General features: G+C 50.4%; 1 long non-coding RNA gene across 1 annotated transcript; it reads right to left on the reverse strand.

The window, feature by feature from the left end:
- Positions 1–25,588: 25,588 nt before the first annotated feature.
- Positions 25,589–43,604, reverse strand: LOC116950496 (uncharacterized). Its single transcript, XR_004404034.2, has 3 exons — positions 42,811–43,604; positions 31,825–32,277; positions 25,589–25,702 (listed from the first exon to the last, which is right to left on the reverse strand). It is a non-coding gene; the product is annotated as an uncharacterized LOC116950496 (long non-coding RNA).
- Positions 43,605–72,089: the final 28,485 nt, after the last annotated feature.

Below are 72,089 nucleotides of genomic sequence, written 5' to 3' on the forward strand. Positions count from 1 at the left end.
CCAGACTGTACTGTGTATATGTAACCAGGCTGCACTGTGTATATGTAACCAGGCTGCACTGTGTATATGTAACCAGGCTGTGCTGTGTATATGTAACCAGGTAGCACTGTGTATATGTAACCAGACAGCACTGTGTATATGTAACCAGGCAGCACTGTGTATATGTAACCAGACTGCACTGTGTATATGTAACCAGACTGCACTGTGTATATGTAACTAGGCAGCACTGTGTATATGTAACCAGGCTGCACTGTGTATATGTAACCAGGCAGCAGTGTGTATATGTAACCAGACTGCACTGTGTATATGTAACCAGACTGCACTGTGTATATGTAACCAGACTGCACTGTGTATATGTAACCAGGCTGCACTGTGTATATGTAACCAGACTGCACTGTGTATATGTAACCAGGCTGCACTGTGTATATGTAACCAGGCATCACTGTGTATATGTAACCAGGCTGCACTGTGTATATGTAACCAGGCTGCACTGTGTATATGTAACCAGGCTGTGCTGTGTATATGTAACCAGGCAGCACTGTGTATGTGTAACCAGGCTGCACTGTGTATGTGTAACCAGGCTGCACTGTGTATATGTAACCAGGCTGTGCTGTGTATATGTAACCAGGCAGCACTGTGTATGTGTAACCAGGCTGCAATGTGTATATGTAACCAGACTGCACTGTGTATATGTAACCAGGCTGTGCTGGGTATATGTAACCAGGCTGCACTGTGTATATGTAACCAGGCAGCACTGTGTATATGTAACCAGATAGCACTGTGTATATGTAACCAGGCAGCACTGTGTATATGTAACCAGACTGCACTGTGTATATGTAACCAGGCTGCACTGTGGATATGTAACCAGACTGCACTGTGTATATGTAACCAGGCAGCACTGTGTATATGTAACCAGACAGCACTGTGTATATGTAACCAGACTTCACTGTGTATATGTAACCAGGCTGCACTGTGTATATGTAACCAACCAGATGGTAGCCTCAGCCGGTCGGTGCGCCCTGTTTTGTCTTGTTTTGTCTGTCAATTCAGTGTTTTGCCAAGATTTTCGGAGTTCTCTAACAAGAGACGAACTTTTATATATCAGGGAAACAACTCCTGTGGATTTAATTCCTACTTTTCTGCTTCCAGTGGCAGAATTAGTAGGCATTCTAGTCAATGCCGCGCTAGGCTTTGCTCAAGCAGCGAAACGCCGCCCAAGGGGTAAACGGTCGGGGGCTCTCGTGCGGCTACGCAGACGCGGGATCCGAACAGTGCTTCCGAGCTTTTTCCTCTCCAACGTACGTTCACTGTACAACAAAATGGATGCACTTCAGCTACTGATGGTAAAAAACAAAGACTTTCTTTCATCTTCTGTTTTGTGTTTCACGGAGACATGGCTGTGTGATTTGATTCCGGACACTTCGCTACAACTAGCAGGATTCCATCTTGTAAAATCGGATCGTGACATAGCACTCTCCGGCAAGACGAAAGGCGGTGGGTGGTATTTGTTTTTACATTAACAGTGGCTGGTGTGTAGATGTCACAGTGATTCTGCAACATTGTTCTCCACTCCTTGAATCAATTTTTATAACCTGTAAACCGTTTTACTTGCCTCGCGAGTTCGCGTCGCTCATTTTGGTCGGAGTTTATTTGCCGCCTTGTTATCAGGTTAAAGAGGCCCAACGCATGCTCGCCGATCAGATTCTGAGTGTGGAGCGAGCAAATCCAGATTCGTTGGTTATCGTACTTGGCGACTTTAACAAAGGTAATCTCAGCCACGAACTCCCCAAATACATACAATTCATTAAATGCCCAACCAGAGAAGGGAACATTCTGGATCACTGCTACACTACAGTCAGTAGAGCCTACCACGCTGTCCCCCGAGCAGCACCAGGACACTCTGACCATGCCATGGTCCACCTGATTCCTGCATACAGGCAGAAACTAAAACTCTGTAAACCTGCTGTGAGGACATCTAAACAGTGGACCAGTGAGGCTGTGGAGGATTTGCGGGCGTGCTTAGACTGTACTGACTGGGATATGTTCACGACTGCTACCAATAGTCTGGATGAACTCATAGAGGCTGTGACGTCCTACATCAGCTTCTGTGAGGACTGCTGTATCCCAACACGTACCAGGGTGAACTTTAACAACAACAAACCCTGGTTCTCAGCAAAGCTCAAAAGGTTGAGGTTGGAGAAGGAGGAAGCGTTTAGGAGTGGGGATAGAGACAGATTCAAGGAGTCGAAGAACAGATTTAGCAAAGCGGTGAGAGAGGCTAAACGACTGTACTTAGAGAGACTAAAACACCAGTTCTCTACTAACGACGCTGCTTCTGTCTGGAGAGGGCTCAGGCAGATCACCAACTACAAACCCAGAGCCCCCCACACCACTAACGACTCCCGCCTAGCCAACGACTTGAACGAGTTCTACTGTAGATTTGAAAGACAATTGGACTGTCCTGAACCACCCCTTCCCACCCAAGAGGCGCCATCCCCCACCCATACTACAGAGACGACTCTCTCCTTTCAGGAGGGAGAAGTTAATAGACTTTTCAAGAGGCAGAATCCACGCAAAGCAGCCGGGCCGAACTCTGTCTCTCCAGCCACCCTCAGGCACTGCGCTGACCAGCTGTCTCCGGTGTTCACCAACATCTTTACCACCTCCCTGGATACATGCCATGTACCAGCCTGTCTCAAGTCCTCCACCATCATCCCTGTACCCAAAAAGCTAAGGCCAACAGGACTAAATGATTACAGACCGGTCGCCCTTACATCTGTGGTAATGAAGTCTTTTGAGTGCCTGGTCCTGGCACACCTCAAAGCCACCACAGACCCTCTCCTGGACCCCCTTCAGTTTGCCTACAGAGCCAACAGGTCTGTGGACGACGCAGTTAACATGGCCCTCCACTTCACCCTACAGCATCTGGACGCCCCAGCATCATACGCCAGGATCCTGTTTGTGGACTTCATCTCTGCCTTCAACACCATCATCCCTGCCCTGCTTCAGGACAAGCTATTCCAGCTGAACGTGCCCTTCTCCACCTGCAGGTGGATCACAGACTTCCTGTCTGACAGGAAGCAGTGCGTTAAGCTGGGAACACAAGTCTCTGACTCCAGGTCCATCAGCACCGGAACTCCTCAGGGCTGCGTCCTTTCCCCACTGCTCTTCTCCCTGTATACCAACAGCTGCACCTCCAATCATCTGTCCGTCAAACTCTTGAAGTTTGCGGACGACACCACCCTAATTGGGCTGATCTCTGGTGGGGATGAGTCTGACTATAGGTGGGAAGCTGACAACCTGGTGACCTGGTGTAGCCAGAACAACTTAGAGCTAAATGCTCTAAATACAGTTGAGATGGTTGTGGACTTCAGGAAGAATACAGCCCCACTCACCCCCATCACCCTGATAGACTCCCCAGTCAAAATTGTAGAGTCCTTCCTCTTCCTGGGCACTATTCTCTCCCGGGACCTCAAGTGGGAACTGAACATCAGCTCCCTCACCAAGAGAGCTCAACAGAGGATGTATTTTCTACGGCAGCTGAAGAAATTCAACCTGCCAAAGACAATGATGGTGCAATTCTATACAGCGATCATTGAATCCATCCTCACCTCCATAACCGTCTGGTATGCTGCTGCCACTGCCAAGGACAAGAGCAGACTGCAGCGTATCATCCACACTGCTGAGAAGGTAATTGCCTGCAATCTACCAACCCTCGAGGACCTGCACACGACAAGGACCACGAGGCGAGCGAGGAAGATTGTGGCCGATTCCTCCCACCCTGGACACTCTCTGTTTCAGCTTCTCCCCTCCGGCAGAAGGCTTCGGTCCATCAGGACCAAAACCTCACGCCATAAAAACAGTTTCTTCCCATCTGCTGCTGGCCTGTTAAACAAGGCCGAGGGTTAACACTGATATTAACATTTTATCTACATAATGACACCTTGCCGATATTAACTATGTTAACCTATTTGTATTTTTTTATTTTTAAATTATATCTTAAAGCTATTTTATATTCGATATTTATTCAATTTTATTTACTTCACCCCCTTGGTGTTAGTTAGACTTTTAACCCTTATTATTATAGTAAGACTTGTTTAAAACTTATTTAAGATTTTAGATTCCTATATGTTGAATGTATGCACCATCCTGCCAAAGTAAATTCCGTGTCGGTGTGAACTTTCATGGCGAATAAAACCCTTTCTGATTCTGATTCTGTAACCAGACTGCACTGTGTATATGTAACCAGGCTGCACTGTGTATATGTAACCAGACTGCACTGTGTATATGTAACCAGACTGCAATGTGTATATGTAACCAGGTAGCACTGTGTATATGTAACCAGGCTGCACTGTGTATATGTAACCAGGCTGTACTGTGTATATGTAACCAGGCTGCACTGTGTATATGTAACCAGACTGCACTGTGTATATGTAACCAGGCTGCACTGTGTATATGTAACCAGGCTGCACTGTGTATATGTAACCAGGCAGCACTGTGTATATGTAACCAGACTGCACTGTGTATATGTAACCAGACAGCACTGTGTATATGTAACCAGGCAGCACTGTGTATATGTAACCAGACTGCACTGTGTATATTTTAACCAGGCTGCACTGTGTATATGTAACCAGGCTGCACTGTGTATATGTAACCAGACTGCACTGTGTATATGTAACCAGACTGTAATGTGTATATGTAACCAGGTAGCACTGTGTATATGTAACCAGGCTGCACTGTGTATATGTAACCAGGCTGCACTGTGTATATGTAACCAGGTTGTGCTGTGTATATGTAACCAGGCAGCAATGTGTATATGTAACCAGGCTGCACTGTGTATATGTAACCAGACTGCACTGTGTATATGTAACCAGACTGCAATGTGTATATGTAACCAGGTAGCACTGTGTATATGTAACCAGGCTGCACTGTGTATATGTAACCAGGCTGTACTGTGTATATGTAACCAGGCTGCACTGTGTATATGTAACCAGACTGCACTGTGTATATGTAACCAGGCTGCACTGTGTATATGTAACCAGGCTGCACTGTGTATATGTAACCAGGCAGCACTGTGTATATGTAACCAGACTGCACTGTGTATATGTAACCAGACAGCACTGTGTATATGTAACCAGGCAGCACTGTGTATATGTAACCAGACTGCACTGTGTATATTTTAACCAGGCTGCACTGTGTATATGTAACCAGGCTGCACTGTGTATATGTAACCAGACTGCACTGTGTATATGTAACCAGACTGCAATGTGTATATGTAACCAGGTAGCACTGTGTATATGTAACCAGGCTGCACTGTGTATATGTAACCAGGCTGCACTGTGTATATGTAACCAGGTTGTGCTGTGTATATGTAACCAGGCAGCAATGTGTATATGTAACCAGGCTGCACTGTGTATATGTAACCAGACTGCACTGTGTATATGTAACCAGACTGCAATGTGTATATGTAACCAGGTAGCACTGTGTATATGTAACCAGGCTGCACTGTGTATATGTAACCAGGCTGTACTGTGTATATGTAACCAGGCTGCACTGTGTATATGTAACCAGACTGCACTGTGTATATGTAACCAGGCTGCACTGTGTATATGTAACCAGGCTGCACTGTGTATATGTAACCAGGCAGCACTGTGTATATGTAACCAGACTGCACTGTGTATATGTAACCAGACAGCACTGTGTATATGTAACCAGGCAGCACTGTGTATATGTAACCAGACTGCACTGTGTATATTTTAACCAGGCTGCACTGTGTATATGTAACCAGGCTGCACTGTGTATATGTAACCAGACTGCACTGTGTATATGTAACCAGACTGCAATGTGTATATGTAACCAGGTAGCACTGTGTATATGTAACCAGGCTGCACTGTGTATATGTAACCAGGCTGCACTGTGTATATGTAACCAGGTTGTGCTGTGTATATGTAACCAGGCAGCACTGTGTATATGTAACCAGACAGCACTGTGTATATGTAACCAGGCAGCACTGTGTATATGTAACCAGACTGCACTGTGTATATGTATCCAGACAGCACTGTGTATATGTAACCAGGCTGCACTGTGTATATGTAACCAGACTGCACGGTGTATATGTAACCAGGCAGCACTGTGTATATGTAACCAGGCAGCACTGTGTATATGTAACCAGGCTGCACTGTGTATATGTAACCAGACTGCACTGTGTATATGTAACCAGGTTGCACTGTGTATATGTAACCAGGCAGCACTGTGTATATGTCACCAGACTGCACTGTGTATATGTAACCAGGCTGTGTATATGTAACCAGACAGCACTGTGTCTATGTAACCAGACTGCACTGTGTATATGTCACCAGACTGCACTGTGTATATGTAACCAGGCTGTGTATATGTAACCAGGCTGCACTGTGTCTATGTAACCAGACTGCACTGGGTATATGTAGCCAGGCAGCACTGTGTATATGTAACCAGGCAGCACTGTGTATATGTAACCAGGCAGCACTGTGTATATGTAGCCAGGCAGCACTGTGTATATGTAACCAGGCTGCACTGTGTATATGTAACCAGGCTGCACTGTGTATATGTAACCAGGCAGCACTGTGTATATGTAACCAGGCAGCACTGTGTATATGTAGCCAGGCAGCACTGTGTATATGTAACCAGGCTGCACTGTGTATATGTAACCAGACTGCACTGTGTATATGTAACCAGGCTGCACTGTGTATATGTAACCAGGCAGCACTGTGTATATGCAACCAGAAAGCACTCTGTATATGTAACCAGACAGCACTGTGTATATGTAACCAGACAGCACTGTGTATATGTAACCAGACAACATTGTGTATATGTAACCAGACAGTACTGTGTATATGTAACCAGGCTGCACTGTGTATATGTAACCAGACTGCACTGTGTATATGTAACCAGGCTGCACTGTGTATATGTAACCAGACAGCACTGTGTATATGTAACCAGACTGCACTGTGTATATGTAACCAGGCTGCACTGTGTCTATGTAACCAGGCAGCACTGTGTATATGTAACCAGGCTGTGCTGTGTATATGTAACCAGGCAGCACTGTGTATATGTAACCAGACAGCACTGTGTATATGTAACCAGGCAGCACTGTGTATATGTAACCAGACTGCACTGTGTATATGTAACCAGGCAGCACTGTGTATATGTAACCGGGCTGCGCTGTGTATATGTAACCAGACTGCACTGTGTATATGTAACCAGGCTGCACTGTGTATATGTAACCAGGCTGCACTTTGTATATGTAACCAGGCTGCACTTTGTATATGTAACCAGGCTGCACTTTGTATATGTAACCAGGCAGCACTGTGTATATGTAACCAGGCAGCACTGTGTATATGTAACCAGACTGCACTGTGTATATGTAACCAGACAGCACTGTGTATATGTAACCAGGCAGCACTGTGTATATGTAACCAGACTGCACTGTGTATATGTAACCAGGCTGCACTGTGTATATGTAACCAGGCTGCACTGTGTATATGTAACAAGACTGCACTGTGTATATGTAACCAGGCTGCACTGTGTCTATGTAACCAGGCTGTGCTGTGTATATGTAACCAGGTAGCACTGTGTATATGTAACCAGACAGCACTGTGTATATGTAACCAGGCAGCACTGTGTATATGTAACCAGACTGCACTGTGTATATGTAACCAGACTGCACTGTGTATATGTAACTAGGCAGCACTGTGTATATGTAACCAGGCTGCACTGTGTATATGTAACCAGGCAGCACTGTGTATATGTAACCAGACTGCACTGTGTATATGTAACCAGACTGCACTGTGTATATGTAACCAGACTGCACTGTGTATATGTAACCAGGCTGCACTGTGTATATGTAACCAGACTGCACTGTGTATATGTAACCAGGCTGCACTGTGTATATGTAACCAGGCAGCACTGTGTATATGTAACCAGGCTGCACTGTGTATATGTAACCAGGCTGCACTGTGTATATGTAACCAGGCTGTGCTGTGTATATGTAACCAGGCAGCACTGTGTATATGTAACCAGGCTGCACTGCGTATGTGTAACCAGGCTGCACTGTGTATATGTAACCAGACTGCACTGTGTATATGTAACCAGGCAGCACTGTGTATATGTAACCAGGCTGTGCTGGTATATGTAACCAGGCTGCACTGTGTATATGTAACCAGGCAGCACTGTGTATATGTAACCAGACAGCACTGTGTATATGTAACCAGGCAGCACTGTGTATATGTAACCAGACTGCACTGTGTATATGTAACCAGGCTGCACTGTGGATATGTAACCAGACTGCACTGTGTATATGTAACCAGGCAGCACTGTGTATATGTAACCAGACAGCACTGTGTATATGTAACCAGACTTCACTGTGTATATGTAACCAGGCTGCACTGTGTATATGTAACCAACCAGATGGTAGCCTCAGCCGGTCGGTGCGCCCTGTTTTGTCTTGTTTTGTCTGTCAATTCAGTGTTTTGCCAAGATTTTCGGAGTTCTCTAACAAGAGACGAACTTTTATATATCAGGGAAACAACTCCTGTGGATTTAATTCCTACTTTTCTGCTTCCAGTGGCAGAATTAGTAGGCATTCTAGTCAATGCCGCGCTAGGCTTTGCTCAAGCAGCGAAACGCCGCCCAAGGGGTAAACGGTCGGGGGCTCTAGTACGGCTACGCAGACGCGGGATCCGAACAGTGCTTCCGAGCTTTTTCCTCTCCAACGTACGTTCACTGTACAACAAAATGGATGCACTTCAGCTACTGATGGTAAAAAACAAAGACTTTCTTTCATCTTCTGTTTTGTGTTTCACGGAGACATGGCTGTGTGATTTGATTCCGGACACTTCGCTACAACTAGCAGGATTCCATCTTGTAAAATCGGATCGTGACATAGCACTCTCCGGCAAGACGAAAGGCGGTGGGTGGTATTTGTTTTTACATTAACAGTGGCTGGTGTGTAGATGTCACAGTGATTCTGCAACATTGTTCTCCACTCCTTGAATCAATTTTTATAACCTGTAAACCGTTTTACTTGCCTCGCGAGTTCGCGTCGCTCATTTTGGTCGGAGTTTTTTTGCCGCCTTGTTATCAGGTTAAAGAGGCCCAACGCATGCTCGCCGATCAGATTCTGAGTGTGGAGCGAGCAAATCCAGATTCGTTGGTTATCGTACTTGGCGACTTTAACAAAGGTAATCTCAGCCACGAACTCCCCAAATACATACAATTCATTAAATGCCCAACCAGAGAAGGGAACATTCTGGATCACTGCTACACTACAGTCAGTAGAGCCTACCACGCTGTCCCCCGAGCAGCACCAGGACACTCTGACCATGCCATGGTCCACCTGATTCCTGCATACAGGCAGAAACTAAAACTCTGTAAACCTGCTGTGAGGACATCTAAACAGTGGACCAGTGAGGCTGTGGAGGATTTGCGGGCGTGCTTAGACTGTACTGACTGGGATATGTTCACGACTGCTACCAATAGTCTGGATGAACTCATAGAGGCTGTGACGTCCTACATCAGCTTCTGTGAGGACTGCTGTATCCCAACACGTACCAGGGTGAACTTTAACAACAACAACAAACCCTGGTTCTCAGCAAAGCTCAAAAGGTTGAGGTTGGAGAAGGAGGAAGCGTTTAGGAGTGGGGATAGAGACCGATTCAAGGAGTCGAAGAACAGATTTAGCAAAGCGGTGAGAGAGGCTAAACGACTGTACTCAGAGAGACTAAAACACCAGTTCTCTACTAACGACGCTGCTTCTGTCTGGAGAGGGCTCAGGCAGATCACCAACTACAAACCCAGAGCCCCCCACACCACTAACGACTCCCGCCTAGCCAACGACCAGAACGAGTTCTACTGTAGATTTGAAAGACAATTGGACTGTCCTGAACCACCCCTTCCCACCCAAGAGGCGCCATCCCCCACCCATACTACAGAGACGACTCTCTCCTTTCAGGAGGGAGAAGTTAATAGACTTTTCAAGAGGCAGAATCCACGCAAAGCAGCCGGGCCGAACTCTGTCTCTCCAGCCACCCTCAGGCACTGCACTGACCAGCTGTCTCCGGTGTTCACCATCATCTTTACCACCTCCCTGGATACATGCCATGTACCAGCCTGTCTCAAGTCCTCCACCATCATCCCTGTACCCAAAAAGCTAAGGCTAACAGGACTAAATGATTACAGACCGGTCGCCCTTACATCTGTGGTAATGAAGTCTTTTGAGTGCCTGGTCCTGGCACACCTCAAAGCCACCACAGACCCTCTCCTGGACCCCTTCAGTTTGCCTACAGAGCCAACAGGTCTGTGGACGACGCAGTTAACATGGCCCTCCACTTCACCCTACAGCATCTGGACGCCCCAGCATCATACGCCAGGATCCTGTTTGTGGACTTCATCTCTGCCTTCAACACCATCATCCCTGCCCTGCTTCAGGACAAGCTATTCCAGCTGAACGTGCCCTTCTCCACCTGCAGGTGGATCACAGACTTCCTGTCTGACAGGAAGCAGTGCGTTAAGCTGGGAACACAAGTCTCTGACTCCAGGTCCATCAGCACCGGAACTCCTCAGGGCTGCGTCCTTTCCCCACTGCTCTTCTCCCTGTATACCAACAGCTGCACCTCCAATCATCTGTCCGTCAAACTCTTGAAGTTTGCGGACGACACCACCCTAATTGGGCTGATCTCTGGTGGGGATGAGTCTGACTATAGGTGGGAAGCTGACAACCTGGTGACCTGGTGTAGCCAGAACAACTTAGAGCTAAATGCTCTAAATACAGTTGAGATGGTTGTGGACTTCAGGAAGAATACAGCCCCACTCACCCCCATCACCCTGATAGACTCCCCAGTCAAAATTGTAGAGTCCTTCCGCTTCCTGGGCACTATTCTCTCCCGGGACCTCAAGTGGGAACTGAACATCAGCTCCCTCACCAAGAGAGCTCAACAGAGGATGTATTTTCTACGGCAGCTGAAGAAATTCAACCTGCCAAAGACAATGATGGTGCAATTCTATACAGCGATCATTGAATCCATCCTCACCTCCTCCATAACCGTCTGGTACGCTGCTGCCACTGCCAAGGACAAGAGCAGACTGCAGCGTATCATCCACACTGCTGAGAAGGTAATTGCCTGCAATCTACCAACCCTCGAGGACCTGCACACGACAAGGACCACGAGGCGAGCGAGGAAGATTGTGGCCGATTCCTCCCACCCTGGACACTCTCTGTTTCAGCTTCTCCCCTCCGGCAGAAGGCTTCGGTCCATCAGGACCAAAACCTCACGCCATAAAAACAGTTTCTTCCCATCTGCTGCTGGCCTGTTAAACAAGGCCGAGGGCTAACACTGATATTAACATTTTATCTACATAATGACACCTTGCCGATATTAACTATGTTAACCTATTTGTATTTTTTATTTTTAAATTATATCTTAAAGCTATTTTATATTCGATATTTATTCAATTTTATTTACTTCAGCCCATTGGTGTTAGTTAGACTTTTAACCCTTATTATTATAGTAAGACTTGTTTAAAACTTATTTAAGATTTTAGATTCCTATATGTTGAATGTATGCACCATCCTGCCAAAGTAAATTCCGTGTCGGTGTGAACTTTCATGGCGAATAAAACCCTTTCTGATTCTGATTCTGTAACCAGACTGCACTGTGTATATGTAACCAAACAGCACTGTGTATATGTAACCAGGCAGCACTGTGTATATGTAACCAGACTGCACTGTGTATATGTAACCAGGCTGCACTGTGTATATGTAACCAGGCTGCACTGTGTATATGTAACCAGACTGCACTGTGTATATGTAACCAGACTGCAATGTGCATATGTAACCAGGTAGCACTGTGTATATGTAACCAGGCTGCACTGTGTATATGTAACCAGGCTGCACTGTGTATATGTAACCAGACTGCACTGTGTATATGTAACCAGACTGCAATGTGCATATGTAACCAGGTAGCACTGTGTATATGTAACCAGGCTGCACTGTGTATATGTAACCAGGCAGCACTGTGTATATGTAACCAGACAGCACTGTGTATATGTAACCAGGCAGCACTGTGTATATGTAACCAGACAGCACTGTGTATATGTAACCAGACAGCACTGTGTATATGTAACCAGGCAGCACTGTGTATATGTAACCAGACAGCACTGTGTATATGTAACCAGACAGCACTGTGTATATGTAACCAGACTGCACTGTGTATATGTAACCAGACTGCACTGTGTATATGTAACCAGACTGCACTGTGTATATGTAACCAGACTGCACTGTGTATATGTATCCAGACAGCACTGTGTATACGTAACCAGGCTGCACTGTGTATATGTTACCAGACTGCACGGTGTATATGTAACCAGACAGCACTGTGTATATGTAACCAGGCAGCACTGTGTATATGTAACCAGACAGCACTGTGTATATGTAACCAGACTGCACTGTGTATATGTAACCAGACTGCACTGTGTATATGTAACCAGACTGCACTGTGTATATGTAACCAGACTGCACTGTGTATATGTATCCAGACAGCACTGTGTATACGTAACCAGGCTGCACTGTGTATATGTTACCAGACTGCACGGTGTATATGTAACCAGGCAGCACTGTGTATATGTAACCAGACTGCACTGTGTATATGTAACCAGGCTGCACTGTGTATATGTAACCAGGCAGCACTGTGTATATGTAACCAGACTGCACTGTGTATATGTAACCAGACAGCACTGTGTATATGTAACCAGGCTGCACTGTGTATATGTAACCAGACTGCACTGTGTATATGTAACCAGGCTGCACTGTGTATATGTAACCAGGCTGCACTGTGTATATGTAACCAGACTGCACTGTGTATATGTAACCAGACTGCAATGTGTATATGTAACCAGGTAGCACTGTGTATATGTAACCAGGCTGCACTGTGTATATGTAACCAGGCTGCACTGTGTATATGTAACCAGGCTGTGCTGTGTATATGTAACCAGGCAGCACTGTGTATATTTAACCAGACAGCACTGTGTATATGTAACCAGGCAGCACTGTGTATATGTAACCAGACTGCACTGTGTATATGTATCCAGACAGCACTGTGTATATGTAACCAGGCTGCACTGTGTATATGTAACCAGACTGCAATGTGTATATGTAACCAGGTAGCACTGTGTATATGTAACCAGGCTGCACTGTGTATATGTAACCAGGCTGCACTGTGTATATGTAACCAAGCTGTGCTGTGTATATGTAACCAGGCAGCACTGTGTATATGTAACCAGACAGCACTGTGTATATGTAACCAGGCAGCACTGTGTATATGTAACCAGACTGCACTGTGTATATGTAACCAGACAGCACTGTGTATATGTAACCAGACTGCACGGTGTATATGTAACCAGGCAGCACTGTGTATATGTAACCAGACTGCAATGTGTATATGTAACCAGGCAGCACTGTGTATATGTAACCAGGCAGCACTGTGTATATGTAACCAGGCAGCACTGTGTATATGTAACCAGGCAGCACTGTGTATATGTAACCAGGCTGCACTGTGTATATGTAACCAGACTGCACTGTGTATATGTAACCAGACTGCACTGTGTATATGTAACCAGACTGCACTCTGTATATGTGACCAGACTGCACTGTGTATATGTAACCAGACTGCACTCTGTATATGTGACCAGACTGCACTGTGTATATGTAACCAGACAGCACTGTGTATATGTAACCAGACTGCACTGTGTATTTGTAACCAGGTAGCACTGTGTATATGTAACCAGGCTGCACTGTGTATATGTAACCAGGTAGCACTGTGTATATGTAACCAGGCTGCACTGTGCATATGTAACCAGGTAGCACTGTGTATATGTAACCAGACTGCACTGTGTATATGTAACCAGGTAGCACTGTGTATATGTAACCAGGCTGCACTGTGTATATGTAACCAGGCTGTACTGTGTATATGTAACCAGGCTGCACTGTGCATATGTAACCAGACTTCACTGTGTATATGTAACCAGGTAGCACTGTGTATATGTAACCAGGCTGCACTGTGTATATGTAACCAGACTGCACTGTGTATATGTAACCAGACTGCACTGTGTATATGTAACCAGGCAGCACTGTGTATATGTAACCAGGCTGCACTGTGTATATGTAACCAGACTGCACTGTGTATATGTAACCAGGCTGCACTGTGTATATGTAACCAGGCTGCACTGTGTATATGTAACCAGGCTGCGCTGTGTATATGTAACCAGGCTGTGCTGTGTATATGTAACCAGGCAGCGCTGTGTATATGTAACCAGACAGCACTGTGTATATGTCACCAGGCAGCACTGTGTATATGTAACCAGACTGCACTGTGTATATGTATCCAGACAGCACTGTGTATATGTAACCAGGCTGCACTGTGTATATGTAACCAGACTGCACGGTGTATATGTAACCAGGCAGCACTGTGTATATGTAACCAGGCTGCACTGTGTATATGTAACCAGGCTGCACTGTGTATATGTAACCAGGCTGCACTGTGTATATGTAACCAGGCTGTACAGTGTATATGTAACCAGACTGCACTGTGTATATGTAACCAGACTGAACTGTGTATATGTAACCAGGCTGCACTGTGTATATGTATCCAGGCAGCACTGTGTATATGTAACCAGACTGCACTGTGTATATGTAACCAGACAGCACTGTGTATATGTAACCAGACTGCACTGTGTATATGTAACCAGACTGCACTGGGTATATGTAACCAGACTGCACTGTGTATATGTAACCAGGCTGTACTGTGTATATGTAACCAGGCAGCACTGTGTATATGTAACCAGACTGCACTGTGTATATGGAGCCAGGCAGCACTGTGTATATGTAACCAGGCTGTGCTGTGTATATGTAACCAGACTGCACTGTGTATATGTAACCAGGCTGTGCTGTGTATATGTAACCAGGCAGCACTGTGTATATGTAACCAGACTGCACTGTGTATATGTAACCAGGCAGCACTGTGTATATGTAACCAGGCTGCAATGTGTATATGTAACCAGACTTCGCTGTGTATATGTAACCAGGCTGTGCTATGTATATGTAACCAGGCAGCACTGTGTATATGTAACCAGGCAGCACTGTGTATATGTAACCGGACAGCACTGTGTATATGTAACCAGGCAGCACTGTGTATATGTGACCAGGCTACACTGTGTATATGCAACCAGGCAGCACTGTGTATATGTGACCAGGCTACACTGTGTATATGTGACCAGACAGCACTGTGTATATGTAACCAGGCAGCACTGTGTATATGTGACCAGGCTGCACTGTGTATATGTAACCAGACAGCACTGTGTATATGTAACCAGGCTGCACTGTGTATATGTAACCAGGTTGCACTGTGTATATGTAACCAGACAGCACTGTGTATATGTGACCAGGCTGCACTGTGTATATGTAACCAGACAGCACTGTGTATATGTAACCAGGCTGCACTGTGTATTTGTAACCAGGCAGCACTGTGTATATGTAACCAGACAGCACTGTGTATATGTAACCAGGCTGCACTGTGTATATGTAACCAGGTTGCACTGTGTATATGTAACCAGACAGCACTGTGTATATGTAACCAGGCTGTGCTGTGTATATGTAACCAGGCATCACTGTGTATATGTAACCAGACTGCACTGTGTATATGTAACCAGACTGCACTGTGTATATGTAACCAGACTGCACTGTGTATATGTAACCAGACTGCACTGTGTATATGTGACCAGGCTGTACTGTGTATATGTAACCAGGCTGTGCTGTGTATATGTAACCAGGCTGTACTGTATATATGTGACCAGGCTGCACTGTGTATATGTAACCAGACTGTGCTGTGTATATGTAACCAGACTGCCCTGTGCATATGTAACCAGACTGCACTGTGTATATGTAACCAGACTGCACTGTGTATATGTAACCAGGCTGCACTGTGTATATGTAACCAGACTGCACTGTGTATATATAACCAGACTGCACTGTGTATATGGAGCCAGGCAGCACTGTGTATATGTAACCAGACTGCACTGTGTATATGTAACCAGACTGCACTGTGTATATGTAACCAGGCAGCACTGTGTATATGTAACCAGACTGCACTGTGTATATGGAGCCAGGCAGCACTGTGTATATGTAACCAGACTGCACTGTGTATATGTAACCAGGCTGCACTGTGTATATGTAACCAGGCAGCACTGTGTATATGTAACCAGGCTGTGCTGTGTATATGTAACCAGGCTGTACTGTGTATATGTGACCAGGCTGCACTGTGTATATGTAATCAGGCTGCACTGTGTATATGTAACCAGACTGCACTGTGTATATGTAACCAGGCTGCACTGTGTATATGTAACCAGGCAGCACTGTGTATATGTAACCAGGCTGTGCTGTGTATATGTAACCAGGCTGTACTGTGTATATGTGACCAGGCTGCACTGTGTATATGTAATCAGGCTGCACTGTGTATATGTAACCAGGCAGCACTGTGTATATGTAACCAGGCTGCACTGTGTATATGTAACCAGGCAGCACTGTGTATATGTAACCAGGCTGTGCTGTGTATATGTAACCAGACTGCCCTGTGCATATGTAACCAGACAGCACTGTGTATATGTAACCAGACTGCACTGTGTATATGTAACCAGACAGCACTGTGTATATGTAACCAGACTGCCCTGTGCATATGTAACCAGACAGCACTGTGTATATGTAACCAGACTGCACTGGGTATATGTAACCAGGCTGCACTGTGTATATGTAACCAGACTGCACTGTGTATATGTAACCAGACTGCACTGGGTATATGTAACCAGACTGCACTGTGTATATGTAACCAGACTGCACTGTGTATATGTAACCAGGCAGCACTGTGTATATGTAACCAGACTGCACTGTGTATATGGAGCCAGGCAGCACTGTGTATATGTAACCAGGCTGTGCTGTGTATATGTAACCAGCCTGCACTGTGTATATGTAACCAGACTGCACTGTGTATATGTAACCAGGCTGTGCTGTGTATATGTAACCAGGCAGCACTGTGTATATGTAACCAGGCAGCACTGTGTATATGTAACCAGGCAGCACTGTGTATATGTAACCAGGCTGCACTGTGTATATGTAACCAGGCAGCACTGTGTATATGTGACCAGACAGCACTGTGTATATGTAACCAGGCAGCACTGTGTATATGTGACCAGGCTGCACTGTGTATATGTAACCAGACAGCACTGTGTATTTGTAACCAGGCAGCACTGTGTATATGTAACCAGACTGCACTGTGTATATGTAACCAGGCTGCACTGTGTATATGTAACCAGGCTGCACTGTGTATATGTAACCAGGCAGCACTGTGTATATGTGACCAGACAGCACTGTGTATATGTAACCAGGCAGCACTGTGTATATGTAACCAGACTGCACTGTGTATATGTAACCAGACTGCACTGTGTATATGTAACCAGGCTGCACTGTGTATATGTAACCAGGCAGCACTGTGTATATGTGACCAGACAGCACTGTGTATATGTAACCAGGCAGCACTGTGTATATGTGACCAGGCTGCACTGTGTATATGTAACCAGACAGCACTGTGTATTTGTAACCAGGCAGCACTGTGTATATGTAACCAGACAGCACTGTGTATTTGTAACCAGGCAGCACTGTGTATATGTAACCAGAGAGCACTGTGTATATGTAACCAGGCTGCACTGTGTATGTGTAACCAGGTTGCACTGTGTATATGTAACCAGACAGCACTGTGTATATGTAACCAGGCTGTGCTGTGTATATGTAACCAGGCATCACTGTGTATATGTAACCAGACTGCACTGTGTGTATGTAACCAGGCTGCACTGTGTATATGTAACCAAGCTGTGCTGTGTATATGTAACCAGGCAGCACTGTGTATATGTAACCAGACAGCACTGTGTATATGTAACCAGGCAGCACTGTGTATATGTAACCAGACTGCACTGTGTATATGTAACCAGACAGCACTGTGTATATGTAACCAGACTGCACGGTGTATATGTAACCAGGCAGCACTGTGTATATGTAACCAGACTGCAATGTGTATATGTAACCAGGCAGCACTGTGTATATGTAACCAGGCAGCACTGTGTATATGTAACCAGGCAGCACTGTGTATATGTAACCAGGCAGCACTGTGTATATGTAACCAGGCTGCACTGTGTATATGTAACCAGACTGCACTGTGTATATGTAACCAGACTGCACTGTGTATATGTAACCAGACTGCACTCTGTATATGTGACCAGACTGCACTGTGTATATGTAACCAGACTGCACTCTGTATATGTGACCAGACTGCACTGTGTATATGTAACCAGACAGCACTGTGTATATGTAACCAGACTGCACTGTGTATTTGTAACCAGGTAGCACTGTGTATATGTAACCAGGCTGCACTGTGTATATGTAACCAGGTAGCACTGTGTATATGTAACCAGGCTGCACTGTGCATATGTAACCAGGTAGCACTGTGTATATGTAACCAGACTGCACTGTGTATATGTAACCAGGTAGCACTGTGTATATGTAACCAGGCTGCACTGTGTATATGTAACCAGGCTGTACTGTGTATATGTAACCAGGCTGCACTGTGCATATGTAACCAGACTTCACTGTGTATATGTAACCAGGTAGCACTGTGTATATGTAACCAGGCTGCACTGTGTATATGTAACCAGACTGCACTGTGTATATGTAACCAGACTGCACTGTGTATATGTAACCAGGCAGCACTGTGTATATGTAACCAGGCTGCACTGTGTATATGTAACCAGACTGCACTGTGTATATGTAACCAGGCTGCACTGTGTATATGTAACCAGGCTGCACTGTGTATATGTAACCAGGCTGCGCTGTGTATATGTAACCAGGCTGCGCTGTGTATATGTAACCAGGCAGCGCTGTGTATATGTAACCAGACAGCACTGTGTATATGTCACCAGGCAGCACTGTGTATATGTAACCAGACTGCACTGTGTATATGTATCCAGACAGCACTGTGTATATGTAACCAGGCTGCACTGTGTATATGTAACCAGACTGCACGGTGTATATGTAACCAGGCAGCACTGTGTATATGTAACCAGGCTGCACTGTGTATATGTAACCAGGCTGCACTGTGTATATGTAACCAGGCTGCACTGTGTATATGTAACCAGGCTGTACAGTGTATATGTAACCAGACTGCACTGTGTATATGTAACCAGACTGAACTGTGTATATGTAACCAGGCTGCACTGTGTATATGTATCCAGGCAGCACTGTGTATATGTAACCAGACTGCACTGTGTATATGTAACCAGACAGCACTGTGTATATGTAACCAGACTGCACTGTGTATATGTAACCAGACTGCACTGGGTATATGTAACCAGACTGCACTGTGTATATGTAACCAGGCTGTACTGTGTATATGTAACCAGGCAGCACTGTGTATATGTAACCAGACTGCACTGTGTATATGGAGCCAGGCAGCACTGTGTATATGTAACCAGGCTGTGCTGTGTATATGTAACCAGACTGCACTGTGTATATGTAACCAGGCTGTGCTGTGTATATGTAACCAGGCAGCACTGTGTATATGTAACCAGACTGCACTGTGTATATGTAACCAGGCAGCACTGTGTATATGTAACCAGGCTGCAATGTGTATATGTAACCAGACTTCGCTGTGTATATGTAACCAGGCTGTGCTATGTATATGTAACCAGGCAGCACTGTGTATATGTAACCGGACAGCACTGTGTATATGTAACCAGGCAGCACTGTGTATATGTGACCAGGCTACACTGTGTATATGCAACCAGGCAGCACTGTGTATATGTGACCAGGCTACACTGTGTATATGTGACCAGACAGCACTGTGTATATGTAACCAGGCAGCACTGCGTATATGTGACCAGGCTGCACTGTGTATATGTAACCAGACAGCACTGTGTATATGTAACCAGGCTGCACTGTGTATATGTAACCAGGTTGCACTGTGTATATGTAACCAGACAGCACTGTGTATATGTGACCAGGCTGCACTGTGTATATGTAACCAGACAGCACTGTGTATATGTAACCAGGCTGCACTGTGTATTTGTAACCAGGCAGCACTGTGTATATGTAACCAGACAGCACTGTGTATATGTAACCAGGCTGCACTGTGTATATGTAACCAGGTTGCACTGTGTATATGTAACCAGACAGCACTGTGTATATGTAACCAGGCTGTGCTGTGTATATGTAACCAGGCATCACTGTGTATATGTAACCAGACTGCACTGTGTATATGTAACCAGACTGCACTGTGTATATGTAACCAGACTGCACTGTGTATATGTAACCAGACTGCACTGTGTATATGTGACCAGGCTGTACTGTGTATATGTAACCAGGCTGTGCTGTGTATATGTAACCAGGCTGTACTGTATATATGTGACCAGGCTGCACTGTGTATATGTAACCAGACTGTGCTGTGTATATGTAACCAGACTGCCCTGTGCATATGTAACCAGACTGCACTGTGTATATGTAACCAGACTGCACTGTGTATATGTAACCAGGCTGCACTGTGTATATGTAACCAGACTGCACTGTGTATATGTAACCAGACTGCACTGTGTATATGGAGCCAGGCAGCACTGTGTATATGTAACCAGACTGCACTGTGTATATGTAACCAGACTGCACTGTGTATATGTAACCAGGCAGCACTGTGTATATGTAACCAGACTGCACTGTGTATATGGAGCCAGGCAGCACTGTGTATATGTAACCAGACTGCACTGTGTATATGTAACCAGGCTGCACTGTGTATATGTAACCAGGCAGCACTGTGTATATGTAACCAGGCTGTGCTGTGTATATGTAACCAGGCTGTACTGTGTATATGTGACCAGGCTGCACTGTGTATATGTAATCAGGCTGCACTGTGTATATGTAACCAGACTGCACTGTGTATATGTAACCAGGCTGCACTGTGTATATGTAACCAGGCAGCACTGTGTATATGTAACCAGGCTGTGCTGTGTATATGTAACCAGGCTGTACTGTGTATATGTGACCAGGCTGCACTGTGTATATGTAATCAGGCTGCACTGTGTATATGTAACCAGGCAGCACTGTGTATATGTAACCAGGCTGCACTGTGTATATGTAACCAGGCAGCACTGTGTATATGTAACCAGGCTGTGCTGTGTATATGTAACCAGACTGCCCTGTGCATATGTAACCAGACAGCACTGTGTATATGTAACCAGACTGCACTGTGTATATGTAACCAGACAGCACTGTGTATATGTAACCAGACTGCCCTGTGCATATGTAACCAGACAGCACTGTGTATATGTAACCAGACTGCACTGGGTATATGTAACCAGGCTGCACTGTGTATATGTAACCAGACTGCACTGTGTATATGTAACCAGACTGCACTGGGTATATGTAACCAGACTGCACTGTGTATATGTAACCAGACTGCACTGTGTATATGTAACCAGGCAGCACTGTGTATATGTAACCAGACTGCACTGTGTATATGGAGCCAGGCAGCACTGTGTATATGTAACCAGGCTGTGCTGTGTATATGTAACCAGCCTGCACTGTGTATATGTAACCAGACTGCACTGTGTATATGTAACCAGGCTGTGCTGTGTATATGTAACCAGGCAGCACTGTGTATATGTAACCAGGCAGCACTGTGTATATGTAACCAGGCTGCACTGTGTATATGTAACCAGGCAGCACTGTGTATATGTGACCAGACAGCACTGTGTATATGTAACCAGGCAGCACTGTGTATATGTGACCAGGCTGCACTGTGTATATGTAACCAGACAGCACTGTGTATTTGTAACCAGGCAGCACTGTGTATATGTAACCAGACTGCACTGTGTATATGTAACCAGGCTGCACTGTGTATATGTAACCAGGCTGCACTGTGTATATGTAACCAGGCAGCACTGTGTATATGTGACCAGACAGCACTGTGTATATGTAACCAGGCAGCACTGTGTATATGTAACCAGACTGCACTGTGTATATGTAACCAGACTGCACTGTGTATATGTAACCAGGCTGCACTGTGTATATGTAACCAGGCAGCACTGTGTATATGTGACCAGACAGCACTGTGTATATGTAACCAGGCAGCACTGTGTATATGTGACCAGGCTGCACTGTGTATATGTAACCAGACAGCACTGTGTATTTGTAACCAGGCAGCACTGTGTATATGTAACCAGACAGCACTGTGTATTTGTAACCAGGCAGCACTGTGTATATGTAACCAGAGAGCACTGTGTATATGTAACCAGGCTGCACTGTGTATGTGTAACCAGGTTGCACTGTGTATATGTAACCAGACAGCACTGTGTATATGTAACCAGGCTGTGCTGTGTATATGTAACCAGGCATCACTGTGTATATGTAACCAGACTGCACTGTGTATATGTAACCAGACTGCACTGTGTATATGTAACCAGACTGCACTGTGTATATGTGACCAGGCTGTACTGTGTATATGTAACCAGGCTGTGCTGTGTATATGTAACCAGGCTGTACTGTGTATATGTGACCAGGCTGCACTGTGTATATGTAACCAGGCTGCACTGTGTATATGTAACCAGACTGCACTGTGTATATGTAACCAGACTGCACTGTGTATATGTAACCAGACTGCACTGTGTATATGTAACCAGACAGCACTGTGTATATGTAACCAGGTTGCACTGTGTATATGTAACCAGACTGCACTGTGTATATGTAACCAGGCAGCACTGTGTATATGTAACCAGGCAGCACTGTGTATATGTAACCAGGCTGCACTGTGTATGTGTAACCAGGTTGCACTGTGTATATGTAACCAGGCAGCACTGTGTATATGTAACCAGGCTGCACTGTGTATATGTAACCAGGCTGCACTGTGTATATGTAACCAGACTGCACTGTGTATATGTAACCAGGCTGTGCTGTGTATATGTAACCAGACTGCACTGGGTATATGTAACCAGACTGCACTGTGTATATGTAACCAGGCTGCACTGTGTATATGTAACCAGGCTGCACTGTGTATATGTAACCAGGCTGCACTGTGTATATGTAACCAGGCTGCACTGTGTATATGTAACCAGACTGCACTGTGTATATGTAACCAGGCTGTGCTGTGTATATGTAACCAGACTGCACTGTGTATATGTAACCAGACTGCACTGTGTATATGTAACCAGGCAGCACTGTGTATATGTAACCAGACTGCACTGTGTATATGGAGCCAGGCAGCACTGTGTATATGTAACCAGGCTGTGCTGTGTATATGTAACCAGCCTGCACTGTGTATATGTAACCAGACTGCACTGTGTATATGTAACCAGGCTGTGCTGTGTATATGTAACCAGGCAGCACTGTGTATATGTAACCAGACTGCACTGTGTATATGTAACCAGGCAGCACTGTGTATATGTAACCAGGCTGCAATGTGTATATGTAACCAGACTTCGCTGTGTATATGTAACCAGGCTGTGCTATGTATATGTAACCAGGCAGCACTGTGTATATGTAACCAGACTGCACTGTGTATATGCAACCAGGCAGCACTGTGTATATGTGACCAGGCTGCACTGTGTATATGTGACCAGACAGCACTGTGTATATGTAACCAGGCAGCACTGTGTATATGTGACCAGGCTGCACTGTGTATATGTAACCAGACAGCACTGTGTATTTGTAACCAGGCAGCACTGTGTATATGTAACCAGACAGCACTGTGTATTTGTAACCAGGCAGCACTGTGTATATGTAACCAGAGAGCACTGTGTATATGTAACCAGGCTGCACTGTGTATGTGTAACCAGGTTGCACTGTGTATATGTAACCAGACAGCACTGTGTATATGTAACCAGGCTGTGCTGTGTATATGTAACCAGGCATCACTGTGTATATGTAACCAGACTGCACTGTGTATATGTAACCAGACTGCACTGTGTATATGTAACCAGACTGCACCGTGTATATGTAACCAGACTGCACTGTGTATATGTGACCAGGCTGTACTGTGTATATGTAACCAGGCTGTGCTGTGTATATGTAACCAGGCTGTACTGTGTATATGTGACCAGGCTGCACTGTGTATATGTAACCAGGCTGCACTGTGTATATGTAACCAGGCTGCACTGTGTATATGTAACCAGACTGCACTGTGTATATGTAACCAGACTGCACTGTGTATATGTAACCAGACAGCACTGTGTATATGTAACCAGGTTGCACTGTGTATATGTAACCAGGCTGCACTGTGTATATGTAACCAGACTGCACTGTGTATATGTAACCAGGCAGCACTGTGTATATGTAACCAGACTGCACTGTGTATATGTAACCAGACTGCACTGTGTATATGTAACCAGACAGCACTGTGTATATGTAACCAGGTTGCACTGTGTATATGTAACCAGGCTGCACTGTGTATATGTAACCAGACTGCACTGTGTATATGTAACCAGGCAGCACTGTGTATATGTAACCAGGCAGCACTGTGTATATGTAACCAGGCTGCACTGTGTATATGTAACCAGGCTGCACTGTGTATATGTAACCAGGCTGCACTGTGTATATGTAACCAGACTGCACTGTGTATATGTAACCAGGCTGTGCTGTGTATATGTAACCAGGCTGTGCTGTGTATATGTAACCGGGCTTTATAGTGTGCAGCAGACATAAATTCCCACGATGCTTCATGACGGCCGTTTAAACAAATTATCCACACAGTTTAGAAACAGAAGTGGCATCTTTATTTCATTCAGACATGAAATATCGAGTGCGGAGTTGCCAATATTTATCGCCTTAGCACGAGGCGATGCAGGCCGGGCTGCTCCATTTTCTCTCCACTATAGACCACACGGGAACACGTTTCTCAGTCAGCCTGGGGCTATCAACACCGCGTTTTTCACTCTGATGAAGTTAAATCCAGGGCTCGATACAAAGCAATTAATGCCACCCGACACCAAGATGCCAATGACCTCGCTGTCCGGGTCTAACTGCCTCCACGAGGGTTGCCTTATGTTCACGAACACGATCCAAGACATGTCGCTTCGTTTCCCCAATGTAACTACTGCCGCATACACAGCTTAGTTTGTAGACGCCGGGGTACTGCATGTCAGGGATCGTATCCTTCACAGATGGGATCAGATCACGAATTTTACCGTGTTAAATCATATGGCTTGTGTGCGCTGGAGCTTCCTGCAAGTATGCGGCTCTTGATGATCGACTCTCTCGCTCAGGAGGCATCGAGGAGGCTCGGTTTTCTTGTCCGCGTCAAAAGCTTTTCAACTTCGGACTTCGGCCTCAGCTAGAATCCTGCTGCTGCTGCTGCTGACGAGGCTGAGCTGGAGCAGCCAGCCAGCTCCCAGCTCACTGCACCGGTAGAGAGAGTTCAGAACAAAGCCATCGGTGTGATTGAAGTTCAAAGAACGCCTCGTGGCACGTGACACTCGACAAATGAGGAGAAGAGTTACCCTCGTGGTGCTGGGAGCTGACGGTGTGAGCGGCCGTGACCACGGCAGGCAGCGATGGCGAGGCCACGGCACGGCGATCTGGACGGCGCACGGGGACCTGCACAGGCCGTGATGACATGGAGGTCACAGGCCGTGATGACATGGAGGTCACAGGCCGTGATGACATGGAGGTCACAGGCCGTGATGACATGGAGGTCACAGGCCGTGATGACATGGAGGTCACAGGCAGTGATGACATGGAGGTCACAGGCCGTGATGACATGGAGGTCACAGGCCGTGATGACATGGAGGTCACAGGCCGTGATGACATGGAGGTCACAGGCCGTGATGACATGGAGGTCACAGGCAGTGATGACATGGAGGTCACAGGCCGTGATGACATGGAGGTCACAGGCCGTAATGACATGGAGGTCACAGGCAGTGATGACATGGAGGTCACAGGCCGTGATGACATGGAGGTCACAGGCAGTGATGACATGGAGGTCACAGGCCGTGATGACATAGAGGTCACAGGCCGTGATGACATGGAGGTCACAGGCAGTGATGACATGGAGGTCACAGGCCGTGATGACATGGAGGTCACAGGCAGTGATGACATGGAGGTCACAGGCCGTGATGACATGGAGGTCACAGGCCGTGATGACATGGAGGTCACAGGCCGTGATGACATGGAGGTCACAGGCAGTGATGACATGGAGGTCACAGGCCGTGATGACATGGAGGTCACAGGCCGTGATGACATGGAGGTCACAGGCAGTGATGACATGGAGGTCACAGGCCGTGATGACATGGAGGTCACAGGCCGTGATGACATGGAGGTCACAGGCAGTGATGACATGGAGGTCACAGGCCGTGATGACATGGAGGTCACAGGCAGTGATGACATGGAGGTCACAGGCCGTGATGACATGGAGGTCACAGGCCGTGATGACATGGAGGTCACAGGCCGTGATGACATGGAGGTCACAGGCAGTGATGACATGGAGGTCACAGGCCGTGATGACATGGAGGTCACAGGCAGTGATGACATGGAGGTCACAGGCCGTGATGACATGGAGGTCACAGGCAGTGATGACATGGAGGTCACAGGCCGTGATGACATGGAGGTCACAGGCCGTGATGACATGGAGGTCACAGGCCGTGATGACATGGAGGTCACAGGCAGTGATGACATGGAGGTCACAGGCCGTGATGACATGGAGGTCACAGGCCGTGATGACATGGAGGTCACAGGCCGTGATGACATGGAGGTCACAGGCCGTGATGACATGGAGGTCACAGGCCGTGATGACATGGAGGTCACAGGCCGTGATGATATGGAGGTCACAGGCAGTGATGACATGGAGGTCACAGGCCGTGATGACATGGAGGTCACAGGCCGTGATGACATGGAGGTCACAGGCCGTGATGACATCGAGGTCACAGGCCGTGATGACATGGAGGTCACAGGCAGTGATGACATGGAGGTCACAGGCAGTGATGATATGGAGGTCACAGGCCGTAATGACATGGAGGTCACAGGCTGTAATGACATGGAGGTCACAGGCAGTGATGACATGGAGGTCACAGGCAGTGATGACATGGAGGTCACAGGCCGTAATGACATGGAGGTCACAGGCCGTGATGACATGGAGGTCACAGGCATTGATGACATGGAGGTCACAGGCAGTGATGACATGGAGGTCACAGGCAGTGATGACATGGAGGTCACAGGCAGTGATGACATGGAGGTCACAGGCCGTGATGACATGGAGGTCACAGGCCGTGATGACATCGAGGTCACAGGCCGTGATGACATGGAGGTCACAGGCAGTGATGACATGGAGGTCACAGGCCGTAATGACATGGAGGTCACAGGCCGTGATGACATGGAGGTCACAGGCCGTGATGACATGGAGGTCACAGGCCGTGATGACATGGAGGTCACAGGCCGTGATGACATGGAGGTCACAGGCCGTGATGACATGGAGGTCACAGGCCGTGATGACATGGAGGTCACAGGCAGTGATGACATGGAAGTCACAGGCAGTGATGACATGGAGGTCACAGGCCGTGATGACATGGAGGTCACAGGCCGTGATGACATGGAGGTCACAGGCAGTGATGACATGGAGGTCACAGGCCGTGATGACATGGAGGTCACAGGCCCTGATGACATGGAGGTCACAGGCCGTGATGACATGGAGGTCACAGGCCGTGATGACATGGAGGTCACAGGCCGTGATGATATGGAGGTCACAGGCAGTGATGACATGGAGGTCACAGGCAGTGATGACATGGAGGTCACAGGCCGTGATGACATGGAGGTCACAGGCCGTGATGACATCGAGGTCACAGGCCGTGATGACATGGAGGTCACAGGCAGTGATGACATGGAGGTCACAGGCAGTGATGATATGGAGGTCACAGGCCGTAATGACATGGAGGTCACAGGCAGTGATGATATGGAGGTCACAGGCCGTGATGACATGGAGGTCACAGGCAGTGATGACATGGAGGTCACAGGCCGTAATGACATGGAGGTCACAGGCCGTGATGACATGGAGGTCACAGGCATTGATGACATGGAGGTCACAGGCAGTGATGACATGGAGGTCACAGGCAGTGATGACATGGAGGTCACAGGCCGTGATGACATGGAGGTCACAGGCCGTAATGACATGGAGGTCACAGGCCGTGATGACATGGAGGTCACAGGCCGTGATGACATGGAGGTCACAGGCCGTGATGACATGGAGGTCACAGGCCGTGATGACATGGAGGTCACAGGCCGTGATGACATGGAGGTCACAGGCCGTGATGACATGGAGGTCACAGGCCGTGATGACATGGAGGTCACAGGCCGTGATGACATGGAGGTCACAGGCCGTGATGACATGGAGGTCACAGGCCGTGATGACATGGAAGTCACAGGCAGTGATGACATGGAAGTCACAGGCAGTGATGACATGGAGGTCACAGGCCGTGATGACATGGAGGTCACAGGCCGTGATGACATGGAGGTCACAGGCCGTGATGACATCGAGGTCACAGGCCGTGATGACATGGAGGTCACAGGCAGTGATGACATGGAGGTCACAGGCAGTGATGATATGGAGGTCACAGGCCGTAATGACATGGAGGTCACAGGCTGTAATGACATGGAGGTCACAGGCAGTGATGACATGGAGGTCACAGGCAGTGATGACATGGAGGTCACAGGCCGTAATGACATGGAGGTCACAGGCCGTGATGACATGGAGGTCACAGGCATTGATGACATGGAGGTCACAGGCAGTGATGACATGGAGGTCACAGGCAGTGATGACATGGAGGTCACAGGCAGTGATGACATGGAGGTCACAGGCCGTGATGACATGGAGGTCACAGGCCGTGATGACATCGAGGTCACAGGCCGTGATGACATGGAGGTCACAGGCAGTGATGACATGGTGGTCACAGGCCGTAATGACATGGAGGTCACAGGCCGTGATGACATGGAGGTCACAGGCAGTGATGACATGGAGGTCACAGGCAGTGATGACATGGAGGTCACAGGCCGTGATGACATGGAGGTCACAGGCCGTAATGACATGGAGGTCACAGGCCGTGATGACATGGAGGTCACAGGCCGTGATGACATGGAGGTCACAGGCCGTGATGACATGGAGGTCACAGGCCGTGATGACATGGAGGTCACAGGCCGTGATGACATGGAGGTCACAGGCCGTGATGACATGGAGGTCACAGGCCGTGATGACATGGAGGTCACAGGCCGTGATGACATGGAGGTCACAGGCCGTGATGACATGGAGGTCACAGGCCGTGATGACATGGAGGTCACAGGCCGTGATGACATGGAGGTCACAGGCCGTGATGACATGGAGGTCACAGGCCGTGATGATATGGAGGTCACAGGCAGTGATGACATGGAGGTCACAGGCAGTGATGACATGGAGGTCACAGGCCGTGATGACATGGAGGTCACAGGCCGTGATGACATGGAGGTCACAGGCCGTGATGACATCGAGGTCACAGGCCGTGATGACATGGAGGTCACAGGCAGTGATGACATGGAGGTCACAGGCAGTGATGATATGGAGGTCACAGGCCGTAATGACATGGAGGTCACAGGCAGTGATGATATGGAGGTCACAGGCCGTGATGACATGGAGGTCACAGGCAGTGATGACATGGAGGTCACAGGCCGTAATGACATGGAGGTCACAGGCCGTGATGACATGGAGGTCACAGGCATTGATGACATGGAGGTCACAGGCAGTGATGACATGGAGGTCACAGGCAGTGATGACATGGAGGTCACAGGCCGTGATGACATGGAGGTCACAGGCCGTAATGACATGGAGGTCACAGGCCGTGATGACATGGAGGTCACAGGCCGTGATGACATGGAGGTCACAGGCCGTGATGACATGGAGGTCACAGGCCGTGATGACATGGAGGTCACAGGCCGTGATGACATGGAGGTCACAGGCCGTGATGACATGGAGGTCACAGGCCGTGATGACATGGAGGTCACAGGCAGTGATGACATGGAGGTCACAGGCCGTGATGACATGGAGGTCACAGGCCGTGATGACATGGAAGTCACAGGCAGTGATGACATGGAAGTCACAGGCAGTGATGACATGGAGGTCACAGGCCGTGATGACATGGAGGTCACAGGCCGTGATGACATGGAGGTCACAGGCCGTGATGACATCGAGGTCACAGGCCGTGATGACATGGAGGTCACAGGCAGTGATGACATGGAGGTCACAGGCAGTGATGATATGGAGGTCACAGGCCGTGATGACATGGAGGTCACAGGCTGTAATGACATGGAGGTCACAGGCAGTGATGACATGGAGGTCACAGGCAGTGATGACATGGAGGTCACAGGCCGTAATGACATGGAGGTCACAGGCCGTGATGACATGGAGGTCACAGGCATTGATGACATGGAGGTCACAGGCAGTGATGACATGGAGGTCACAGGCAGTGATGACATGGAGGTCACAGGCAGTGATGACATGGAGGTCACAGGCCGTGATGACATGGAGGTCACAGGCCGTGATGACATCGAGGTCACAGGCCGTGATGACATGGAGGTCACAGGCAGTGATGACATGGTGGTCACAGGCCGTAATGACATGGAGGTCACAGGCCGTGATGACATGGAGGTCACAGGCAGTGATGACATGGAGGTCACAGGCAGTGATGACATGGAGGTCACAGGCCGTGATGACATGGAGGTCACAGGCCGTAATGACATGGAGGTCACAGGCCGTGATGACATGGAGGTCACAGGCCGTGATGACATGGAGGTCACAGGCCGTGATGACATGGAGGTCACAGGCCGTGATGACATGGAGGTCACAGGCCGTGATGACATGGAGGTCACAGGCCGTGATGACATGGAGGTCACAGGCCGTGATGACATGGAGGTCACAGGCCGTGATGACATGGAGGTCACAGGCCGTGATGACATGGAGGTCACAGGCCGTGATGATATGGAGGTCACAGGCAGTGATGACATGGAAGTCACAGGCAGTGATGACATGGAGGTCACAGGCCGTGATGACATGGAGGTCACAGGCCGTGATGACATGGAGGTCACAGGCCGTGATGACATCGAGGTCACAGGCCGTGATGACATGGAGGTCACAGGCAGTGATGACATGGAGGTCACAGGCAGTGATGATATGGAGGTCACAGGCCGTAATGACATGGAGGTCACAGGCAGTGATGATATGGAGGTCACAGGCTGGAATGACATGGAGGTCACAGGCAGTGATGACATGGAGGTCACAGGCCGTAATGACATGGAGGTCACAGGCCGTGATGACATGGAGGTCACAGGCATTGATGACATGGAGGTCACAGGCAGTGATGACATGGAGGTCACAGGCAGTGATGACATGGAGGTCACAGGCAGTGATGACATGGAGGTCACAGGCCGTAATGACATGGAGGTCACAGGCCGTGATGACATGGAGGTCACAGGCAGTGATGACATGGAGGTCACGGGCAGTGATGACAAGGAGGTCACAGGCAGTGTTTCGACATCACGGTTCGTTTCACAGCACGGACCTTTATACTGTTTGTTGCTGGCCGATTGACGTTCTATCTCTCTGGGCCCTGTGCTCAGTAACCGTTTTAGAAAATAAATAAATCAGTCGCCGATGCCCCTAATGGAGAGAGAGTGGGAAAGCAATGGGCGCCCTCCGAATCCTTCACCTGTGTGCGCCTTTGGCGTTGTATGCATGCCTGTCGAACTTCTTTCGCACCGTACGTAGCCAACCGTGCTCTCTCGGAAGTGCAGGAGAAGGAGTCGGAGGCGCGGGGGCAGAGGCAGAGAGAGCGCGGGACGCAGCTCCCAGTGGAGGTGCCGCGCTGTGAGGACTCTCCAGAAATACATTCCGTGGAAAAATGACGCTGTGAAAATGTCAAACCTGCCCAGTTTGTTTACGTTTAACGCCTCTGCCGAGATGAATAATCCGGCGTAGGGACTCATTCCGTCTCCTAGCGGTGCAGCGTTGGCCCCCTGGAGGAGCTCGGCGCGCTTGTCCCGCGGCAGCGGCGTCAACTGCGGGACTGGGCCCAGGTGGCCGAGCGGCCGGCGCTGGGCCCGGAGCGTCACGGGGCCGTCGCCTCCACGCCACTCCCTGCCCCGCTGGCTGCCTCCGTTTCCTTTCGTAGTCGGACACAAACCAACTCAACCGACAAGTCGCCTCCTTCCCACATCTGTCACTCCACGCCAAATAAAAACAAATCTGTCTACATTCTTCTTGAAGAGCATCATTTCAGCAGGATTCGTTACAGACAAGCAAGCTCTCAACCGGTTTTGGCGTTTAGTGTCTCATCGACAGAGTCAGGCTTGTTTGAACAAATGCTGATGAGCTGCCAGATTTATCCAAATGTTAAAGACATTGATTTTTTATTTAGAGGGAGAGATATGTGAAGGGGGCGAAGTGTCTGGGTATTTGTGTTGATGTATTCTTCACATTGATGCTAGTGCTTTCTGTTGTGCGTCTTACTAGGACCCAGATCGAACTGGGAAGGTCTTCTGGAAGTTCGACAGCATTGACTCAAGCAAGACTGACTCTTGATGAGACACTGAATACTGAATCAATGCTGTTGATATTATGCACTTACAGAATGCCATGTTGGTTGATGGGATGTGTAAAATACGTTACTTTACGTTTCACGTGGAGGCGAGAGACGCGTGTATTGTCCGCTCGTTTATTCTGTGTGTGGGTGTGAAGGGGGAGAGAGGAACTGGTGACAGTCTGGAACGCAACGGCCCCCGGTGCCACCGCGACCATCCCCACCACCATACCATCCTCACCACCATCGTCACCACCATCCTCACCACCATCATCACCACCATCCTCACCACCATCGTCACCACCATCCTCACCACCATCATCACCACCATCCTCACCACCATCGTCACCACCATCCTCACCACCATACCATCCTCACCACCATCATCACCACCATCCTCACCACCATGCTCACCACCATCCTCACCACCGTCCTTACCACCATCCTCACCACCATCCTTACCACCATCCTCACCACCATCCTTACCACCATCCTCACCACCATCCTCCCCACCATCCTCACCATCCTCACCATCATTACCACCATCCTCACCACCATCATCACCACCATCCTCACCATCCTCACCACCATCCTTACCACCATCCTCACCACCATCCTTACCACCATCCTCACCACCATCCTTACCACCATCCTCACCATCCTCCCCACCATCCTCCCCACCATCCTCCCCACCATCCTCACCACCATCCTCACCACCATGCTCACCACCATCACCACCATCCTCACCACCATCGTCACCACCATCCTCACCACCATCCTCACCACCATCGTCACCACCATCCTCACTACCATACCATCCTCACCACCATCATCACCACCATCCTCACCACCATGCTCACCACCATCCTCACCACCGTTCTTACCACCATCCTCACCACCATCCTTACCACCATCCTCACCACCATCCTTACCACCATCCTCATCACCATCCTCCCCACCATCCTCACCATCCTCACCACCATTACCACCATCCTCACCACCATCATCACCACCATCCTCACCATCCTCACCACCATCCTTACCACCATCCTCACCACCATCCTTACCACCATCCTCACCACCATCCTTACCACCATCCTCACCATCCTCCCCACCATCCTCCCCACCATCCTCACCACCATCCTCACCACCATGCTCACCACCATCACCACCATCCTCACCACCGTCCTTACCACCATCCTCACCACCATCCTTACCACCATCCTCACCACCATCCTTACCACCATCCTCACCACCATCCTCCCCACCATCCTCACCATCCTCACCACCATTACCACCATCCTCACCACCATCATCACCACCATCCTCACCATCCTCACCACCATCACCACCACCTCACCACCATCCTTACCACCATCCTCACCACCATCCTTATCACCATCCTCACCACCATCCTTACCACCATCCTCACCACCATCCTCACCACCATCCTTCCCACCATCCTTACCACCATCCTCACCACCATCCTCACCACCATCCTCACCACCATTATCACCACCATCCTCACCACCATCCTCCCCACCATTCTCACCACCATCATCACCACCACCATCCGCGCGCAGCGAACAGCAGCTTACAGAGAGAGATTGGGGAGAGGGGCTGGTCCAAGGACGGAGGGAGCCTTAGGGCTAGGGTTGTTCCCCTGTTCCGGGCTGGTCCCGGATCACTCCGGGACTTAGCATACCTGTTCTGGTGGCATCAGGAACTAATTTGTATCGAGATCTGGTGCCGGTGTTATTACTGCGCCGTGTTGATCATAGACCTTGGCTGACTGGGTGACGAGCGTGGGTATTCACTGTGCAGGAGGTGATCCGAGGAATTGGCCATGCGCCTCACCGAGTCTTTGATTCGGCACGGTCCTGCATTGAGCATTTTGCTTATTTCGTTTTTTTTTACAGCTGTCACTGCTGCCCCTGCCAAGGCGTTGCTGTTTGTCATTCAGGCCGTGCTTGTGCTTCGTGGCGCATTGAGCCACGCGTCGTGAGGCTGCTTCACGGAGAGCTGTGGGACGGCTCGTGCAGGGAGAATTTGAGCCACATGGAGCCACGCGGAACCACTCCTCTGTGCTCCGCGTCGCCTCCTTCTCCGACTCCTCCTCCTCATCGCTTTTCAGCATTCCATATCCGGTGGTGCTGATCAACCAAATGATTACCCCATTTTCCCACGTGATACTATTGATGTAATTGGCTCTGTTTGGTGCTGGAGGGTTACATCTACACGACAATCTCACACAAGAGACATGCAATTTGAACATACGAGTAGTCGTGAAAGCCGACATATGAATGTGTGTTTTAGATCTATGTGAGGTTTGCGTTCATGAAAACTGGCGCTCCATCACTGCCGGGCCCACGCCGCCGGACGAGGGGGGGGGGGGGCACGCGTCACAATGGAGAGGAGTCACAGAGCGCGCGTGGCGTCAAGTTGGCGAGTTCTGACGCCGCTCTCGAGATGATCGCCCCGCGGTGTCTCTGGGGCGCTCGTGACGGACTCGCTCGACGCGTGCCACTCCGAGGCAAACGCCCGACCGCGTGTTCAGACGTCCGCGTCGAGAGCCGCGGTCGTGCCCCCCCCTGCACCGACCACCGCGCCGCGCGAACGGCGCGGCCGTGGTTGTCTCATTCGGATTAATTCCCTGCGCGGCCAGCCACTTGAAAGCATCGCAGCAGCCGCCGCGTCCGCAGGGGGTGGGGGTGAGACGCGGATTTAAACCCCCATCCCCCTTTCAAAGTGCGCGGCGCGTTTGATGCGGGCGCCGTTGCCGCCGGACAGGAAGAGGTCTGCGATGGCCACCGCTGCGCTGGGCTCGGCCGCTTCGTCACTCGCGCAGCCAAGCGGCTGAGCCCGACGACTCGACGGGCTCAGGGCGAGTGTTTGAGTTTGGCCGCTCGGCGAGCGCGGACTCGGGGGGCCGTGGCGCTGCCCGGGGGCGGCCTGGAGAAGTTGCGCGGCTCGGCACGAAGACGGGCGTCGATTCCGGACTGTGCCTCGAGTGGCAACTCGGAGAGGCGCGCTCTCATTCAGGCACAGAGACGCCTCAGTACGGAACGAGCTGACGCACTCACGAACATGTAGATGATGACCTAATGTCATTACCATTTCTCATTAAAATGCACTCGCACAACCGCGGCAGCAGCTCGAGTGCATTCTACACGAACCGGCGGTGTTCTCCATCAAATGATGTATATGCACATAATTATGTGTTTTACTTCGTGAGATATTAATGTATCAATGCAAACGGTATAAGTAATAGATTTAAAATCTGTGTGTACGTGTCTGGTGGCGTGTTTTATTTCTGGTAATTGACACTCTGGACAGCCTTGCAACCGAGAAGCTCCATCTCTAGGGATGTTCCAGGTCAAAACAAGTCGCCAAGGAGCTGCGTGAGAGCCGCGTGCCAGTGCAGTGCTTCGCGCGCTGTGACCCCGGCGACCCGAGGTCAATTTCCGCTCACGACCAATTGCGATACAAGTGGCAAATATTTAAACCGATCCTGGTCCTGCTATTGGTTGACTCACCCTTAAATGAGTACCTGGTGCGGTGTGTAAACATCGCCACTGGGGAGACAAAGGCGGCCGGGCGTGGTGTTGGCCACCCACCCCCTCGTGTGCCGCGCCAGCCTCGCGTGCTGCCCTGTGGCCGTGTCCACTCCGCCTGCGGGCGAATTCCGGCCCGGTCGTGGTTCGGCACGAGGCGTTCATTGCAGGGCTTCGGGGTGAATTCGTATGCTTCTAATGGGGTAAGGAATGCAGCCTCCTATCTTAAGAACCCTTTCCAAACGCTGATTCTGTAATATTTGTGCTGCATGTTTCTGCAACCGGGCAGAGATTTATCCGAGCGGTGTCGCCACTACGCGCTTGTTTAGTTCTTGCACTGGGTTATTACGTTAATATATTTTCAGCCAAAGATAGTGACACTCCCTTTAGAGTGACACTATCTTTTCTGCGCCACTGTGCCCCTCCTGTGCCATCGTGTACCCGCCACGCCTGTGCCACCAGCTCTCCCTCTCGAAGTGCCGCCGGCGAGCATGACAAAGACTGCTGTGCTTTACGTGGCTGCCAGGCGCAGTAAATTTCCTTCACACTCCTAAATGACGGAGCGTGAAAATAAACCCCCAGCTGACATCAGCGCTCTCCGCATTCACGCCGCAGCCGCCTCCTCCTCCACATAGCTCAGCCACGCGTGTACACACAAAAACAAAGATCCCCCATATAGCCTTCAACAGGCTACTGGGGCATGTGCTGTTAGCTAGCGTGTGTAGTGGCCAGCACCGCACCCGGTCGCCTTTGTCTCGCCAGTGCTGATGTTTACACACCATCCATGTTTACTCAATTAAGGACTGAGTGGCCCTTGGCAGTCCCAGGACTGGTTAAGATTCTAGATTTGAAGCTTTCGTGACTGCAAGGATCCATACTCTTTGGTTCTATTCGGTAAAGTCACGTAGGTACAAAATAAAATAACAAAAATCACGACGTTTCGGCCACAACACAAGTGGCCTTCATCAGGTGAAGGGACCGTGCTGTCATGAGGACAGCGTTGGAGTGAAAACAGCCAAGCCCAGGTCGCGTCCTTTAAGCTGTGTGGGAGGAAGCAAAACGCTTGACAAAGGAATTAGTATAAAAATGAGCACGATATACGTAGGAGGTGCATGGGCCATGATGGACCAGGAGCGGGTGGGGACCATGACGGACCAGCAGTGGGGGGTGGGGGGGAGTAGAGTGAGTGAGTGGAGTGAGTGGAGTGAGTGAGTGGGGTGAGTGGAGTGAGTGAGGTGAGTGAGTAGAGTGAGTGAGTGGAGAGTGAGTGGAGTGAGTGAGTGGAGTGAGTGAGTGGAGTGAGTGAGTAGAGTGAGTGGAGTGAGTGGGGTGAGTGAGTGGAGTGGGTGAGTGGAGTGGGTGGAGTGAGTGAGTAAGTGGAGTGAGTGGAGTGAGTGAGTGGAGTGAGTGAGTGGAGTGAGTGAGTGGAGTGAGTGAGTGAGTGGAGTGAGTGAGTGGAGTGAGTGGAGTGAGTGAGTGGAGTGAGTGGAGTGAGTGGAGTGGAGTGAGTGGAGTGAGTGGAGTGAGTGGAGTGAGTGGAGTGGAGTGAGTGGAGTGGAGTGAGTGGAGTGAGTGGAGTGGAGTGAGTGGAGTGAGTGGAGTGGAGTGAGTGGAGTGAGTGGAGTGAGTGGAGTGAGTGGAGTGGAGTGAGTGGAGTGAGTGGAGTGAGTCAGTGGAGAGAAATACGCAGCTGTGAATGTTTGGGATACCACTAGGTGAAGGGGCCGTGCTGTCATGAGGACAGCGTTGGAGTGAAAACAGCCAAGCCCAGGTCGCGTCCTTTAAGCTGTGTGGGAGGAAGCAAAACGCTTGACAAAGGAATTAGCATAAAAATGAGCACGATGTACGTAGGAGGTGCATGGGCCATGATGGACCAGGGGCGGGTGGGGACCATACCATGATGGACCAGCAGCGGGGGGGGGGGGGGGGGTAGAGTGAGTGAGTGGAGTGAGTGAGTGGAGTGAGTGAGTGGAGTGAGTGAGTGGAGTGAGTGAGTGGAGTGGAGTGAGTGGAGTGAGTTGAGTGAGTGGAGTGAGTAGAGAGAAATAAGCAGCTGTGAAAGTTTGGAATACCATTACTTGAAAAAAATGTCACTGTACCATTGAAAATTAGTTTAATGTTTGGTTTGATTTAGAACATCTTTCCAATGATTGCTTAATTTGAAACCATCCTCTCGGTTGAAATTGTGTCTGTGTTTGTAAATCTGAATTGCCTCGTGGACAAATCTCTGATAAAAACCCGTGGGTTTGCAGAGAACCTTGGTATCGGAGAAAACTATATCGTGATCACCCACAGCGTTATAACAGTGGTCAGCTACGGCAGAATAATTCGTTTTGCCGTGTTTCAAATCTGATTTGTGCTCGCAAATTCCGTGACCTGATCCCATCCGTGAAGGATGTCGTTCCTGACTTATATCGAGGACGAAGCGACATGTCTCTGACCGAATTCGCGAGCACAAATCAGATTTGAAACACGGCAGAACGAATTATTCTGCCGTAGCTGACCACTGTTACAACGCTGTGGGTGATCACGATATAGTTTTCTCCGATACCAAGGTTCTCTGCAAACCCACGGGATCTTATCAGAGATTTGTCCACGAGGCAATTCAGATTTACAGATACAGACACAATTTTAACCGAGAGGATGGTTTCAAATTAAGCAATCATTGGAAAGATGTTCTAAATCAAACCAAACATTAAACTAATTTTCAATGGTACAGTGACATTTTTTTCAAGTAGTGGTATCCCAAACTTTCACAGCTGCTTATTTCTCTCCACTCACTCACTCCACTCACTCACTCCACTCACTCACTCCACTCACTCACTCACTCCACCCACTCACTCCACTCACTCACTCCACTCACTCCACTCACTCACTCCACTCACTCTATCTACTCACTCCACTCACTCCACTCACTCACTCCACTCACCCTACTCACTCCACTCACTCCACTCACTCACTCCACTCACCCCACTCACTCCACTCACTCACTCCACTCACTCACTCCACTCACTCTATCTACTCACTCCACTCACTCCACTCACTCCACTCACTCACTCCACTCACTCACTCACTCCACTCACTCACTCCACCCACTCACTCCACTCACTCACTCCACTCACTCACTCCACTCACTCACTCCACTCGCTCACCCCACTCACTCCACTCACTCACTCCACTCCACTCACTCCACTCACTCACTCACTCCACTCACTCACTCCACTCACCCCACTCACTCACTCCACTCACTCACTCCACTCACCCCACTCACTCACTCCACTCACTCCACTCACTCACTCCACTCACTCCACTCACTCACTCACTCCACTCACTCCACTCACTCCACTCCACTCACTCCACTCACCCCACTCACTCACTCTACTCACTCCACTCACTCCACTCACTCACTCTACTCCCCCCCCCCCCCCGCTGCTGGTCCGTCATGGTCCCCACCTGCGCCTGGTCCATCATGGTCTATGCACCTCCTACGTACATCGTGCTTCCTCCCACACAGCTTAAAGGACGCGACCTGGGCTTGGCTGTTTTCACTCCAACGCTGTCCTCATGACAGCACGGTCCCTTCACCTGATGAAGGCCACTTGTGTTGTGGCCAAAACGTCGTGATTTTTGTTATTTTATTTTTTACCTACGTGACTTTACCGAATAGAACCAAAGAGTCCTGGTTAAGATGTTAGTCGCCGTTATTGGTCGTGAGCGGAAATTGAAGTCGGGTCGCCGGGTCAGTAGCGCAGTGCTTCTAATGGCTAATCACTGCGCCACCGCTCCCCACACGCCTGCTCCTGCCCGAATGCACGCGAACGCGGATACACATTCAACTTCAGTCATTCTCAAAAAGAACCAACGTTGTTAACACTTTTATCAACACTATTATGGTAATAGTTGTATGTGTTACTTGAATATTGGTGAGAATAATTAGATATGGAACGGTGATGCTTGTAATAGTATACATTTAATTATAACTATAGCAACCTGTACGTCATTTGGACGAGGCTATTAGCCAGCCAGAAAACAACTTGTACTTATTTTAGAACACAGTGTAGTAGTATATCGTCAGTTCGCGCACGCACGTTCGCATCATGCCGTGCATTCCACTGCACGTGGGTGCTGCTGCCGCCGCCGGTATAAATTAGACGCGAAGTCTTTATTGCCGCTGCTGCCTGTAACGTGAATCGGAGCAATCACGCACAGTTCCAGAGTCAATTTAAAGCCGCCTGCTCCCCAGAGGGACGGCGGAGGAATAAGATTGTGATGAGTTTCTGCTGGGGTCCGTGAGCTTCGTGATCTGCATCGCGACGACCGGCGGCAGTGACGCCGGGGCGCGTGACGGGAATTATTGAAACCTGGCCTGGCCACTGCGCCTGGCACGGCCGTAGCGAGGTTGCCATCAATCCCGCCTTTAATCCGGACACTTCGGGAAATCGTCATCTGTACGTCAGATGGTGGGGCATGGACATGTACCGAGATCTTTTACCAGTGTTGCTGTGTTGAACTCGATCACGGTAATGTGCACAGTGATGATAATCGACCGACAGGGCCGTCCTCGCGCCGTCCCCAACATCACCACCACCACCGTGTCCACCACCGTGCCCACCACCACCATCACCACCACCACCGTGTCCACCACCGTGTCCACCACCTCACTCTCAGAGTTGCTACATAACTCGTGGCGACGGCAACACCTCGAGGATTTATTGGCGAGCAATGCCCAGCGCCGGTGCCAGGTAGCGAGCGAGCGAGAGCGGCGATGCCTTTTATGGCGTTAATAGTGCGGGAGCATTACTCTGCCAAGCAGATTGCAGATGACAGACATTTCATAATGGCACATAAACTGCAATGTTAACCCATTGTACGTGGCACTCGCAAGTATCGATACAATCCGTTCAGACGCGGACTGTGGATGGGTGCCAATTTGCTCTGGAGCTGTGGATTCGCTTTAGATGATCGATGCACTCACGGCTGGGCTGGAGATGGAATAGTAAAGTGCTTGCGGCCTCTGATTTGCAGAGTACAATGTCTCAACATTGTCTCGGTGCGTCTCGCGATAAAGTTGTAGAAATGAGCTCAACTGGAGGCAGATACGATCTGGCGAACTGAGCTGTTGAATCCGAGTTCTATTCACAAGGAGATGGGTCATGTCTGAGGAATGCGAATTACGAAGTATTTGGCAGTCTCCGTAGAGCGCTCTTGACTAATAGGTGCTCGCTGTAAGGTCACGCTCGCCTTTGCGGTAGGCGAAGGTGTCACTCATTTGTCTGTATGCTCCCTCCCTGGAAAGATCGCTCCGCCAGATAATAACTGAGCCCGCTTTATCGCCCGGTAGCATAACGATGTCATCACGTGCCTTGAGAGTTCCTGCTATAAATAAGCAGACAATTCGCCTCCTTCCGACATCTGCCGCTTCTCTTAAATAAAAATATTTTTTTTACATCCCATCAACAACATGACCTTCGAAGAGTGCATACATTGAGCAACATTGGTTCAACACAAGCAACACTCTGGGCTGGTTTTGATATACGGTGTCTCATCAGCAGCATCAGGCTCTCGTGAGTCAATTAAATAAATGTTTCTTGATGACCAGTTTTAAATTAACGTATGAATAATTATTTACGAGTAGCTTTTGAGTACCAGACAGATCCTTCAATCATCAAAAGTATTTTAAATATATTAATTTATATTCAAAGTCAAATTATACAATGTTGCTGGTACAATGCATTGTGGGAAGGTTTGTTCTTGTGAGGACTGACAAGGCGCAAGTGGTCATCATAAAAAATAAATATCCTCAGACCCCAACTCTCATCATTCCCTCTTCCTCTATGTTTATGTACATTAACATCATGCTAATTTCTCACATTAACATCATGCTAATCCCTCACATTAACATAGCCACTTCCGTGCCCTATAATTTCTCACATTAACATCATGCTAATCCCTCACATTAACATAGCCACTTCCGTGCCCTCTAATTTCTCACATTAACATCATGCTAATCTCTCACATTAACATAGCCACTTCCGTGCTCTCTAATTTCTCACATTAACATCATGCTAATCCCTCACATTAACATAGCCACTTCCGTGCTCTCTAATTTCTCACATTAACATCATGCTAATCCCTCACATTAACATAGCCACTTCCGTGCTCTCTAATTTCTCACATTAACATCATGCTAATCTCTCACATTAACATAGCCACTTCCGTGCCCTCTAATTTCTCACATTAACATCATGCTAATCTCTCACATTAACATAGCCACTTCCGTGCCCTCTAATTTCTCGCATTGACATCATGCTAATCCCTCACATTAACATAGCCACTTCCGTGCCCTCGTTCAGGATGCCGCTCTCCTATCTTACAGTTACATGCTAATCTCTCACATTAACATCATGCTAATTTCTCACATTAACATCACTAGCCTCGGCCACTTCTTTATGACCCTTGAGCTACACCCATTTCAAACCTTTTAAAACAGTCTGCCTCAGCCGCAGACCATGCTTTCCCACCTGATGACGGACGCTTGTGTTGCGCCCGAAACGTGACTTACCGAAAGAACCAAAGAGTATGGATTCCTGCAGTCACGAAAGCTTCAAATCAAGATTGAGTTTATTTTTATAATTGTGTCGAGGTGGCTGGACTGTGGATTCCCTCGCCTCTAAATAATTCTCTCTCTCCGGCTGGATTGCTGCCTGCCTGGCGGACTGGTGCGCATGTTCACGTTAGTGATGTCACCGCGCACGCCGCGGGATGACGTCACCCACATCCCACAGCGTTCGGCTGGGATCGTGCGCGTTGACGTCACGCCTCCTTTTCCACCCACCGAGCACTTCGGCAGCGAGTCGCCGCACGAACGCGACAGAGGACGGAGTGCCGGCGAGGGACATCGCGGAGGGAGGAAGAGACGGAGAGGAATGGTGAGGAGAGGGTGAAAGGACATGCAGTGGAGAGGAAAGCGACAAGCGGCGGGAGAGAGGGTGACGGAGCGGCAAGAGAGATCGAGGTGTGGGAATAGGGAGTGCGAAGTTCCATTTAGTTCAATTTATTTGGTATAGCCCTGTGAGCCATTCGGCTCTTAAATCGGGTGCAACCGCAACAAAAAAAACATGAACAAGAAATAATCTTAAAGTGACTTTGTGACTGTGCAAACATAAAATCCAGGAATAAAACATCAAAATATTCCTCAAAAAGCACCGTACACCAACGCTGTGTGCAAAAATCCCAGTGGGATGCAAGTCAAACAACAACAACCACAAGACAACTAAGATTAAGGCCATCAGTTTAAATCCGTACTACAATAAACAAAAACATGGCCAAACCAAAAAAACGTTTTCGAAATCACCAAAACAAAGCCATAAATGCAATATAACAGTGATCACAGGGACTGTGACCTAATTTTTTACAATATACTACATAAATAACATATAACAAACAAACCCTAGAGCCATAGCTGGCTGCATGAGTCACTCCACAACAACAGGAGCATCAGTCGGAGTATCACATTTTTCAATGCACCTTTAAGATCAGCACGCTAAATCAAAATACAGATAATACTTTGCAGCGGTCATCCGGAGCGAAACATTTTATTTTATTTTAGGCCACTGAATAGCAGTGGCAGTTAGGGGTGTACAACTCCTCTAGAGCAGTTCTAAGTGAAGATCTCATAGGTAGTGATTCAAGTTGCAGTTTATTGGCAATAGCATTCCAGACCCTGGGGGCATCAATAGCAAAGGCCCTTCCTCCGGTTTTTGTACGGCAATAGGGAATGTGAAGCTGGTAAATGAGCGAAGACCTGAAGTCAAATTTGTTCTTTGAAACAGAGAGGAGATCCAGCAGGTAGTCTGCGGATTTTTTTGCAAGTACATCGTGAATAAATAAGATCTGGTGCACAAGCCGTCGAACATTAAGAGATGTTAAGTTTGACCCAATGTAGAGATCACAGTGGTGAGTCCTATATGGGCAGTTCAATGCAAATCTTAAGGCCGAGTGATAGATGGAATCAAGCTTCTTCAGTACAGTACTTGGAGCTGATTTATACACGATATCACAGTAATCAAGTAGAGGCAGTATGGTAGCTTTTATCAATTCCAAACGGAACATAGGGGGGAAGCAGTGCTTGTATCGATACAGAAAACCAATTTTTATTTTTGTCTTTTTACCAATATAATCAATGTGATCTTCAAAATTCAGTTTTGAATCCAGGATGACCCCAAGATACTTATAGATCTTGACTTGCTCTATTTGATAATTATTTCAGGAATGTAATTGGGGAAAAATAACTTCCTGCTTTAGTCCTGGTGAGAAGCATAGCACCTTGGTTTTGGAGGTATTCAGGACTAGTTTAAGAGCAACTAGCTGATGTTGTAGTTTGTTGAAATCACCCTGGAGCTTAGCAATCACGTCATCCGGAGAGCGGCCAGCGGTAATCAGTATCGTGTCATCTGCAAAAAGATTTACCCTGGAATGATCCAGTTCAGTGCCCAAGTCATTGACATAAAGAGAGAACAAGAGGGGGCCGAGAATGGAACCCTGTGGGACCCCTTTCGTTATCTTAACACTGTTTGACCTCCAACCATCTGTGGATACGGTTTGGGTGCGAGAGGAGAGATACGGGGAGAGGGAGAGACAGGGAGAGGGAAGTGGGTGAGATCAAGTGGGAGGAGAGGAATGTAGAGGGAAGGAGAGGAATAGAGACATCGAGACAACTTGGGATGTACAGCCCAGAGAAGGCAAGACTAGAAAGGCGGAGAGAGACAACTCTGTCAGATTCACGGTGTTGTTGGCTGGCTGGTAGAGGCGGACGGATGACCACGTCCAGCGGACGTGCGGGTGTGCTATACTGTAGTCGTTATTATAGTAGTGGTGGTGGTGAGGGAGGGGAGGAAGAGCGGCTGCCTCGGGTTGAAGTGGTGACCGCTGTTGATGCGTCCCCCGTGCCGCTCCGGGAGGTCGCGTTCCTTTCACGCCGCCGCAGCAGCAGACAGCGCGGTTTGCGCGTGTCGGCTCTGCTCCTGCCATGGCTTTTGAAAATCAGAAAATTACATTTTGCGGCACAGGGACAGGATGGGATATGCAAATGAGCGAGTGGTCGCTTTTATCGCCAACTGATAATATGCGCTGCATTAAACGAGACACGGCACCGAATGGTGATTGGCAGCCGCAGCGGCTGCTGTGATGGAGATGAACCAAATAATACATTAAATAGACAATTCGCCTCCTTCCCATATCTGTCTCTCTGAATATTTTTTTTTACATATCCAATCAGCCATACGGCCTTCTGGGAGTGTGTAAATTCGGCAGCTTTATTCAACACAAGCAAAACACTGGAGCAGCTTTAACATTAATTGTCTCATCAGCAGAGCCAAGCTTGCTTGAAGCAATGCTGAACTTCCAGATGTTTTGAGGCAAGGATGCTTCCCTTAGATATGGGTCCTATTTCGATGCAAAACTATATCAAACATCACGTAAAATAACCACGAGCTGCGTTGTGGAGGATATCAGCCACGCGTCTCTGGGTCACGCGAGTGTGCATTGCCCCAGAGAGCACGGATATTGCTTGGTGCAGCTGCAAGGCTCTCCCGTGCGATGCGTCCCTTCCTCCTGGTACGATTGTGCATCGAGCTAGGACCCACATTTAACAGAGAGGGTTCTTGCCTTTAAACATCTGGCACTTCGCCAGCATTGGTTCAAGCAAGCATGACTGCTGATGAGACACCGAATGTAAAAACCGGTACAGAATGTTGCTTGTGTTGAAGCGAAGCTGCTGATGAAGGCCGCGTGGCTGTCACGGCACGCGGTTGCACAGCTCCCTCGTGACCTCCTCGAGGCGCGCCTCCTCCCTCCCCCACCCACACGCCTCTCTGTAGAATTTAACTTTGCAGATTGAGCCACTGATTGGCAATCATACACGCGGCTGTTGTGAGAAGCTAATAATATACCCGCGTCTCCTAATTGATTTAAATTGATTCAGGAAAAGGTGTCATTACAGCGGCTCTCCGCGTGTTTCCTCGGCAAGACGTCTAGGGCTTGAGTACAATATCGAGTGCTCCTGCTTGTGAATGCACGCGTTATTTCTGATACCTCAATGTCTGGCAGCGTGAGACGTCTCTGTTAAATGTTCACCCCCAACCCCCAACGCCTCCCTTGCCATGGAGACCTCTGGACCTCTGGCCTCTCATAGTCTGGGCATGTGGCAGGCTCCACGTAGCAGGCTCCACGTGGAGCTACATGAGCGGGACAGTGAGCTATTGTTGCAGGTCACGGTGCAAGCAGCAGAGTCGGGTCGCGTGTTCAAGGTCGGCACTGCATGTGCGCACACGTGAAGTGGCCAGGAACAACCAGCACCGTCACATTTGTAATATTTACGAGTTGATGATACGTGTCTATCATTGACAAGGTTGTTGTTATATTCTTGGTTCTTTCGGTAAAGTCACGTAAAAGGGAAACAATAACATAATAAAAATATAAAACAATATTGTTTCCCTTCTACGTGACTTTACCGAAAGAACCCAGAATATGAATCCCTGCAGTCACGGAAGCTTTAAATCAAAATTTTAGGTTGTTGTTGTTGTTGTTGTCAGAGCTTGGTGATCAGAGACGATTATGGTCGGGGATTCCAAAGTGAAGTGGTTCGAGGGAAGAAGCAGAGAAGCGTTGTGACCTGCGGTATGGTGTGGAGTCGGTGGGTGGTTGAGTGGGTGAGTAGGTGGGTGGTTGAGTCGGTGGGTGGTTGAGTGGGTGGGTGGTTGAGTGGGTGGGAGAGTCGGTAGGTGGTTGAGTGGGTGGGGGAGTTGGTGAGTGGGTGAGTGGGTGGGGGAGTTGGTGAGTGGATGAGTAGATGAGTGGGTGGGTGAGTAGATGGGTGGTTGAGTCGGTGGGTGGTTGAGTGAGTGAGTTGGTGAGTGAGTGAGTGGGTGAGTGGGTGAGTAGGTGGGTGGTTGAGTGTGTGGGGGAGTTGGTGAGTGGGTGAGTGGGTGGATGGTTGAGTGGATGAGTAGGTGGGTGGTTGAGTGGGTGGGGGAGTTGGTGAGTGGGTGAGTAGGTGGGTGGTTGAGTGGGTGGGGGAGTTGGTGAGTGGGTGAGTGGGTGGGGGAGTTGGTGAGTAGATGAGTGAGTGCAATGAGTGCTCGTCGTGAAATGCTCAATGTGTGCAATTGAACCTGGGACCCTTGACAAGAAACACAGATCCCCCATGTAGCCCGCATCGGCTGTTGGGGCAAGTGCGATTAGCGAGCACCCATTGTGCTATATGAATCAGAGCCATTGGCCAACATTTGCTCTTTTTATATTTCTTTGTTGATATCCCTGTTGAGGTCATAGCGTTATCGGCGAATGTGTTGTGTTTTTAAGAAGCCCAGAATGGCACGCCACGTGATGGTGTGCCCAGCGCCTTGCCTGGCCACCTTTGTCGACTCGTTTATAGACAGGAAGCCAATTTTGCGATTCAAAGAATTAAACTAAACTCCCTCCAAAGACGTAACACTCACTGACGGATGTGGCCAGAAATCCCATTTTGCACCACAGAGCTTGGGAAATTGTTGGTAACGCCAGATGTGGCTGCCTTCCAATGCGATGTGGTTCCACGCGCCTCCTTTACATAAACTGCGCGCATGACAGGGTTGCGAGACGTGATTCCCGTGAAGGACGTGATATTCAAATACGACGTCAATCAGCGCGATGCTTCTCCTTCGGCAGCCTGGTTTAAAGACCCCACTTAACATTGTGCACGCTTCTCCATGCAGCCAGCGCTCATTGCTCTTTGACCCGCCAGTAAACGATAGGAGTTGTTTACATTTCACTGAACACTTATCCTGACCACCAGCCGCGTGGGGAATCGTCGCCCAGCATCACTGGTGGTGGGAGGCGGTGGCTGACGGCACCACCACCCTGACGCTGAGCTCACGGCTCTCAAGGCTGCGCGCTGTTGGACTAAACGCAATGTAACCAGTAAGCTTCAATGAACACAAGTAACATCAACGTAACAATACGCCTCCTTCCCATATTCGTCCCTCCACGGAAAAAAATATATACTTGTTTTTTTTTACACAGGCCATCAGCCCCACGTCCTTCTGGGAGCGAATTATCTCAGAATTTTTATTTTATTTTTCACGTTAAGGGATCGATGTATGAAGGAGGCGAGTTGTCTGTTTTTTTTATTTTAATATGTATATTATGTATTGATTATTTTGTGTCATGCATTATAGGAATTGTTTCCATCGAAACAGGACCGACATCTAACAGCGAGAGTCCTTGCCTATTAACATCTGGCAGTTCGCCAGCATTGGCTCAAGCGAGCCTCACTGGTGATGAGACACTCAATGTCAAAACCGGTCCAGAGTTTTACTTGCATTGCTGAACCAATGCTGCTGAAAGAAAATCACCCCCGGAAGACCGTGTGGCTGATGGGATGCCTAAAATGTGGGATGGAGGCGTGTTATGTTGTGCCCGATTTTGCGTTGTATCGCTTTGGAGAACGTCAACGCTGGAAACTATATCTTCAGCACATCCTGTCATAGGAATGTGGAATTTCTTACTCCTGGTTCAGGGCCATAAAAAGGAACTGATATCCTCCATGAGCTAATTTTAGAGGAGAAACACTGACTGCTTTAACGTCAGATGATGATGAAGATGCAACTCGGACTGTGAATGGATGTTCACTCTGCGTGTTGAGTTAATTCCCTCCCTTCATTGCGGTTTCGCTGCACGAGCCAAAGGGCCGTCTAAGCGTGCGGCGTGCACGCACGGCTGGGGGGGACCTCACGGCCACGACGCGGAGTGGCCGGCAGGTCGGTCACACCGCGGTGGCGACACTCGCGCCTCGCAGCAAGAAGGGGCCTCGGTTCGATTCCCCACTCTGGTGCCTTTCTGTGTGGCGTGTGTGTGTTCCTCCCCTGTTCTGCACGGGTTTCCTCTGAATGCCAACGTCCCCCCACATAACTAAAGAAACCCCCGCATACAATGTAACTGGTATTGGCCGAAAATCCCAATGTTGAAAAAAAAATACACTGCAAATGACTCAGTTGGGTTTACACACAGAGCATCAACACCGCTCCCTACTGCGGTAACGCGGCAGGACCTTCCCGACGACGAGTCTTGAGACTCGGTGAGGCTTTCCTAGATAAACAAGCGTAGTTCACACGTCAACACGCATGTACCAGTGGGGCCCCATTCGCGTTTGAATTGCGTTACACTAACACCTTTAAAGTTTCCTAACGGATAGAAATTAATGCAATTCAATACAAAAAAATAAACACTTGAGTTTTGTTTACGATTGCAACATTCTCTCGAGTGATTCCCATGGTGGCTACGCTGCTGCTGCTGCTGCACGAACCAGCCCACGACCCTACAATGGAGGCGTCAGCGAGGATTCGTGGATCAACGCACACAGGGCGGCTCTGTGCAGCACGGCATCAACTATTTCACGAATCTTAAATTCCCTGCGCCCTGTGGTCTGCACAGAGAAAGGCGACAGTGGAACGGAACAAACGACGGAGCGCACGGTCAGCCGTTGACTGCCGTCACGACAAATCAGCGGTGGCGACACCAAAGCAATCCACCGGTCCGCAACCTCTGCCGTTGAACTGCCAGAAACGGCGGATGTCGATTCACAACTTTTGTTGCCGTTCCAAAAATCGACTCGCCCCCGATCTGTGCATCGCGCCGAACGAGAGCAGCTGCATCGCTCGGGACGCACGGCTCGCGTGTCGCCACGAGGACGCGGCGCATCACCTCGCGGGCCCGCTGCGTGGAGCCCGAGGGCGCGGGGGGCCCGGCCACCGCGTGGCTTTTGGTTTCCGCCGCAGAGATGGTTCCCCTTCCGTCGTCACGAATGGAGGAAAATAACGGAGCGGAGAAGTCTCTCAAGTTGATTAATTGCCCAAACTCTTGCCCCACTGTCAGGGCATCTGATTGTGCAGGAAGGCTGCCACCGTTTCTGCAGTGGACCAAACCCGGAGGCATTTCTCAGTTGGCACGAGGTCTGTCATCCACACTGTGCCGTGTACCGTGATGCAGTTCAACACAGAATCACACCGCCACCAGATCTTGGTACAAATCAATTCCTGCTGCCACCTGAATACAGACGCCAATTCCCCCACCGTCTGGGTCAGATCTGGACGGGTGGCAACGCGAGTGTGGTCCCTTGCAGTGATATCATCACGGTTAGTAACAAATAGCGGTACACCGTTATAAATCCAGTCTGTGCAGAATCAGGCAGCGCGCAGGATATTGAAGATGTAACTGATGCAAGTGCTGCACTCAGTCCTGGCTCTGGGAGATGGTGAATGCTGATTCCGCTCTCGAGGTGGCTCTCTCGCCCACTTCAGCAGTTGTTTCTTGCTGTGGTTGTCCCACCTGATGACGGACGCTTGTGTTGCGCCCGAAACGTCGTGTTTTGTTTTATTTTATTTCTAACTAAGTGACTTTACCGAAAGAACCAAAGAGTGTGGCTCGCATGTTGCTTATCAAGGGATGCACAGAGCTCGCCTCAAACGCCATAACTTTGCTGCCGCTGAATCTGTTTACAATGACAATAAAGACGAACGTTTTCTCGTTTTTCGACTCAGCACAATCTAAAAACAACCCACCAACCCCATTATTGCGATCGTGCCATTCTTATAACGCCCTGCGAGGCTTCGTGGCAAGTTCTTAAGAGTAATTTTCATAACAGCCCCCTTAACGTTACAATAATAAAAACAACTTAGTGCATTGGGTATTCACGTGTTTCACATGCACAGCCTGCAGCCGTGCCACACCAGGGGGCGACGTTGCGTTGTATAATCCCAAGTAAGTCCCTTTGCAGGTTCCCTTCGAATTCGGAAAATCTGGACCGCGACGCTGGCACACAATGGCCTACTCTTTTATCATAATGTCACGAGACCTTTATTGTCCACTGTGGAACAAATGGTGCACATCATACGGTCATTACACCCGCAGCAGTAATAACCAGGCCGGCCGCTGGATTCGAACCGTGAATCTCTGCAACAAGCGGCCATGTCACCACCGCCACCCCTCCAATGGAGTCAACCGCCATGCGCTCGTTTCCCGGTGGACAATCCGAGGAGGGGGTGACCAGCAGCGAGCAGCAGCGACGGGCGTCGTGTGGAGAAGGATACCAGTTGCCAGTCAGGGTCTCACCCGGGGCAGAGTCGCACAGGCAGGAGCTGGAGGCCCAGTATTCTCTCGCTCTCAATAATTCATCAGCGCATTGGCAGTCAAACGCGGCGTCTGTTCTGGAAGCAGGGACAGAAGAGTGCGGAATATCCCGAGCGACGTTGAACCATTCACAAGTGTTCCGGCGTGTAAATCTAAGTGTCGAGTGGCTGCAGCGATCTGCATCGCCGGTACTGATGATGTTATTATTAATAAGATGCTGCTGCTGCAGAGCGTAAATGTCACTTACAAATGTCACGCGGCTGCCCGGTGACGGCGCGTGCCGTCTCGCCGGGACCGCGAGCGCCCCGGGGTCGTCGTCGTCGCGTTTTGTGGTCGTGGAATTCGTGGGATGGGGGGGGGTCACGCGGAGTGGCCACGCCACGTGGTGCGGTGGCTCCTTGTGACGGCGGTGCCGCGCCTGTCGCTGGCATATCCAACGACATTGTGGATTGACATGAAACATTTGCAAATCAGAAGTACATTCAACAGTGCTTGTTCTAGGGATGGACTCGCCCCCACCATATGAATGTGGAATCTCTAGCACTGATTTAGCAGGTATTAACTGGTGATTAGTACCACCTCATTGCTAATTGGAGGTGGAGAGATCACGCTTTCAAGGTTATGCAAATTATCCAAACACCGGGACTTTTGAGAATGATCCGTAATTGTTCCTGAAAACACGAAAGTCCCAATGTTTGTGAATTCAAAAGTCATTGCTCTCGTGCCGCTGCTGTGTCGCTATCAGGGCGCAAGTGGCGAGTGCCGGCAGCCACATCCTGCCCTGTGAGTGGCACCGCGGCGTGGCGTCGACACACAATGACCGACTCTTCTTCGAATGACGGCACGGATCTTTAACGTCCACCCTTCTTGAAGCAGACGTGTTTCGTGGTTAATACCACACCGCGTAATTAACCGGGCGGGCGGATTGCCGGATTCGAACCGCGAAGTTCTGAAACGAGCGGCGACTGCGCCGCCTCTGATCTCCGCCGCGCTGATGAGAGCAGTGCAGATACAATCCTCCGATTGGGCGAATTGTCTTCGTGGCTTCCTTCTCTCCGCGCAGAATAGAATTGAAATGAATAAGATACGATTTGCATTTAAATCACTTTATTCACAACCCATTGTATTTGCTCGTCACACTCAACCCGGCTGTTTTGGGATTTTAACAAATCTTTATAAGAAGTCATGATTCTAACCCGTAACTAATCCCACTCATAGCAGGCAGGGCTCTCTTCAGAACAGGGTGTTTTATTATATATGGAATATAATTTAAAATTATATGCAAATGTAATTTTGGCTGATGTCTATTTTTACTTTCACGAGTGCATTGCTAATGAATGGCTGCTGCCGTGTGGGTCGATCGCGTGGCGGGGCGGGGCGGGGCGGGGCCGCTCGCTCCTTCGCGCTGCGCTTGAGCCTCTGCTCTCTGCTCCGGGCTCTCTGGCTACCGCCTGAGCCCCCTGGCTCCTTGAGCCCCTAGCTCCCCAGTGACGGCTCCCTAGCCCTGGTCCATGCTCCTTGGTTCCCTGGGCTTGGCTCCTCCTCCCTGCTCCTCCGACCGAAGCACCCGGAGGAAACCCGTGCGGAACAGGGGGAGAGCAACACGGACTCTGCGCAGAGAAGCACCCGAGGCGGGAGCCGCATCCAGGATGTTTTTTGCTGCGAGCCACGGGCGTTGCTACTGCGCCAGCCACGAGTGGTCGTAACGCAGCACCCCTCCCTCGCTCGCTCCCTCCCCCGTGTAGACGTGGGCACGGGTGGCGCGTGGAGGAGGATGGAGCGCGGGTCCCGAGAACTCCTCCCTGGAAAACAATCACAGGCTGATGGCCGCATCCATCTCCGGGGAGGCACGCAGTTGTGACGGCGCAGACGACGCGCGGGCCGCCACGGCAGTAAAGTGCGGACCACACGCCGTTTGTTGGGATTGGTCTCGCTATGGCGTTGCTGGCGTGCGTAGCGCGTGTCTGTGTGGCGCGCGTGCGTTTGTGTGTGTGCCGCGTGGTGTTTGTGTGTGTGCCGCGTGGTGTTTGTGTGTGCCGCGTGGTGTTTGTGTGTGTGCCGCGTGGTGTTTGTGTGTGTGCCGGGTGGTGTTTGTGTGTGCCGCGTGGTGTTTGTGTGTGTGCCGTGTGGTGTTTGTGTGCCGCGTGGTGTTTGTGTGCCGCGTGGTGTTTGTGTGTGCCGCGTGGTGTTTGTGTGTGCCGCGTGGTGTTTGTGTGCCGCGTGGTGTTTGTGTGCCGCGTGGTGTTTGTGTGTGCCGCGTGGTGTTTGTGTGCCGCGTGGTGTTTGTGTGCCGCGTGGTGTTTGTGTGCCGCGTGGTGTTTGTGTGTGCCGCGTGGTCTTTAGCGGGGACGACAAACGGACAGACGAAGAGGGGCGGCGTGGTGTTTGTGTGCGGAACGGACTTGCCAGGGTAGACGCTTAACCCGTACCCCTGACCACCAACGATTCACCAGCCGGCCAGCCAAGCCTCGGCTTACCACTTCCACTTTGTACCAAACATCAGCAGTCGCCCCAGGTGTTCCCTACCACGCCGATAACTCCGTCCCACGTCACTTCCATGCGTGGAGAGCGCTCAGGCGTGCGGTCGAGCGTTGTCATCCGCGGGCTCTCGTCACTTCTCGTTGCTGTCCACTCGTCTTCTCCAGCACCAATCAAAAATGTAGATGACGAGAATACCCCATCATCATAACAGAAGAATAGATCAGGTTGGAATGCCACACTTTTCAAACAACAACAACAACAACAACACAAAAGCACGTGTAACCAGCACGGCATTTGTGCATGATTTAAAAAACACCAACAGTTCCCGAAGAAGTGCACCGCGGCTCCCTGAGGACGTAGCATGATCAGTTTCGCTCGACTGACATCAGCACAGCTGAGCAGCTGTGAACCTCTCCTCGTGCCGTGACCATCGAAGTTCCGCAGCAACTCGGGCACCACTGCAATGGGAACACGCGCGCATCGCATCGACTGCAGCCCGAGCCTCTGCGTGGCTCCATCACCCCACAGCCCATTCGCCGCCGTCATCGATGTGTTTTTATTTGTTTGCCATCAGTTTATTCGCATATATATAGTTTTTACGAGCGATGGGCTGAGCATTTCAAAGGCGCGGGTTCGCAAGGCGAAGTGGGGAGAGGCGCTGTCGGCACGGCCACGGGAGGGAGTCTCTCATCGCCCGCGACGCCACCGCCAGCCCACCCAACGACGGCGCGCGTGAAACCGGCCGGGCGACCACGCCTGGGCCCTAATGCAGGTAGGTTCACTCTATCAACAACTCTACTACTTGTGCTTTTGTTCTGCGAGAGGATTCCATCGATTCACTTCAGCAGCAGCAGCAGCAGCAACACGAAGAACAGAAGGAATGGAGACGGACTCGGTTTGCTTGTTGCGCGCGACTGTCGGACACGTGCAGCAGTGCAACGGAGATGAAGCGGCAATGACTGGGAGAGTTTGGGCCAATAGCGGTGTCGTGGGTTTATTCTACGACCACAACGGGGTAACTATATAACCAGTAACCACAACGGGGTAACTGCATAACCGGTAACCACCACGGGGTAACTGCATAACCGGTAACCACCACGGGGTAACTATATAAACGGGTCAGGTCAGTCGGCACACTGCCCGACCCACGATGCCGAGCACGAAGACCGGAGTCCGAGGAGAAGACGTCTCACGGCGGGTTCCATTCCAGCAGACAGCCCCGATGGGACCTCCCTTTTATGCCCCCCAGCGTGGCCTGGTTCCGCCCTGTGCCACGCCCCCTTCTGAAACTTATCAGAAGATTCTGAGCCATACATCACGTGTCCCTTCTCTCACCTTTGGGCCAAAACGTTACATTGTCCTGTCACGTGCTCTTGCAAGCCAACAGGACTGCTACGTCCTCAGATGCCCCCTCTCTGCCAGCCACCAGAACCATGTCCCCTAGGGACCCTTTTCCATGACATAGCTGGCAGAGAGGGCTACTACACTCCCAGTTCACCTCTCTAGCAGTAACTGGCGCTAGTCGCCGTAGTGACCCATTATATGTCACTACATCGGTATTGTAAAGTTCATTGCAATACAATACCGGTACCCATACCAGATGTCCGTACAAATTAACTCCTAATATCCGAACACCGACACTAGTTCCCGGAGTGTCCGAGTCAAACTCGGAGAGGTGGCAACTCTACAATTTACCATGCACGCCTTTGCCTACATGATTGCACCTTACACCAACGCTGACGGGAACTGTAAATACGTCGTCTGCCCACGTCATCTCTCCAGTTGACGCGCGTGGCCAACGTGACCAGGTCGCCCTTGAACGTGGCCCACTTAGGCCCAAGTTCTTTGCTTGTCAAATGAACTCTCTGGCTCCGACATCAGGCCCTGGTGTCCACAGCAGATGTTGCCTTCCCTGAACCTAACCTCCACGACCTTGATGTGGGCCACAATGTCACTCGGGTGTTTGTCCTCCTCCTACTCTGGGAGAATGATCCTGCAGGGATCGTCTGCGTGGTGATTGATTACAGCTCCCTCCAGCAGGGAGACTGGGCCGCGTTCCCGTGCAGCACGGCTGCCCGGCTTGGCACAGCGGTTCGTCTTCACGCCAGCCTCAACCGGCCCCATTGCCAAAGTCAATCAATGCCGGGACCCACGGCGAACAGAGAAGGCCCCTGCCTCTAAACGTCTGGCAGTTCAACGGGATTGGTTCAAGCAAAGTTCGATGTTGCAGACGAAACGCAGAATGACGTCCATCACCCCTTCCAGCAGCGGCGCGCTATTCCCCAATCCCATTTATATATCGTTTGGATGATGTAATTCACCTGCGTATGTTCCCTAAGTCGCATGTTGCTCTACCTGTAATGCCAAGCGTTGATCCCTGAACTGCCAGCTGTGTTTCGGCAATGACCCTCGCCAGCATTGGTTCAAGCGAGTCTGAACATTCAGCAATTAATTAGCATAACGACAGAGATGGAGAGAGGCGATTCACTCGAAACCATCATCAGCCGTGTGGAGCCACTTTATAGCATCGCCCCGGAGGGATGATGAAATCTGCATCTCGCAATCGCCGAGGAACCACAGACAAACTGGAAGGCAGCCACGTAGTGAGCCAGCACCAATAACTGTCCAGGCTCTGCGGTCCTGTATTAGTATCAAGATATCTTCAGCCAATTAACGAGTTGTTTACACACGTGGGAGGAAACCTGCGCCCCAGCAGGAAACCCACAGGTGCGAGGGGGCAACACTGTATCCCATACAGAAGGGACAGATTATATTGGTTTGCACTGCTGTGCCACGTTCTCCGGTCGAGCCAGGGGAGGCGAAGGGAGTTTCACGACATCTGTGTGCCGTGATCCACCAACCTCCTTTCCGCTGCCTCCACAGTGATGGGTTACCGGCTGCAGCGTGCCCCCCCCCCCCCCCCCGCCGACTGATTCCGATCTGCTCGCTCTTCCACTGTAGCCGGCATCGTTCCCTCCAGTAGAGGTCAGAGTCCGCAGCAGGGACGGACCCCGGCCTCACCTGCAGGCGGCTCGCCCCGACGCGGCGCTGTCAGAGCTCCAAGATGGATGACTCCAAGCGCGGTGCCATTTCTCATCTCGCCGGCATTCCGGGCTTCGATCCCCGCGAGCGCCACGAGTAATTTGTTTCCCCACCTCACGTGGTCTCCAAACAACAAAATAACAACCCCCATCCACGGCGCCACATGTCAAGCGGCCAGCAACAAGCAGCACTGCCAACGTTGTAATGGCTAAGAGTGTAGACGTTTCTGGAACTGAGTAAGGTTAATGTTATAATGATAGGAGTTTGGGAGAATAAACCACGATGGGAGGAGGTGAACCCAAAGTGGAGCAGTGCGAGGGAACACACTGAAAGAGAAGTGAGGTGACATGCAATGTGGGGAGTGAGTGAATGTGTAAGGTGAGTGGGTAGATGAGTGTGTGGGTGGGTGTGTCGTTGTGACCTGCAGTGTGGTGGTTGAGCGCGGTGGGGATGAGATGGAACTGTCAAACTGGTCGAGCGAGTTCTCAACAAGGGTGAAGAAATCAACGAGTTAAGTTCACGAGAACAGTGGCCATATGGTAGCGAGAGAAGAGTGACAAGGAGGCGACTGACCGTCGGTGCACGAGTGATTGGAGTGAACCAGTGGTTGCTAGATCATGATGATCAATCACCCGACAGCTTTATGTTGAATTCTACCGGCTGCAGCTGGACATTGAATTATTGTGCTGAGAACTCCCAATCACAACGGCAGCAAGCGATAGCGCGCTGCTGTTGCTGCTGCTGCTGCTCAGACAGCGTGACGAAGGCACCACTCACGTCCGCGTGCCTGGCGTGCGTGTCATGTGACCACCCACACGCGATGCTCTCAGTCAAACAGAACAATGACACAGATCACCCCGTATAGCCTGTGTAGACTGTTGGGGCAAGTGCTGTTAGCGAGCAGCTATGAAGGCCGGCACGGCTCACGAGGGGGTGGGTGGCCAGCGCCTGCCCGCTGAGGACACGCGAGCACAGAGGAAGCGTCCCCTAGGAGACATCCTGGGCGGAGTGCCACGCTTGACGCTGACGCGATGTGAAACCGGCGCTTTGTGCGGGAGGAATGCACGCGAATGCGGCGAGGTCAGTGTTGTTTGTGTGCACAGATGTTGATATTTAGTGGTGCCCTGGGCGGGTTTTATTATTTGCATATGAAACAAATCAAATCACCCGTTCCTCGTGATGCTACCACGGGCATCAAAATAAAACGAATGCAGGTTCAGAATAATTTATATCTGGAGACGATGCTGCTGCTGCGATGGCAGCGGTGTACAAGCACAGACAACAAAAACGACATCCCCACACACTCCGCGTCAATAACACTGCGTGGCAACATGCGATGTTTCGGGCGACTATCCTTCATCATTACCGTATACCTCATTGTATATTTTATATATACGTATTTGTGTTTTTAGGAAGTGTTCTTGACGAGTGTGTTGAGTTGTTTGTGACGAAGACCATCAGCGGTGATGACCTCACTGGGGGGTCGAGTTGGCCTCGCGTGAAAGCCCTTCGGCGGCCACGTGACCGCTTCGCAGTCGCCTCCCGTTGTGCCGCGCTCCGAGTGTGGGCCTTGTGACGTCACCAACGCGACAGCCGCCGCCAGCGCCGTGGTGCCATCCCCGCTACGTCATCCGCAATGCCAACCAACACGAGCGGCTCTGTCATTATGACAATGCTTTCGGGTGGTGAGATGAAGAGGAATGATGATGACAACATCAACTTGTGACTCTGCGCCGCCGCCGCTCCACCGTGTCCGCTCATGGCTGTGACACAGAGGCAGGGCGACTCAGAGGAGCCACAGACGAGCGGGAGAGGATGCAGCCACGCGGTGAGCCGGCGCTTTCCAACTCCTCAAGCTCTGCGGTTCCCTATATATTGAGATGTTTTTGTATCTGGTTCTCATCGCTCCCGCTCTCTGCTTGGCGGGTTTCCTAACGGACGCTGGTGGTTCCATCTCTTTGGCTACCGCTTCGTTATTACTCTGAACCATCGTCCATCATCCCCACTTTGCAGCGCTGTCCACCTTCCCACGTGAACGTCCGAGCCAGCGCAATCCCCTCCCTGTCGACCGCACTCGAATGTGGCGTGGCCGGGGCTCGTGGTTTATTTACGGCCCCCTGGCTGGGGACGGAGTGGAGGCGACCAATGATGCCGTTCCGCCGTCTCCTCCTCTTTCTGATGCTGCTGTCAAGTTGCTGAGCTCCAGTGAAGGCGTTCTGAACGCACCACCAACTGCTTCTCAATACGCTAAGCAATAAGAGTGGATTATTTTATCTTATGTTTATTTATGCCGCGTGCCAACTTGTACGCTTTAATGTCTGCTCGCCGGATGTTGCTGCTGCTGGGGCCCTCGCCTGCACCGGAGCCGCGCGCCTGGAAGAGGAAGTGGAGGAGGCGGCGTTGTGGTTGGTGATGAGAGCCCAGCGGAGCCGGGCGGCGTTGTGGTCGGTGATGAGAGCCCAGCGGAGCCGGGCGGCGTTGTGGTCGGTGATGAGAGCCCAGCGGAGCCGGGCGGCGCTGCTCGCTCTGCCCACGGCGCCTCGGTGTGCGCCTGGGTTATTAAAAGGCGAACAGATTTGCGTTTCTTTTTGTCGTCAGAGCAATGGCACTGAACATTTGAATGATTTGAAACGGCATTTTTAAATCACCAACCATGCACAGCTGTGCTGATGTCGCTCGTTCGACCGCTGCTCGCAGTCTCGCCTGTCCGGTGATATCGGCCCCACATCTCCCGCCCTTCGGCATAGCTGCTGTGGGGGAAACGAGACGCCAATCAAACGCGCTCCGTGCACAATGCGAGCGTGGCTCGTGGGATCCCGGGCGCGCAACCTCGCCTGGGAGCAGCAGCAGCAGCATCAGAAGAGACGCACGCCACTCTTGGAGCGCGTGGGAGCGAGGCGGCTACAGAAGGGATTCCAGCAGAGATTCCAACAGAGATTTCGGAAGAATTGACCTTAAGCTGAATTAGTTTAATATCTGGAATTACCATAAAAACGCGATCTACACCGCCGGCAACGCTGCAAGATAGTTAATCGTTGTGGGATGTCTCCGCACCGGTAAACACATCGCAAATCAAGCTGGGCCCCGACTTCTTGAACTTTCAAGTAATCGAAGCCGAAGTGAAGAAGCAGCAGCTGTGCGAAATGAATATCAATAATCAATATCAACGTCAATAATGAATATCAATAACCAATGTCCATGTGCCATGTGGATGCGGAATTCGCAGCGCGCCCTCTCATGAACCGAGCGCGGCGTCCCCCCCCCCCCCCCCCCCCAGTGTGGGAGGGGGGTGGGGGCCTCGCATTGGCCGTGGCTTGCTGGGTTCACGCCCATTGAGGAAACTCGTTTAACTTACAAAGAATCCGGTCACGTCACCTTCATTGGCCTCTCGCAAGAGCTGTTCTGACCGAGAGGACTGCCTCTGCACTCACGCACTCGTGCGGGCGGACTCGCTCACACTCACACGCACGATTCAGAAGCAGAAGTCGCCATCGTAAATATCCCGCACACTGCCAGTCGCGACGCCACCGCACCTCGCAGTCGAGATGCGGCCTCTCTCGTCGTGCGGCTCCCTTTTTTTTGGGGGGGGGGAGGGCTCTGACGGGACGGGGCACGCTCCAGCGACGACGAGAGAGCTGCGGTGGAGGCGAATTAATCGTTTGTCAGGGTCCACAGAATAATGCGGAGCAAGAGAGGAGAATGCTCGTTTGAATAATTGAAAAGGACTTTCACTGCCGGCTTACGGGTGTCGTTGATTACTTCATTTAAGAAAGAAAATCACCGCCTTGAGCCTGCAAGGCACTGCGGCTCTGGGTTCCGGCTGGATACGCGTTTAATTATACCTGGGCCATTTTTTTTACCGGATTCGGAACCGAATTCATTTGAGGATGCTGCCCTCTGGCCGACTGCGACTCAGCGGGTTCCTCTTTACCCGTGGCGACGCCGCGTGCGTGTGCACGCCCTGTCTGGTGGCAGGGCGCCTCTCTTCAAAATCAGAGTGGGTTTCTGCTCCAGTGCGTATCGAGGCCTTAAAGTGTTTAGCAGTGGTGTGCCACTGGTAAACACTTTGACGTATCCGATGTCAAATATATGATAGCATACCGCAGTAGCGACTCATCACTGTGAGAATCTCTACGTAGGGAAGTCTGCACGGCACGAAACATATCGCGATGTACTCGAGCTCGGTGCGGGCCCAGCAAAGTGAGGCCTTGTGGCGCAAGCATGGGGCCCGTGCCAGTGTCACTCGCCCACTCAGCAGGCCGGCGTGCCGGGTAGAGGCCCTTCCTCACGGGCGGCGACTCTCAGCCAAGGCAGAGTCAGTGGCGTAGTGACAACATTGTCAGCTCAGGGGGTGCGGCAATCGGTCAGGTGGGGCCCCATTATTTGATTTGTCTCGCACGGTCGCACCTCGGCTATTGCATTTCGCGGTTCGTGTTGTCTAATCACACCATGACGGTCTCAAACATGTAATGCTGTAGGGGCGCTCCGTCTTCGCAAACTACGTTTTTTGTTCTTTAACACTGTTGTTGAAAACATATCTCTTGGTGGTTGTCAAGGGACCCCAACTCGTAGCTTTGGCCACCAGGGGACGGGGGGAGTGGCGGGGATGAGGCACCCCCTGGCCCCACGCTCGTTTCGCTTCTGGCTCGAACGTTCCGGAGGGGCCTCGCGCTGACCACGAAGGTGTCGCCATCGCCTCTCCTCCCACCGTAGACCAACCCCGTGCAGACCTTACTTCTCACTCAGCACTGGGCCTCTTATCAAAAGTGTGCAGTTTAGTAGAGTTGGGCACAATACCGGTATCAGCTGGTCTCGCTACAAATATATTTTTGTTGCGGGTCGAATCTGGGCTGATGGCAACCCCGGACTGCGTGTGAATGTGTGAGTCTGAGGTCTGTGCGAGTGTTTTTCTGTGTGAGTCTGAGGTCTGTGCGAGTGTTTCTCTGTGTAAGTCTGAGGTCTGTGCGAGTGTTTCTCTGTGTAAGTCTGAGGTCTGTGCGAGTGTTTCTCTGTGTGAGTCCGAGGTCTGTGCGAGTGTTTCTCTGTGTGAGTCCGAGGTCTGTGCGAGTGTTTCTCTGTGAGTCTGAGGTCTGTGCGAGTGTTTCTCTGTGTGAGTCTGAGGTCTGTGCGAGTGTTTCTCTATGTGAGTCCGAGGTCTGTGCGAGTGTTTCTCTGTGTGAGTCTGAGGTCTGTGCGAGTGTTTCTCTGTGTGAGTCTGAGGTCTGTGCGAGTGTTCCTCTGTGTGAGTCTGAGGTCTGTGCGAGTGTTTCTCTGTGTAAGTCTGAGGTCTGTGCGAGTGTTTCTCTGTGTGAGTCCGAGGTCTGTGCGAGTGTTTCTCTGTGTGAGTCCGAGGTCTGTGCGCGTGTTTCTCTGTGAGTCTGAGGTCTGTGCGTGTGTTTCTCTGTGTGAGTCTGAGGTCTGTGCGAGTGTTTCTCTGTGTGAGTCCGAGGTCTGTGCGAGTGTTTCTCTGTGTGAGTCTGAGGTCTGTGCGAGTGTTTCTCTGTGTGAGTCTGAGGTCTGTGCGAGTGTTTCTCTGTGTGTCTGAGGTCTGTGCGAGTGTTTCTCTGTGTGAGTCTGAGGTCTGTGCGAGTGTTTCTCTGTGTGAGTCCGAGGGCTGTGCGAGTGTTTTTCTGTGTGAGTCCGAGGTCTGTGCGAGTGTTTCTCTGTGTGAGTCCGAGGTCTGTGCGAGTGTTTCTCTGTGTGAGTCTGAGGTCTGTGCGAGTGTTTCTCTATGTGAGTCCGAGGTCTGTGCGAGTGTTTCTCTGTGTGAGTCTGAGGTCTGTGCGAGTGTTTCTCTGTGTGAGTCTGAGGTCTGTGCGAGTGTTCCTCTGTGTGAGTCTGAGGTCTGTGCGAGTGTTTCTCTGTGTAAGTCTGAGGTCTGTGCGAGTGTTTCTCTGTGTGAGTCCGAGGTCTGTGCGAGTGTTTCTCTGTGTGAGTCCGAGGTCTGTGCGCGTGTTTCTCTGTGAGTCTGAGGTCTGTGCGTGTGTTTCTCTGTGTGAGTCTGAGGTCTGTGCGAGTGTTTCTCTGTGTGAGTCCGAGGTCTGTGCGAGTGTTTCTCTGTGTGAGTCTGAGGTCTGTGCGAGTGTTTCTCTGTGTGAGTCTGAGGTCTGTGCGAGTGTTTCTCTGTGTGTCTGAGGTCTGTGCGAGTGTTTCTCTGTGTGAGTCTGAGGTCTGTGCGAGTGTTTCTCTGTGTGAGTCCGAGGGCTGTGCGAGTGTTTTTCTGTGTGAGTCCGAGGTCTGTGCGAGTGTTTCTCTGTGTGAGTCCGAGGTCTGTGCGAGTGTTTCTCTGTGTGAGTCCGAGGTTTGTGCGAGTGTTTCTCTATGTGAGTCTGAGGTCTGTGCGAGTGTTTCTCTGTGTGAGGCTGTGGGGTGCTGTGCGTCAGTGGTAGGGTTGCCACCTTTTGCACAGACCAAACCCATGGACATACATCTCAGCCAGCTAAGGTATAACAACACCTGCACCAGATCTCGGTACAACTCGATTCTTGCTGCCACGCAGCCACGGATGCCAATTCCCGGACAGTCCGGATCACACTGTCCGGGCCGGTGGCAAGCCAAGCCGTGTAGCTGTTTCCATCCGTGCGGGGATGGAGTGTTGCCCCCTCGCGCGTGTGGGGATTCCTCCGGGTGCCCAGATTTCCTCCCACTATTTGGCTGAAACTAAATGCAGGAGCCTCCTGAAAATGAGTCTTACGACTTAGTGTGGCTTTCCTGGATAAACGGGTGAATCGTTATCGCCGTCATAATGAATGTACCGGAAGAGCGCGAACGGGTTGTGTGGCCGCGGGAGGTGGCAATGGAAATGGCTCAGCAGCTGAATGTTTAAGGGACACAGAGCGGGGATGGGGCATTATCCTGCGCATTGCGGACACTGCGATTGTGCCGTGAATCCTAACGCGATATCAGTCTGACTATCGTGAGCTCAATAATGAATATTAACCACGCCAGTGTCCTGCAGAACCCGGCCTCCCCGCCACCGATCCCCGTTCGGCCCTCCTCCGCTGCCCCTCGCGCAGGGGCTCAGGTCGGGCAGCACCGACCGGCAGCCTCTGCGGCGACCGCCCCTGCCAACCACTTGCCCGCCCCTTTAGCCAGAGACGCGCCGCCTGATTATTCGAAGCGAAATCGCCCCGCGAGGTTTCCCGTTTGGGGAAAATACCACGAGGTTTTCCATTAGGAACCCGATGATCTGTGATGCAACCTTTGCCAGGGTGGAGGCAATTGTCTGGAAGTATTGGCATTTTAGGCTTGAAGAATCTTGTAGAAAATGGAGCTTTAACTCTTCTTCCTGTAATATGCCCTCCCTGCCGGCGGAAAAGACGTGCAAGGTTTGTAAAGCAGCACCCCCCCTCGTCCTGGTGCAGCTGGCGAGCACAGCCCCTGCACTGTGTGCACAGCGGCTCCTGATAGGGGGTTTAAAGCAAGCGCAGCCGTGGTCACAGAGTCCGGTGCATAGCCCCCTCGGTGCCTGACGAGCCAGAGTCTGCTGCAGGGTCTGGGTGCCGGGGCTCACGGCGCTTACTTCAAAGTCCCCTTGCCGATAGCGGTACGACTCGGGTCGCCACTCTAGACCAACCCCGGACAGGTTGCTCAGTCAGGCTGGGTCTATCAACGTTGAGCAGTATCGTGTAATGCAGTTCAAACACAGCAACACCGGTGCCAGATGTCGGTACAAATCAATCCCTGCCACCTGAACACAGACACGAATTCCCGGGCTGTCCGGCTCAAATCTCGACAGATGGCAACCCTATTTAAGGCTGAGTCGGCCTAGGAGAGGCCCAGGACCGATTCAGAGAACTGCCACTGATGTTGACCGTGGCCGAGAATCGAATACTGTACCCTCATGTGTTGTTGCATGATGCCCACGAACGTCGCCTGCCCGCCCCATCACCGCTGTGGCGGTATCGTCCCCAGTGGCAGTGCCGCATTTGTCACTGCGGCAGTCACGAGGAGCGCCTCGGCCCCGCCACCTCGAGAGCACCGCGGTGATCCCTAGGCTCCGATTAGCGCGTCTCGGGGGGACTCGGCGTGGCAGCTCGCGGGGTAATGGCCGCGGGGCCAGCAGGGATCTCTTTGAAACGCAAACTGTTTGAGAAATGCAGCGGAGCACATTTTTGCGACAATTAATATTTTACCAAAAATAAATGGGGAAATGAAACGCTGAGCGCTTACAGCTGCGACACACGGCGCGCATTGATTTGATTCTGCTCACGAGAATTTAAATTGGCGGGGGAAAAAATAAACAGGCAATCTTACTCGAAAAGAGAACGCACGATTCTTCATTAATATTAAATGACATCACGACGCGATTTGCACAGCGTGCTCACAAATAATTGGTCTATTCAGCGTAGGCTTGCGTTCATCTGGAAGGCTTACCTCGCCTCTGAGAGAGAGCATACATCATCAGCAGAGCCAGCCGAATTGTATTGATAACAGATAATTCCGTTTTATTTCAGATGCTTTACTGAGATATTCCCTTGGGATGGAGCATCTCGCTTGACCATGTGTACTTGCCCGTTTTAAATCTACAACTTATACAGAATGCATTCACACAGTGAACATCACACCGCAGCCACACGCGTGGACATCACACCGCAGCCACACGCGTGAACATCACACCACAGCCACACGCGTGGACATCATACCGCAGCCGCACGCGCGAACATCACACCGCAGCCACACGCGTGAACATCACACCGCAGCCACAAGCGTGGACATCACACCACAGCCACACACGTGGACATCACACCGCAGCCACACGCGTGAACATCACACCGTAGCCACACGCGTGAACATCACACCGCAACCACACGCGTGGACATCACACCGCAGCCACACGCGTGAACATCACACCGCAGCCACACGCGTGAACATCACACTGCAGCCACACGCGTGGACATCACACCGCAGACACACGCGTGAACATCACACCGCAGCCACACGCGTGAACATCACACCGCAGCCACACGCGTGGACATCACACCGCAGCCACACGCGTGAACATCACACTGCAGCCACACGCGTGAATAATTGGAGCACACCGCCAGTTCGTGTAGAATGCACTCGAGCTGGAGCAGGTGTGCGCGTGCTGTTAGCGAGTGGCACCTACGAACGCCCCCCACACACACACACACAATGCACACAATGCACACACACAATACACACACAATACACACACAATGCACACACACAATGCACACACACAATGCACACACACACAATACACACACACACAATACACACACACAATGCACACACACAATACACACAACAACAACCGCCATTCGCCACTAAGTGGCGGTGACGTCACCACGACGCTTGTGCCACAAAATATACACACAATACACACACACAATACACACAATATATACACATACACAATACACACACAATATATACACACACACAATACACACACACAATACACACAATATATACACACACAATACACACACACACACAATACACACACACAGAATACACACACAATACACACACAATATATACACACACACAATACACACACAATACACACACAATATATACACAATATACACACACACACAATACAAACACAATACACACACAATACACACACAATATATACACACACACAATACACACACAATACACACACACAATACACACACACAATATATACACACACAATATACACACAATACACACACACGGGCACGCGCAGAGCCTAAGTGACACGTGCTCGGAGGGCCGCGTGTCGACGAGGTCACCGTCCCGCAAGCGTCTCCGAGTCGCGATTGCGCGCCATCAGTCTGCGAGGCAGCCAGCTCTCTCGGTTCGCCGCGATTGTCTCTCGCAAATGAAAGCGACTCTGTTTGTTTTGAGTATAAAGGTTGCTCCTCCGTCATTGTCAGAACGCGTTTGACCCCCTCGTGTCCGCGCCTCTGGGCACAGACGCGGCGGCGTGACCTTGACCCCACCCCCCCACTGGGTAACCTTGAGACTGGTTAACCCTGAGATTGAGTAACCATGAGACTGGTTAACCCTGAGACTGAGTAACCATGAGACTGAGTAACCTTGAGACTGGTTAACCCTGAGACTGGGTAACCTTGAGACTGGTTAACCCTGAGACTGGTTAACCCTGAGACTGGGTAACCCTGAGATTGGTTAACCTTGAGACTGGTTAACCCTGAGACTGGTTAACCCTGAGACTGAGTAACCATGAGACTGGTCAACCCTGAGACTGGATAACCTTGAGACTGGTTAACCCTGAGATTGGTTAACCTTGAGACTGGTTAACCCTGCGACTGGTTAACCCTGAGACTGGGTAACCTTGAGACTGGTTAACCCTGAGATTGGTTAACCTTGAGACTGGGTAACCTTGAGACTGGTTATCCCTGAGATTGGTTAACCTTGAGACTGGTTAACCCTGAGACTGGTTAACCCTGAGACTGAGTAACCCTGAGACTGGTTAACCCTGAGACTGGTTAACCCTGAGACTGGTTAACCCTGAGACTGGGTAACCCTGAGACTGGTTAACCCTGAGACTGAGTAACCCTGAGACTGGGTAACCCTGAGACTGAGTAACCCTGAGACTGGTTAACCCTGAGACTGGTTAACCCTGAGACTGGTTAACCTTGAGACTGGTTAACCCTCAGACTGGGTTACCCTGAGACTGGGTAACCTGAGACTGGGTAACCCTGAGACTGAGTAACCCTGAGACTGGTTAACCCTGAGACTGGGTTACCCTGAGACTGGGTTACCCTGAGACTGGTTAACCCTGAGACTGGTTAACCCTGAGACTGAGTAACCTTGAGACTGGTTAACCCTGAGACTGGTTAACTCTCAGACTAGGTTACCCTGAGACTGGGTTACCCTGAGACTGAGTAACCCTGAGACTGGGTAACAATTGTAGACTTGTCTCTTGCTTCTTGAGAAGTGTTTTCGTTACCAAATAGCCCGGGATGCCCCCGATCCCCTGAGACCTTGTAAGCTGGGCAGGGTTGAGCCTGAATAAGAATTGCCAGCGAGTCCAGGTTTGACAGTCTCAGAATTGTCATGCGTGTGTCGGGTGCCCGGATTTGATTTGTACCGAGATCTGGTGCCGGTGTTGCTGTGTTTAATTTTTATCGTAGAGAACTGAACAGCATTGATAATCGGCCGAGGCTGACTGAGCACCGTGTCCGTGTTGTTGTCTCCAGTGGGACACGTGGCCCAGACTATCCGGCGGGCAACGCGAGGGCAGTGGGACAACATCCATTGTTGTTCTCTGTTTCAGCGCTCCAATGTCTATGCTCCCCGCCTTCACCCACCGGCAGAAGGAAGCACGGTCACGAGTGGTCAAATGACCCGTGTGTGTGTCGTGAGGCCCTCATCCAGCAGTGCGATGGCAGAAGGGCTGTCTGCATGTTATTTACAAGATGCATTATCCATCACGCACCTCCGATTAGTACGGTTGGCTACGTACGGTGCAAAAGAAGTTCAACAAACATACATCCCGGCGTGTGGGTGTCATGTCCTGTGCTTCCAGGGCAGGCATTCCTAATCAAACATGACTCACGTGTCTGAATAATGCTCCGTTATAGTTCATTCATTAGCACGGAACTCTGCCATGAACCACTGCAAGTACAGTTTTTCATCTGCAGTGTCAGCCGTGAGCAGCAACCACACCCTAACTGATGAGGCTATATTTCGAAAAATCTGTCGAGCTTTGTAAACGTTAATAATTTAAATATAAATTATAATTGATGAGGCAATATATAACGAGTTGTTTGCACGAGTGAGAAAACGCAGCCGGTACAAAGGAGAGATACGTTGAGGACTTCCTGTACTGCCTTCCTCTCGCGAGCCAAAGGGAGTTTAATGTGTGCAGTGATCCACCAACCCTAGCCACTGCCTCCACAGTGCTGCTGCGTTACCGGCTGCCACGTGCACATCCACGGGCTGCGTGTGTGCATGTCGCGCGCGTGTGTGTTGTGTGTGCGAGAGCTGACTCTTTAAAGCTTTCATCGTGTTTTTGTAGACTTTTTAAACGTCCCTTCTGGCTTTTATTGCACCTAACATGTGGGGGTTTACGAGTATAGAGACAATTCGGGCATCTCCCCTAATGTCCGAGACGTTACACTCGAACTGAAGCCAACGACACAGAGCGAGAGCGCTCGACACCGCGCCGCACGTCGCTCAGGCCGCTGGCACCGTGCGGTCTCGATTAGGCCTCTTAAATGCCACTCGTCGGGCTTATAAATACAGTGAATGTTCTAAAATAATTAGCTGTCGTTGTGCTGTGTGTGTGTGAGAGTGACCAACATAGGCCTTTGTGCGTGTGTCTAGTTGAAGGGCAGTGGTGACACTCCCACTGTCTGTTCTCGTGATCAGTGCTTTTTTGAGGAAGGTTCTGTTTTAACCGCAGCTGCTGCGCTCAGGCCCAAAGAACCGACACGTCAAGCAGCCATCAAAGAGTTACAATCATTTTATCAATCATTGTTAGTCCCAGTCAATTGTAACACTTGAGGCCTGATTAGTGACTTTTTGTATATTTTAGTAATATTTTGAACCTCAATTCTGCTACTTTCTGGAATAATCACAGCTATTTTCATAGTAAATGGTGAACACTTGCAATTCACGTGTGGCTGATTGCGTGCAAAATCGACCCCATCCCGCCACCACGCATGAACCACTGGGGGAGTGGCACTATGTTCGCTCTTAGACTCATCGCCTGCTCACGCTGCTGCTGCTAGGTTGGCCGTGGTGCGCAGGCACAGTCAACAGAACTCAACACGTGTGGCAATAACACCACTTCTAGATTTAAAGCTTTCGTGACTGCTAGGATCCATACTCTTTGGTTCTATTGGGTAAAGTCACGTAGGTGAAAATAAAATAACAAAAAATCACGACGTTTCGGCCACAACACAAGCGGCCTTCATCAGGTGAAGGGACTCCAGCGCTGTCCTCCAGACAGTCTCGTCCCTTCACCTGATGAAGGCCGCTTGTATTGTGGCCGAAACGTCGTGATTTTTTGTTATTTTATTTTCACCTACGTGACTTTACCCAATAGAACCAAAGAGTAATAACACCACTGTGTGTGTGGCCTTAAAAGAAAACAAAATGATACAAGGTGATAGAAGTCTTTGTACTTGGAGGAAGGGCCATAATATATTCTGTTGACGAATGTGTCCACTCCGTTTGTTAATTGAGCTTCTTCGTGGCGCTACACACGCACGTTGAGCCATGAAGCACACGTGTGAAGTGTGAAACAGACGGAGCCTGATTGGTCAGTTCGATCTGTCGACGGGGCCAGCGTTGTGACATCGGCACTCCCCCGGCTACTGATTGGCTGTGGTGGATTTTGTGGAATGTGACTTCCTCACCCGTTTTTCAAAGGAAACCGGGCAGAATCGATGTGATGCTATGTCTGGCTAAATGCCGGAATTTTCCCAAAAGTGTGGAAACAAACTCTACCATGAACCGTGTCGCCTTTGTGAATCGTGACGATTGTGCATTCATCACCTTCCCAGCCCTGGCGTCCTGGAGTCGCGTGTGTGTGTGCTCATGGCAGAAGCTGTAGCGGCGAGAGGGTAGTGAGCAAGCAGGGCCGCCGCTGTGGTCTTTTGTGAGCCCGGCAGGGAGCAGGGAGAACGCGGGGGGAGACACCGCGAGACGTCGTGAAGGGCCCGGCAGCTGACGCACGAAGACGCCGTCTGTGAAGAGATCGAGCGACACAGCACGTGTCACACTTTTATTCAAAATCGCTTATTTTTAATTAGTGTTAATCGCGAAGCTACGGGAGCGGTAAATGCAAGACGAGATCAGCAGGTTGTGTCATGAACCGCCACTATGCGCCGTGAGGGCTCAGCTCGCCGGGCCGTCATCGCCACCGCACCCCGCGCACGCTGCGGTGAGCAGAGCGCCCGGTGTGACAGAGCCGCCGGTAGATGCCTGCAGGCATTCACAGAGCTGCCGGTAGATGCCTGTAGGCATTCACAGAGCTGCCGGTAGATGCCTGCAGGCATTCACAGAGCCGCCAGTAGTTGCCTGCAGGCATTCACAGAGCTGCCGGTAGATGCCTGCAGGCATTCACAGAGCCGCCGGTAGATGCCTGCAGGCATTCACAGAGCCGCCGGTAGATGCCTGCAGGCATTCACAGAGCCGCCGGTAGATGCCTGCAGACATTCACAGAGCCGCCGGTAGATGCCTGCAGGCATTCACAGAGCCGCTGGTAGATGCCTGCAGACATTCACAGAGCCGCCGGCAGATGCCTGCAGACATTCACAGAGCCGAGAGAGACGGCGGTAGCGGTCGTGGTGGTGGAAGCTGCGTGACCTCTACTGGACCTTGTGGACGCATGGCACAAGACCAGGGCTGCCTCGTCAGAGACCGCACGGCACGGAATAATAAAAACAACAATGCCAGTCGGCTATGACAAAACCACTCAGAATGTTCCCGATCTCGTCAAATACCAGAAGCTCAGCGGGCTTGAGCATCCTGCAACACCCGTGCATAGCACGGGTGTTGCAGGGTGCATAGCACGGGTGTTGCAGGGTGCATAGCACGGGTGTTGTAGGGTACATAGCACGAGTGTTGTAGGGTACATATCACGGGTGTTGCAGGGTGCATAGCACGGGTGTTGCAGGGTGCATAGCACGGGTGTTGCAGGGTACATAGCACGGGTGTTGTAGGGTACATAGCACGGGTGTTGCAGGGTGCATAGCACGGGTGTTGTAGGGTACATATCACGGGTGTTGCAGGGTGCATAGCACGGGTGTTGCAGGGTGCATAGCACGGGTGTTGCAGGGTACATAGCACGGGTGTTGTAGGGTACATAGCACGGTTGTTGCAGGGTGCATAGCACGGGTGTTGTAGGGTACATAGCACGAGTGTTGTAGGGTACATAGCACGGGTGTTGCAGGGTGCATAGCACGGGTGTTGCAGGGTACATAGCACGGGTGTTGCAGGGTGCATAGCACGGGTGTTGCAGGGTGCATAGCACGGGTGTTGCAGGGTGCATAGCACGGGTGTTGTAGGGTACATAGCACGGGTGTTGTAGGGTACATAGCACGGGTGTTGTAGGGTACATAGCACGGGTGTTGCAGGGTGCATAGCACGGGTGTTGTAGGGTACATAGCACGGGTGTTGTAGGGTACATAGCACGGGTGTTGTAGGGTACATAGCACGGGT

Source organism: Petromyzon marinus, chromosome 39, assembly GCF_048934315.1.
Source record: "Petromyzon marinus isolate PM22_M1 ecotype Great Lakes invasive population chromosome 39, UKy_Petmar_22M1.pri1.0, whole genome shotgun sequence".
Lineage (NCBI taxonomy): Eukaryota > Metazoa > Chordata > Hyperoartia > Petromyzontiformes > Petromyzontidae > Petromyzon > Petromyzon marinus.